Here is a 70,706-nt window from a genome sequence, read left to right on the forward strand (position 1 = left end):
AGCTTCTATGGTGCAGGCTTTTCCCACACTTTAGAAGAAACAAATCCCTGGTGGAGAGTAGACTTGCTAGCTGTCTATAAAGTCAGTGCTGTCACCATCATCAACAGACAAGACTGTTGCTCTGAAAGGATTCTTGGGGTAGAGATTCGGATCGGGGACTCACTGGATCAAAATGGAAATCAAAACCCGAGGTGAGACGTGATTTCTGACAACCGGAACATTTCTCCATAATTGTTTGTTCATTTTTTTCTCCCATTTAAACAACACATTGTTTGAATAGATATTAGTTTTTTTTCCCTTTAGTAAGTAAAACTGACAAATTTCTCTTTGATGTTTCTACAACTCCATCAGGTGTGGCATTATTGAATCATTAGCAGGTACACCAACATACACATTCCATTGTAATGAAATGGAAGGTCGCTACATCAATGTGTTCATACCAGCACCTCTGAGAGTTCTGACGCTGTGTGAAGTGGAGGTGTTTGCTCCTCTGCCTGGTATAGCTGTTCTTTCTAGTGGTATATGTGGAAGCTGCTTGTTTTTTTTTGTTTTTTTTATATGATTTCTCATATTTGAGAAATTGAACTGACTTTCTAGCTTTCAGTGTTCGTGTTTTTTTTATTTGATTTTTGGAGCTGATGGCAACATTACAGTTTAACCTGTTAAACTACAATAAAAACAAACAGTCATGGATGAAACAAACAGAAACCTAACAAACTTTGCTCTCCAGCACCAGAAGCTGTTACTCCTTCACCGACTCCTCCACCAACTCCTCCTGCTCCTCCCACTGTGAGTGTGCAGCTGGGTGGCAGGAACGTGACGGTGGTGGGAGAGAGGCTCTGCTGGTCTGATGCTCTGATGTACTGTAGACGTTATTACTGGGACCTGCTCAGCCTTCGCAGCCAACAGGAGCAAAGCGAGTTGGAGCAGCTGCTGGGCCTCATTCCTTTCTCCCTCACAGACCACGTCTGGCTGGGACTGCGCAGGTACTTATACAGAAGATACTTCTAACAGCTCAATGAATGAACAGGGAGGACACAGAGTCATCCAGGATTCAAAAGGTCATAGTTCAAGTTTTCTTATGCAAATTAAGAACGTGTGTGTGTGTTAATGAGATCGGAATAACATTTAGACAGGAGAAGTGGAGTCGGATGGTAACAAAGAGAGCGAAGATTGTCAGAACTCCAGTCTCACCTACGGTTTTGATTTCCACTTTTACACAGACAGAAGGCATTACATTACAGACATCAAGGATAGTTGTTAGCACCAAGGAATCCACAGGTAAATGGGAAGCATGAAGAGGCCGCTAGGACAGCTGCAACCATGCAAAACATTCAGACAGTAAGGCGAGTCACAAGAAGTCTGCTGAATGGGAAGAATAAGATTTGGGCAATCAACTCCTGTGCTTTAAGGGTCTTCAAATACCCTGCTGGGATAATAAGCAGGCCAAAAGAGGAGGTAGAAGCTACTTACATCAAGACAAGGAGCTCATTACCAGGAATGAAGTGTTCATCTTAGTCCAGCACCCTGAGACGCCGAGGACTAGTGAGTGTCAGAACCACTCTCCAGGATGAGACAACAAACATCCATGAGTACATCAGGAAGATGTCCACAACTGATCGTGCAAGTGAACACTTCAGTCTGCAGAAACCTGAGAAAGAAGAGGAGAAAGAAGAGGAACCATATTGGAAGGAAAGACCACTGTACAGTATGTATGTAGTATGTTGTGATAGAAGTAGCTATCCCAAGTGATACCAGGAAGAAGGATCATGGGAAGCTGGAGAAGTACCATGGACTGAGAGAGGAGCTAGAGAAGATGTGAAGGGTAAAGACAACAGTGGTCCTCATGGTAACTCAGTTCTTGATGGACCAACATTGGGGTCATAGTGAATAGTGATGATGCTGAACTGGGTAAGAGGAAGAAAATGAATGAATGCTTGGAGGGATTTGGTGTTATATCATAAAGACCACATAACTTGAAAATGTGAAAAAGCAGTTAAAATCCATAGACTACAAAAATGGCAGTATTTTGATTCATTATGTCCAACAGATCCTTGAGTGGAGACGACTGGTTCTGGATGTCCGGACACTCCATGAATTTCTTCAACTGGCCACAAGATTTTGTCCCTTACTATTACTCCAGCACGTGTGGAGCTATGAGCAATGGAGAGCACTTCCTGTGGCAGGACCTGCACTGTGGGGAACACCTCAACTTCATCTGCCAATCAGGTCGGGCTTAGACGACGCTAATGCATGTGTGCACTGTTGTTCCTCAGAAAGTTTTGTGCTTCTGAGGATTAATTACTCTACCTTCTGTTCATTTAGGTGCTGGGGACAATGTGCAAAGAGTGGACTTCTACAGCACCAAGAATGTCACAACTGTAAAGTAAAGGCCAACAATATACTGCATATCGGAATACTTCTAAGTTACTAATAGTTTTCATATACATACACATACATATATATAACTGACAGTTTGGTCACCAAATGGAGCGTCATAGTCTACAACTGAATGCCAGATCTAAATCGCTTGTTATATTGTATCGCAGCATCATACTATAATGATCATAGAATATGTACTCATGTTTCCTGTTTGTTAGTTTAAAAAAACAGTAATTAATAGTTATGAACCTCATTCAATTAACAGATGTAACTCTGAAGATGGTTCTGGATTATATGAAAAAGGTTAGCAATTAAATGTAGATTACAATTAAAAACAACACAGAACTTAACTCCAAATTCACCAAATGAATTGAATTTGCATTAAAAAAATATACAAGTAGGGCCCTGTGGTGCTCTTAGGCTCCTACATCCACTTGTAGGTTTGTGTGGCTTGTAGTGAAGCAGCTTATTTAGAGTAATAGTTGCCATCTTGGTTAATATATCTTACCAGTCTATGCCTCTCTCTTTCTTTCTCTCTTTTTCAAGTCATTTGGCTGTATTTGTCATTAGCTTGCTTTATCTGTTGATTTGCTTACAATTTATGACGTGTTCAACTTTTGGGTTTTAATAAATTTGCCTCTCATACAAGTTATGTCATGTGTGGTCTCCATGCTTTGCCCTTTGCTTATACACACTTTCTTTAGGTATTTCAAAAGCAGTGGAACCAGTCTTGTAGAGATCCAGAGTTTCTATCGATGCTTCATCAGGGAAGTTCTGATATCATTTTTACCAAATTAACAAACACTACATTTATTTCCTCTATAATGTCACTTTTGATTTAGTTACATCACAAAACTCTTTCAGTATGTAAAAGTTTCATCTTATTTGTTATTTTTAGTTAATTATAATAATCCCGATAGTGACAAGTCTAAACTTTGTTCTTTTTCACTCATTTTTTAGTTTCTAACATTGCAATACAGCAGCCACCCATATTAAATTTTCAGGGTTGAAAAAGACTCATACACCTGAGTTTTGTCTTTATTTAAATTTTGGTCTAGAATAATAATAATAATGATGATGTCTGAAAATTAATAATAATAAATAACAATCAAACAGAATCTGTGAGATTAAAATGTGTTTTATGGCTGGCTTTAAAGATTAAAGGGACAGAACCAATATTGTGAATTTCAATTTAGTTTTATTTATACAGAGTCAAATCACAACAACGGTCAGCTCAAGGTGCTTTATATTGTAAGGTAGACCCTACAATAATACATACAGAGAAAACCCCAACAATCATATGACCCCCTATGAGCAAGCACTTTGGCAACAGTGGGAAGGAAAAACAGGAAGAAACCTCTGGCAGAACCAGGCTAAGAGCAGGATGGAAGCTGTGGAAGAGAGACAGAGACTAATAACAGGTATGATTCAATGCAGAGAGGTCTGTTAACACATAGTGAGTGAGAAAGTTGACTGAAAAGGAAGTACTCAGTGCATCATGGGAATCCCCCATTGCAGCATAACTAAGGGAGGATTCAGGGTCACCTGATCCAGCCCTAACTATATGCTTTAGCAGAAAGGAAATGTGGTGTGGGAAAGAGTAAAAAAGGAGGATGATCTCAGAGTACAGGAAGGAGTGGAGATGTGCAGAATATCAGAAAGATTATGGAGACTTGAAAGTTCGAAGCAGAATCTTAAAATCGTCGCCATATTTTACATGAAGCCAGTGAAGCTGCTGGAGGACGGGGGTCCATTGAAACCTGTTCTAATAAAAACACGAGCAGCTGCATTTTGAATCCGCTGAAGTCTGTGTGGTGAGGCAGGAAGGATAGAATTACAATAATCAATATGAGATAAAACCAGAGCCTGTACTAAAATAGCATTACTGTTAGCTGTGAGGGAAGGGCAGCACTGCTATGTCTGTGTGGAGATGTAGAGTAACAGGAACTCTGATTGTTTCTATGTAATTTTACATGTATTTCTCTGGAAGGATGTAAAAGTAAAGAATGGAAAAGAAGTAAAAGCTGCAAAAATGTTCAAGCTTTTCTATTTTTAACTGACACAATTATAATTTACCTGATTATATCAGGGAGAATAAAGCAGCTGATGCTGATTAAATGGTACACTATACAGTGCTCCTCGTTATTGTTTCCTTCTCCATAATTGTAATATTACAAATAAAACACCAGGGGGCGTTATTGGAGTGTTTATCACCATCTTCAATCTGACTTTAATTTAGTTGCTCCATGATTTTAATTTTACATCAATAATTCAGTTATCATTGAGAATTCACCAGGATCAGGATGTGAGAGATACATCTGGCCTTTCAGCTGATCACTGAAGCCTCATCAATGGTCAGTGAAAGGGGGGCTGTAAAGAAACTATTCTTAAGGTCGAGAAAAGGCTGAGGTATGGAAATTACTGAAAACCCCTGTTGTCTGATGAGCTGATTAATCCAAATTTGACATTTTTGTCAAAGTCTGGAGGAGGCCAGGAGAGAAGTACAATTATACAAACTCTGGTTTGTGCTTTATATACTACACTTTCCCAAATAAATATACAGAAATGAGTTGTGGCCAAAGATGTTTGGACAGTACTGTGATCTATTGCACATCGCCCGTTTTGCGCACATTAATAGCGGTGCACATTAATAACTACAATTCCCAACAAACAGGAAGAGTTCCTGCTAATGACCAAAGCGTATACCTGTATACACTGGTTGCTTTGTGCACCACCACTAACGCCATTACACAGCCATGTCCGCTTCTGCTTGTTGTTACACTGCTGGTAATTGCTGCAGTATTCTCCTGAACGAGTAAGAAAACAAAACTAAAACAAAAACAAATACACGGCTATTACGTGTAGCATAAACGAATCTTTACAGCATCACAGCTGGAGATCAAACGTCAAGTGATCAAGAGATCTCCTGCTGAGAAGAGCATCAATAAACGGTCAGACTGTATGCAACCATGAATATAACAGGCTGGTGGTAGAAAGAAACGTTTTCTTCACAGACCATCATATATAATCTGACACAATTACCACTGTTCAAAGCATGCGCAGTGAAAAAGCATGACTATTGTGCTTCACTGAAGCACTGTTGTGGGATAAGATTGCTTAAAGTTGTAAGTTTTGACATGTGTTAAATAACACAATTTACATAATTTAAAAAAGCAAATGTTTATTGTTAGTGAAGAAGAAACAGGGACAGTTGACAGCAACGCCGGTGGATCTCCTTTGTTTACGTATGCTCACTATCAGTTTACCGTAATTTAGCACAATTACGTTTTAATTCGGTGGACAATTAAAAACACATTTTCTCTTCCAGCTCATCAAATATGAACATTTGGTTGGATTGCCTTCGGTTTATAATATTTTAGGCAAAATGGGGAGACCCCAGAGATAATGGAGGTTAAATAACCCAAATTTGCTTAAATTAAACGAGAAAAAAAAAAGTGGCGACCATGGCAGTGATGCAGTAGTGTGTGGTGACTTTAGCAGACAGACCAGCAGAGACGCTGACACTTGAAGAAATCATTTGGATGAACGACGTTTCTCACACTGAAAACGCTACGAGTCAACTTTGTGGGTTTTCCTTAACTGGATAATTGAGCGCTCACCAAGACCTGCTGCAAGAGCCGATGTCTCCCCTGCACCAGCAAGGCTTTCTTTGCTAATGTACTAAAGGAGATATTGAAAATGTTTCCATACTGCATGATGTTTAGTAAGAGGAAACTTATCTGTTACCAGGATGAATCCTAGAGGGCTTGGTTACTCGCCAGTGCTGTTTCCACACAAAGCGCAGATGGTAACTGATCTCAGAGGAGTGAAACCTGAGCCAGCAGCAGCAGCTTGTCTGATTTATCAACAATACACAATCAGAAACATTTGTCGGTCTCTCAGCTTGCCCACCGACATCGCCATGAAATTAAGGGGTGCTACATATTTCAGTGGGGTTCGAGTCCAGCTTGCTTCCACACATGACAGCCACTGCAGCCACAAGATGGAAGTAATTTAAAGGATGGATGCAAACAAGGGAAAATCTATAGAATAGAACAGTGTTAGGGATTAAAACTTTGGTAAGACTTGTACTTTTTGCCTTAGACAAACACAACCGTGTCCTAGGAACAAAGACTTAACAATGCAGTTTGTTTCTCATCAAACCACTTTGGTAATTATGTTCAAACCTGCATAGATCATTAGTATTGAAGAGAAGTGGACACCAAACTCAAAGACTGCTTGTCTATTTCAGTTTCTGGGCTCCAGGTTTGCTTTCATGTTGCTTCCTTGCCGGTCTCCTCTCAGCTGAGCTGGGGAGGTCTGCCAAACCAAATAGTCAAAATTCACAATCAATAATAATTATCAACAGTCTGGTGTTTGACATGGAAAATGCTTTTTTGTTGCAGTATTGTAACAATTATGGCAGAAAAAGTGGCAGCATAGATGAACCCTATTCCATTCTTAATATGTCCGTGGCTGACATCTACCAGCTGTCTCCTTAAGCTGCATATAAACTCACACTTTGGTATATTTCTTGGCTAATAATACGCTATACATTACAGCTTACGTGAAAAGCACAATTCAAATACCCCTCTTCAATCTCAGACAGATAGGATCTTGAGATATAAACAGGAAGAAAACCACTGCTCTAGCACCACTAGTGGTCAAAAGCATATACAACTGCCTTTAAACTCATGTCCTTTAGCTGAACACAACCACCCCCATAAACATTATGTATAAAATGGGGTATTTTGTAAAGTTGTTTTTTAACAAATAAAGATCAAATACAGAACACAACAAATCTTTTTAATTATTAATTAAATATTAAAAATGAACAATAAGGAGCTACTTGGCACTGCTCTAAGGCAAACAGTAGTAACTTACAAAGCAGTTATAACTCAAAGCAATTTAAAGACTAAAAAACACCGGTGGACAGAGCTGTAAATTTCACATACCTGCTGTCTCTGCTACAATAGAAGCATCAAAGCAAAAAACCCTTAAAAGTATCAGACAAGATAAATACAAATTTTGGGAAAATATTATTTTGACAAATATCCTTCATTAGGATCTCAACTTTTTAAATCCCGTGTACCAATTGCCTTTCAAAGCCATAAAAAAAATGCTATTTATCACATTCTCCGAATAACACATTGTTGCAATGACTGAACTCATTTTGAATCAGTTTGATATAAAAACTTCATTATTTGGTTAAAAAAGTGTTTGATAGATCTTTTTTCCTGAAAAATCTTTAAAAAACAAAAACATTTATATTAAATTATCTCAGGAAAAGTCAGTGAGGAGAAAGTGACGGAGAGCAGAGTCATCCACACCATCCTCTGCATGTCCCTGCAGTCTTTTGGTTCAGACAGTCCTTCAGTCCTGGTCTTGTTTCGGTTTAATTGACAGGCACCCCGCACATCCACCGAGTCCCTTCTCCGTCGTGTTGTAGTCAAAGCGAGGCAGAACAAGAACGTTGCCATCAGGATCCCCCTTATCGGCGCCGCTGGTGGCTTCACCCAACGCTCTCTCCTCCTCCACAGACATGATGCTTTTCACCAAACATGTGATGGCAGCGTCGATGTTGGTGTTGTCCTGGGGAGAGAAAGAGAGATAGGATGAAGCTGAAGGGTTGGAGAAGGTCACTGGAGGTAGAAATAGAGAAATGTCTTAACAGTAAAATCCACTGTATTGTCCATTTAAGTATTTAAGGGTTGTCTTAAGGAGCTTAATCAATCAGGAAAAACTTGGACGAATGACTAAAACTGTTGTTTGGATTTAAAAGAGCTCTGGGTAATGACCCAAAGAAAGAGATAATGTACACAAGCAGCAGGAACAAGCTTTCTCTGAAGGGTGGCTGGGCTCAGCTTATTGATAGAGTTAGGAACTTGGTCATTTCGGAGGTGCTAATCCGTCAAAGGGAGCCAGCTCAGATGTTTTGGGCATCTGACTAGAATGTTTCCTGGATGCCTCCTAAGTGAGCCGCTTCCTGTATGTCCTGGTGTGAACCTAGGACACACTGGTGTCCTGGGTCTACCCCAGGACCGGCTTGGGAACATCTCAGTGCTTTGTCTCTAAGAGCTGGAGGAGGTGGCTGAGGACAGGGAGGTTTGGGCATCTCTGCGCACATGTCTGCAGAGTCCAGAACAGCTGGAAAAGGGCGCATTTTCAATGGAATGGTGATCTATTGGAACCCACAGCTTCAACTTCATTTTGTCCTTGAACTCTACTAAATTTGCTTTGCATGATTTACAGTTGACTTGGTGTGTGGTTGCCTTGGTGCAGCAAAAATGATCTAACAGGGAAGAGACACATTAGCAGTCACAAACAAAGCACAGATATACTTCCTGAGGATCCGAACAAATAAACCCCAAACAAAAAACAAAAAAAAACCCAACAATGCAAAGATGTGCAATAAAGAACGTGTTCAGCTATGCCATCACCATATGGTTTGAAAGATGTACAGCTCAGGACATGTTTTGTTTTGTTTTTTGTTTTTTAAATGCAGCTTTCGGCCTTGGCGAGAGTCTACAACACTGAGGAGAATATCTTGAGTTTCAGGAGATACCTCTCACCCAGGACGTTCCCTGTTCACAACTTTCCCTCTAACTGTACAAAATCATACAACTACCCTAACAAACACTATCGTGCATTTGAATCAGTCTCCACAAAATCATGTGATTGCTTTAACAAGTTGCCACACTGTTCCTCTTATGTCAACTCATTTTATTATTATTTATTACCAATGTGCCATTTACTGGTTTTCTATTGCAGCCCTTTAGGAGCAATTCCTATTTTCTTGTGGGTCTTGTGAACTGTAGGGAGACGAAATATTTCTGTATGCTCGTTCATTTAATGACAATAAAGATCTTCTCATTGTCATCATTTAAATCCCTTCTCTGTCAGATCACCTTCTCTTTAAGGGATCTTTTTTCTGATTGGGTGCCCACTGGAAACAAAGGGTTGTAACAGCAAGGGGTGGAGCTTATGTGTGCCTGTGATGACCGTATTAGGGATCTCAGCTCTTGCTGACATCGAGTAAAAGAGTAAAACAAACAGTGAAATGTAGCATTCTCTTCATTGTCTACAACATCTACTAAAAAAGGAAACTGACTAAAGTCTACTAGAGCTCTCCTCAGTTGCTGAGGGGTGTGTGTGTGTGTGTGTGTGTGTGTGTGTGTGTGTGTGTGTGTGTGTGTGTGTGTGTGTGTGTGTGTGTGTGTCTTTACATTTTTTATTTCATTATGAGTAAAGTTGTTTCTGTTATGTAACGGGTAAAAGGAGGACATGAGGCTTTGAAGGTTCTCTAAGGTGAACAATAAGCTGTGCTTCCAGCCTTCCACCTTCAATTTAATAATTTAAATAAATTTGATCAACAGATGAGCCACAGTAAGCGCCGTGTCCTCACTTTTTTTTCCCTTTTAAGATTTAATTGAATTCAAAGTTTTTCTGTTGGTACTTTTAGCTTATATTAACTAATTGGATTATCCAAGTTGGCAGCTACGAGAGCCAGCTGTGACTGAATATTGAAAACTTATATAACTGGATATTATGTGAACATGGCATTCAACTATCCGGTCTTTAAGTCTGACGTCATTACCCATGTCTGGGCCCAAACTCTGCTGCAAGTCCCCATGTCAAATGATCACTGCAGCATTACTGAGAGTTGAAAAACTGTCTAAATTCTCGCATCTGTAATAAAATGATCAGTGTTCTGCTCTACAAGGTGTAACAATTAAGTTTAACATCCAGGCATCCATGAAAACGGAATTTATAACATTTAACGGAGTTAGAAGTTAGCAGGGAGTTAGCTCGCTAGCTCCCATCTAAATTTAATATAACATGTTCTGACTGAGAGATTTCAGAAACAAATTAAAACGTACAGCTCTGCTATCACTTCCAACATAAGTGAAGACAGAAAACTAAACAGCAGTGACGTTTGTAGGGTTACTGAAGTTGGGCTAGCTGGTATATAATGATGTGCTACGTGATCGCTAGCGTGAGAAAGCTATGTTAACATAACATAAACAGTAAAGCTGGAGGAGGAACGCTAACGTACGGAGGCCTTTTTTTCCACTCGATAAAAGTTAATGTGAGGGTTCCCAATGGTTAGGGGCAAATGCAATCGCATGGCAGGATGTTGTAAACGGACCAAAACATCAGTCAGGAGAACCACCGAGATAATCCATCCACAATACGAGGTTAGTCATTAATATACTGCTGCATGACCTGGGCTGTAGTTGCATCTTAAGGGTTTAAAAACTGGGCTTTAAAATGATTAGCAGTAATAAAAACCGAGAGAAACCGACAGTGATCACTGACTGTTTTTAGAGGCTTGTTGAGATTAAATAGAACAAGATACAAAGCATTAAAACATGTTAAAAACACATCAGCTTTATTAAATGCAGACTACTTTGGGCCCAGAAGCAGGATTCATCACATCATCACTTAAAGACCGGATAACCTGATGTAGCTAACTTCTTTTCTTCTAACAGCCTAGAAGAAGACATGCTTTATTTTTGTAAAGGGCTAGTATGTATTGACACGGTGCTGACAACACCGTTTTCAAATTTTAGTTGATGAGACCTAGTTGTACCCTCTGGGTGTCATGACCCCGGGTCAGACTGTGGGCTTTTGAAGCTTTGGGGTTGAATTGTTGCTTTGGTAGACAATTTTTTAATCCCAATTGTTCAATTGTTACAGCAGCACATCCGTATTAAGCTTAATAGCTCCTGGAGTATTTTAGTCTTTTGTTTTTTTCTAAATTAAATATATCTCAGCTTTATTCATTCTGAGCGTTTCCTGGAGAAGACAGCGACGTTCTTTTAATTGTCGGTGGTTCTCCGTTTAGTTACAGTTCTCACTTCCTGTTTTATATTAATAGTTGTCTTGTCTCTAGAGCGTGTTTAGTTTTACTTCCCTTTCTGTCTCATTGTCTTAGATTACTGTCGCCTGCCTCTTGTTACCCTTGTGCATACATAGCGCAGTCTTCCTCTCAGTCGTTGTTTCAGCGTTTGTTAACTTCCTCTGTGTGTGTTTTCCACCAAGTTTTGGATCGTGTTTGTGTTTCTGGTGGAAATTCAACAAATCAAAATAAAGCTTTACCTAGAACCCACCTGAATTTGGGTTCCAAACACTCATTTGATTCATGACACCAGGGCTAAGAAAAAAAATGAAGCCATCGCGGGCGTGCTGTATACTGCAGTTCCTCTAGTGGCCACTTGAGGCTGCCTCTAAAAGCGAGTCGGTCCCCATTGACTCCCAGGTTAAAATGCATAACTGTGCAGCAGAAATAAACATTTTTACAGCATTACATTACTAGCTGCCTACGACATTTTTTAAATTTCTCATTCTGTATTTATTGGTCAAAAAACTAAATTTTCCCCTGGATACAAACTTTGGTGACCGTTAAGTTACAAATGGGGACATACGCTGATCGTGACACGTGAAACAAACGCAAACAGAGAACGTGACATCAGATTTGCAGGCGAGTAATGAATATGGAAATCTGAAGAATTGGAATTTAAGAAAAAAAAATTTTTTTCCCCTTTCTTTTTTTGAAAAAACATTGATCATAATAATCCAAAAAATCAGAATGATAATCGTAATAATCACTGTACATGTGATGATAATCATACAAAGTTTTGTTAAGATTGGCACACCAGTTGAGGAAGAGATACACACAGACATATATACACATGCTACACACACTAAACTACAAGCATAAACTACAAGCATAAACTACAAGGCCCCGATGACAGCAGAAATCAGTGTATATGAAAGCAGCACTGACAGCAGAAGCAAGAAACAGAAAATAATCACATCTTGCCTTGGCAGAGGTTTCATACCAGTCGACAAATCCATACTCTTTGGAGAAGTTCTCCAGTTTGGGCAGCTTGGGGCACAAACCATGATGCCGTTGGTCACATTTGTTGGCCAACAGAACGGCTGGAACTGGCCTCCCATTGCTGAGGGCAACCTAATGAATCCCAGAGGAAGACGGATAAAGAAATGCAATAAAAATTTACGAAAATAATTCATGATGAAGCAACAAAGACCTGTCTAATCTCACAGACTCGAGTAGATGAGCCTCAATTTGATGTACTTCACCGTAATCTGCAGTTTGTGAAGGGATAAAGCAGCATTCAGTGATGACATGTGTCTGTTTTGTTATGCCTATTTATTTATCTATATCGATATCAGAGAGGCATCAGGCTTGTAATACAGTGATAAAAAAAAAATACTGACTTGGCTATCTATTACATAGTTGATAGATAGAGGGCACTGAGAATGAGATGACAATATAAAAGGGATTGCTTGCAGGGATTGGCCTCTGTCTGCAGCCCCTGCTCAGCATTAGTTTCACTCAGTTTCAGCTCAGTGTTTCAATGTTAAGCTGTCCTGTATGCAAATATGCTTTTTCCCCATCTTATAGCCCTCAAAGCATAATTTGTATCTGTCCAGAATAAGCTCTCAACCTCACTGAAGATCTTTGAACATAGTTAGCATCAAGCTGGTAAAACACTGTAAGTAACAAAGGAGACATTTCTCACAAGGAAATACACATATACACATGCTATATATAGCCTTGACTTGCGGTCTTTGTTTTATACTTGTTTTTCTTCTCCTGAATGTCTTTATTCAGGTCTCTTCTTTTTCAGTGAAAAACATTTTAAAACGAAGATTTAAAAAAAAGAAATACACCTCCAAATATAGCTCTTTAACTGCTGGATGTGTAAAAGAAAAAAAACAAAACAACTTCACTTTTCACTTTTGTGTAAAGTACTTCTACTGCTTTGAAGTGGCAAATGAAATCAGTCAGTCAGTCAGCTGTCGGTCATTTGATACTAAGCTGAAAGTTAGCAGGTCATTTGAGGACTGCTTCCTCATGACCAAACTGGAAAATAGGCCAGATTAGCAAACGGGGATTCTGAGAATCAGGGGAAATCAAGAAAAAACTCAACAAGAAACAAGACACAAAATGTACAAAAATTTAATTGTTATTATTTTTAGATCTTGAATACATATATTATCAAAACATATATCATAACAAAATTATATGTGTAGAATATAACTGTCTTTATCTCACCTGCTGCTTTCTCCCTGACATTGCTGAGTCACAAGCTAGGCTAGCCATCCTGAATACAGTACTTCCAAAATGAATTGAACAAGCAAAAGTGACATTAAAAAGAAAACACCACCAACAACAGGAAAACAGAGAAGGGGATGCACAACTATTGAGAAACAGCTTTTTTTAATTGTTATTTTTTTTTAGCTAAATCAGGATGAAAACACAACATTTAACTTTAAGCAGTGGCTTTCCATCAACACAAACAAGGCAGGCAGTTGTTCAGTAAAATATAAAAATAGACATCAATTAAAGCCAAAGTAAAGTGAGCACTCTCCTTTTATCTCAGACAGTGTTCTGTCATTAAGCTTCTCCTATTGCTTGTTTGCATCTATCGTTTAAATTACTGACATGTTGTTGGCACAGTGGACCACAGTCTCTGGAAGGAGGCTCAACTCCGCTTGGCTTAGGTTCCACTGAAATATGCCGTGCATCAGTTTTACAGGCATAGGTATCCTGCTAACAATGGCTAGAGGTTTTCAAGCTAAGAGACAAAGCACATGCATACTGTGGAGAAATGTTGGTCTTTCATTTTAACCTGATGTGCTGCCTCTAACTCTGCTTTCACTGCTCTGAGATCAGTTACAACCTGATTCATGACATGTGCAGCTGACAGCCGAGAGCTGCAGCCGCGGTCAATAAAGATGGCTCAAAACTGTGACCCGTGGACTCGCCGTGCCTTATTCCCACCACACTCCTCTTCTCAGTTCTCCACCTCCTTCATCTCTGATATTTTACCTTTGAGTCCAGGTCTCCTTTCCATTTAAGGATGGCCTGAAACGTGGACAGCCGGGTCATGTCGAAGACGACGAGCGCACCCACGGCCTCTCTGTAGTACACACGGGTCATGTTGCCATATCGTTCCTGGCCTTTTTAAAGAAAACAGAAGACAAACCCAGGCCAACGTTAATTTACAGTACAGACTTTTTCTTTTTTACATCAAACAGTTGAAGCAAGAAGAATTATGGTCTGAATGCTTTGTTGTGCCAAACATATTTGCTTTCCCTAGAGGAGCACTCTTGACTCTCTGTATGCTCCTCTCGATAATATTTTTGTTTTATTCATATACTTTATTTTATTATTCATATTATTGTCTTGTGGCTGTTATGCTGGAACAGGTAAAGGCCAGCTTGGTGAGAGACATTTGGGCCTCCCTAAAAGTTTTAGCCCAGAATCGCCCTTAGATAAGATAAGATAAGATAGATAAGCAAAAGATAAACGAAAGCAGAGAAATAGAAAAAGAAGAGGGGGAGGAAAAAAAAGGAGAGAAGAATGGGAGTTGGGGAAAAAGTCAAGGGTGAACGGACAAAACTGGGTCTCCAACTGCTCCAACAGCACCAAAAAAGACAAAACAGAGGGAGGTACATAAACAAATACACAATTTTGCTGTGTGTTCGCAGCATATGATAGGATATGAGTGTCTGTGTGTTTGTCATAGAACATACTTGAAAAATGAGTTTGAGAGATGGTAACGTTACAGACCCAGACCTAGCCACACTGAGAGGCAGAAAGTGAGTAAAACTAGAGGGAGAAATATGACACGAGCCAGAGATTGTGGGTAAGCAGTGCTTATCAATGCATATCCCTAAAAGCCTCAATCTCTACGTTTTATGTAAAATTGAAAGGCAGTCTGCCACGCAGCCCCGCCTACCTACCTCTGGGTAGTGCTCCTGCCTCCAGAGGTCCTACATGTATGGTGAGATGTAATGACTATGGTGTCACTAAAAAGAAACATGACCACACATCACACCCAGCAAAGACACTTGAATGGTCCAACCAGTCCTATGTGTGTGAGTGATGTGTTGTCAGAGGAAGTAGGGGGAGGAGAGGACTACGCCTGGAAGGAGAGAGTCAGCAAAGCACCCCCCATTTCGAGGAGGCGAGGAACAGTGGATCCGGGACCCGTGTTGACTGCAACCCCGCACCGAAGGCCAGCACCCGTCTTCCCCACTGCAATAGTAGTCCAGCTGGATTTCTCAAAGGCCAGCACAAGCACCTCACTCAACCAACAATGAAAACAAAAAAGCCCAACAGACCAGCCAGAGTCTGAGAGATGCCACAGCACCAGCCCACCCAAGCCATCTAAAGTGATGATAGCTTGGGTGATCACATCAGTTTCTGAAGGTCACAACATTAATATTAAAACTGGTCACTTTTCATAATAATAACTGATATCTTTGTCAGTATCAAGCATTTAGCCCTGGTTTTACAGCACAATAAGACACTTTTTTTTTTTTTTTTTTTTAAAAACAGGAACTGGTACTGCACATGCTCTTCTCACTGCTGACAGACACCCTCACTTGTTAAAAAAAAAAACCAAACAAAAATTTGTCGCAAATGAGAGAAGCATGTGTGTGAACATTTAACTCTCTATCCTGGAAACTAACTTGCTCCACATGATCCCAATATACTGCTGAATCAGCAGTGGAGCATCTGACACACACACACACACACACACACACACACACACACACACACACACACACACACACACACACACACACACACACACACACACACACACACACACACACACACACACACACACACACACACACACACACACACACACACACACACACACACACACACACACCCCTGCACATGAGCCCAAACACACACACACAAACTGTCTCCTAAAAGCAGATGGTACCTTTCGTTTTTTTCTGCACACCATCTGATCAGTACTATTAGTCTGAGGTCAAAGGTCAACACCACCAATGACCAATGTTTTCAGAATTTAAAATAAGCAAGTGTGGCAATCTAAAAACCAGGAGATGGTGTTCACTCAAAGGTAAATGTACACATCATTATTATTTTTTGTATATAACAGTTTATGTAAGTTAACCAGAACATGTGTAATATCCTTTTATTTTTTGTGCTCCTAGGAGACATCACTCTTGCATCCTATGTGGACAATGCAACAGGCAGAGCCAACACCACGTGAGAGCTCCACCCAACAGGCAGCTCATACACCCTTCTGCATTTAATCAGCATTATTATTATTATTATTATTATCTGGCTCTCTTCCACAGCGTGTCTTTTCCCCGTCTTCACCCTCACCCCCAGCAGATGGCAGCCGCTCCCTGAGCCTGGTTCTGCTGGACGTTTCTTCCTGTTAGGAGGGAGTTTTTCTTTCCCTCTGTTGCCAAAATGCTTGCTCATGGGGGTGTCATCTGATTGTTGGGGTTTTAGCACCCCGAGCCATATAATAATCAGGAGCCAATATGGAATGGAACCAGCATAGAAAGCAAACATGGCGACTAAAAACAAAACAAGAACAAGAACAAAAATAAAATCTGTCTATCACACACACACACAACGCCTACCATGTTAAAGTAATAAACAAGATGTTTTCCTGTGGGTGAGGGAAGTCGTGATGTCACCATATCAGAAACTTCTACACAAAAAAAAAGAGATTATAACTTATAAAAAATGACTATACAGACAGAACGTCTATGTAAAAGCACTCTGTGAAGGCTGACCTGAAAAGAACATACACCAACTCACATTTTTTATCTTGACATTTGTAACTATAAAACATTCAAATGGGAAAATGCAAAAACTTTGTCGACTTTGTGACTTGAAAACGCTCCTCGTGACCCTGAACAACCGGCTTCCCTACATCCAGAAAAGCCCGCACAGAGCAGCTGTACGGTCACCACATCCACACCGTGAGGACAACCTGCCGGCTGTTTGTGTGACAGCAGCAGCTTCATTGTAAAGTCATGACCTGCCTCGCTGCTAAAGTCCACCTGGAAAACAGCCTCAGCCGGACCTCTTCATTTAGATGATAACTCTTATCAGCTGGCACGTGACTCAGCACACACAGCGTGTGTGTGTGTGTGTGTGTGTGTGTGTGTGTGTGTGTGTGTGTGTGTGTGTGTGTGAGTGAGAGGGAGGGAGAGTGAGAGTGAGACAGCTATGAGACAGGAAAGAAAGGAGTTCCCAAAAATCTAATTACATGTAATTAAAGAGACACATGGGAGGGTTTCATAAGCTGAATACAGAGAGCTTGTTATGTGCCTCTGCAGGAATGATGGCTGACCACTTTTTTTTTTTTTTAAGGCCACTTCTCAAATCGTGCAACATAGCTGTTAGATGCATCAGCAAAAAGCAGCTGAAGAGTGTGAAAATGCAGATTACTTCACATTTGTTCTGGGGTTTACTGCTTACTTGCACTGTGCACAGTGCAGATCCATTCGCTTAACTTTGAGTGAGTTTGTTTAGATCTATAGTGGTACTTTTTTAAAGTATGCAGGAGCTACACAGCACTTTCTAACAGATGCCTGACGCTGTAACATGTTGGCTTACTCTTGCAGCATCGGCATACGCCACAGCTCCAGGAGCAGCACACCACTGTCCACTCTGGGATCTCCGAGCTTCTGGGAATTTACTCAACTCGACTTTAAGATTCTGTTACTTTTATGCTGCGTTATGCTTCTGATGTCAGAGGAAAGTGTCTCTAAATTCAGAGGGGAAGTAAACACAGTTATCTCCCCCTCAGCCATCTACAACATGACATGTTGCAGAACCAGAAGTAAAATATGTAATTCACCTAATAACTGTGTTTGAGGGACTCGTTCCAGATATCTGTACTTATTCTGAATGCAAGACGTCTGCTTGTAAAGAGTGCATCTTTGTACGGGGGTAAGTTTTGACATTTGTGCCATTTTAAAAGAAAGTTTTCCACAAAGCAACACAGTGCATGTATCTTACACAGGAGTGGAGTCTGACTGCGTGATAATCATGCAGGACAAAACAAATACACACTGCAGGTTCAGAAATATTCTAAGGTTGTTGATTGAGTAACATAACCCATCTTCTTCTTCTGTTGCTACAATAGATCACCTGCATCCTCATCTATCACACCAACCCTCCTCCATCATATCCATGAAACTCCTCTGTGGCCTTCCTGCTTTGTCCAGTATATCCAGTGTCCCTCTCTTTCACATGTCCAAACCATCTCAGTCTCGTCCCTCTAACTGTGTCTCCGTCTTATACACATTGTTTACAGTCTTGAACTTTCCTAAAGATGTTTTTTTCCCCCTAGACTTTACCCAGAACTTCCTCACATCCAGACGATGCGAGGAAGCTGGCAGGTTAAAGAATCTGTGTGTCAGACTCTGCTCAGGTGCGACGGCAGCAGCTAACGTCTTGCGTGTCTTGAATATTTCCCTGCCGTGTGCTGCGTTCAAGACACTCTACTGTAAGTAATCCTGAGGTGACTGTCCCAAAATGACCCCCAAGTTTATGGATGAAGACGGCTGTACGTGACTGTGACCCTCACACTGCTCTCTCTCTCTATGTCATGTTTAGTCAGCGGTGGATGACATGACGTGGTCAGTCCCTTTGCTTTCACTGCAGCAGTACGCCTTCAGAATCGTGGGCTCGTATTATTGGGTTACAAGTATTGATGCAGTTCTGAGTAAACATCAGTCTGCTGTTGCAGCTGGTGAAAGGGGAACTCGGCCAAGGTCATGTTTTCAGTGCTATTTGTCTGCATGCCTGTGGAGCAACCGGCTCTTTGGAGGATCTGTAAAGGAAGTCCTGATGAAATGCGGGTCCTGTTTCAATTATATGTTGCACATTACTGGTCACATCTTTCTATAGTCGCTGTAGGTCGAGCAACGCTATATTACAGATTATGCATGCAGCCCAACTTTCCTGGCTTATTACCTCCTTACTTGTTGTCCTTGCACTGGTCTCTATTTCTTGTTCTAATTGCACTTTGTGTGTACCGTGGACCCTGAGCTTCATATTTTTGTCTCCATGTGTACTTGTATGTGGCTGAGATGACAGTAGAGTTAACTGTGGCATTACTGAGATACAGCTTTGACCTTTCAGCCTTGATGGACGTTTGAAACTTGCGTAGTTCTGTCTGTAAACAGAGGGACACAGAGTCCCTTTTTTTTTTTTTTTTTTAACACAACCCCACAAGGTGAAGTTAACTTTTCATTGGTTTGCTATGGTCATTAGCAGCCGATTTTCATGAAACTTGGTAGCAACGTAGCGCATGCGCAAAGGAACAGCTCAATAAAATTTGGTGTGGATCTGACGTGTTTTGGAAAAATATCCAGATATTTACGTTGGGTTTGGTTGAGTGGAGAGTTGTCATCTCTGCATCTGCTACTAAAACTTTTCGTGATAGTGTTTCTTGAGTGAGTGAGTGAGTGAGTGAGTGAGTGAGTATTAACCTGTGCAGGTACATCTAAGCCAAACAGCGGTGTGTCATTAGCTGATATTCCACCCACAAAACAATAACAGTATGGTTCACGTACCGGCGATGTCCCACAGCTGCAGCCTCACCACTGTCTTGTGGTCCCAGTTGAGCACTTTGAGTGCGAAGTCCACTCCGATGGTGGCCCGGTAATGCTGAGAGAACACCTGGTGGACGTAGCGCTTTATGATGGACGTTTTGCCAACTCCCAGGTCGCCGATCACCAAAACTTTGAGCAGGCGTTCGCGCTGCATGATTACTGAAGACCCCGGTTACGAATTCCGCGTGAACGAGACGTGCAAAAACTGCTAAGTGTCACGCTTTTAAATAGTGGATTCTCGCAGGAAAACAAACACAAACGACAAATCCTCGACAGCAACTTTGAAGCGCAATTTTTAAAGCAGATTTTCGGAAATAAATAAAACAGAACGCGCTATTAAAGTAGATCAGGCGCAAATTACAACAAGTGCGCATATCTTAATGTTCATGTTAAAAGTTAGAAATGAAAGCGAGTGTGCCCGAGAGGCGCAGATGCACAAAGGGAGGCGCACAGGAGTGATCGCATGTATCAGTCCACAGCTGATGACTGCTGACCTCGATGACGTCCCAGGACGCTGGTGCTCACATCTCCGTGGCTGCTCTGTGTCCCGGCCACACACCCACGAGCTGTTTCACAATTTAAACAGTGAAATGGAAAAGAACAAGAAGAAAATCACGTTTTACGTCAAACTCTGATGAGATAAAGACGAGAAAAAACGAGGCGCTGTTATCTGATGAGTCTGCGGTCTGTGCGCGCTTCTGCAGCAGTTTGCTCTGTTGCCACGACTTCAGAGAACAAACTGCGTTTCTGACAGCAGCTCACTGTCTTATAGAGCCACGCCCACATACTGCCAGTGTGTGTGTGTGAGTGTGTGCTTTTTAAACGCACAGCGCGCATATTAAACACTGTGTTGTGCAGAGGATGGACACACAAACAGGAACAGCTCTGAGGCACTCTGACACCTTCTTCAGTCTAAGTTTAGTTTCCTCTGCTGTCACTGTACCCGGCCTCTTTTTTGGTCTTTGCTCAGGGGAACTCAGTGGTTTTCCATGAAGTACTATTTACTTAAAAATGACTCAGAAAGCCAGCAGAAAGTACAGAGAACAAGTTCACAAGGTGCAGGCAGTGTTTTAAGAGCTTGGTGGATGGGACAGTGCAAAGGTATGAGATGCTAGGAGTGAGGAGAGGGAACTTTCAGATCCAGGGCTGAGGGTTTTCATCAGCTTGACTTTACTTTCTATGAGCAGTCTTTGGCTTTCAGTCAGCAGAGGCGTCGGCGGCAGTCGACACACAGGAGAACAGGTGTCTTGTCGCTTCAGGCTGAATTCTTTTTGTGCTTGCAGATCACGTAGATCCTTTTAGCACTGAAACATGTTTGAAATAAATTATAAATCCTCCAAGCCAAACACAAACCAGCGTGTTCCTTAAGATGCTGTGCTCCCTCTGCTGACTGGAGTCTACCATGGGACAGCAGCTCTGGGTTTCTGGGGGCTACTTTTGATTGGGAAGGCTGATTGGGTGACTGGTTGATTTGTCACACAGATGTGGGAAACAAGTGCAGTATTTTCTGTGTTTAGCAGGTAGTTTGTTTGAGGATCCCAGATAACTGCAGGCTCAGCCTGTCTCAGTTTGTTCTGCTTGATCACCAGTCAGCTGTGCCTCAGGTGGAAGAGCCAATCATCTAACAAGCAGAAGGTCAGCGGATCCCTGATGACCGATGGTCATGTTGAAGATACTGAACCCTGAGTTTCCCCTGGAGCATCCATCAGAGTGTGAGTGTGTGTGTGAATCTTGGATCAAGCCTTCAGGCATGGATTAAAAACACTGTATGAATGGGACTTGCAGTAGAAATCACTTTGCACCCAACTATGTAGAAAGGCAGTGTGTGAGTAACTGTCCAGTCAGGCTGCATCTCTCTACAGTCAGCAGGTGAGCTGTCGTTTACATCTCCTAAATATAACTAAAAGCCACGAGGACTCCCGTCTTCACAATCCCACATCAGCTCTGTGACATTTCAGTCAGACCTCTATCACATTTTCCCTTTTGTTTTCTTCCACTGTGCCCACATTTAAAAAGCACCTGGCCCACGCAGCACAATCACTCTTTAAATCGGCTGCTGTGGCTCAGCAGGAAGGTCACCTGCTAACTGGAAGCTCCATGGTTTGAGCCTCAACTCCTCTAGTCTACACGCCGAAGTATCCTTCGACAAAATACTGACTGTCCATTGGAGTGTAAGTGTGTGAGGGTTAGGTGAAAGTGCTTAAGCACAGATTTAAAAAAGTAATACAGAGAACATTTCATGTGAATGAGTTACATTGTGGATTCTCTGAGTGATATCTGACTTTATAACAGGTTTATTTTTATTGTTTTTACTTATTATTTATTTATGTCCCCACAGCAGCAGCATGAGTAACAAACACACACATTCTCGTTTTGATATTTTAGTGAGGACATCTAACACACACACACACACACACACACACACACACACACACACACACACACACACACACACACACACACACACACACCGAGAGAGAGAGGGCGTTCTATTTGTTATTGCTTAAAACTACAACTCCCAGGTGCTGGAGCCTCTCACCGGCTGTTCCGTGACTGCGCAGTGGCCCATAGACGGCGCAGTGAGTGTGCAGCTTCCCTCTGGTGGCGATATTCTTCAATAAACAAATAAATTATTAATAATAATAATGAAAACACTCATAGTTTGTTTGTTTTTCTCATCCATAAGTCATATTTTCAGTTAGTTACCTCAAAATTATGATCAAATAACCAAACATTTTGACTTATGGGTCAAAATGTTGTTAGAGAAACAAACTTGTATAAGTTTTTTCAGTATTCAGTTTTTTTGTCTTTAAGCAATGCAAATAAAATTAGTCTGTGTGTGTTTTATTATACGTTACTTTGATGACGTCAGCAGACTGTTCCAGTACATTAATCCAGTTTTCCCTACATATATGTAGGGTGCTCTCTCACAGAGGGATAATGCAGCTTCTGGGAGTTAATATTATGATACATGGAGGTTTGCTGTTATGTGCCCTCCCCTCTAAAAGCCGTGCCGCCTCCCGGTGTTGCGCCTCTGCGCGCTCCTTTACGGTAGTGGTACTGATGCGGGATGAGTCAGGCTATATGATGCTGCTGCCATTTCATCAGCAGCGAAAGCCTCCAAAGCCCGAGCAAACACAGAAATGATACCGCGGGATTTCCCTCTCACAGCCTCGTAGACATCCTCTCAGCTCGGGGGCTCGAAACCGAGAACAGAGGCCTGCTCGCAGTTTATTCGCGGCTCCTAGCGAAAGCGCAAGATCCGTTTTTTCTGGTTGCACCTGCACTTGGATGCGTTTTCTCCTTTCAGCGCTCGATCGGGCCTGAGATTAAGGAGGAAGTCAGCCCTGAGTCCTCCGGGGCCTGCCGCTCACCAGCCTCTGTGATCCAGCTTCCACACAAACATCGAGGCTTCGCCGCTTTTGGGTTGTTTTTGCGGCTCCCTGAGCATCGATCCCCCGGACTAGCCTGTGTCATGGAGCCCTCAGCAGCCTGAACAGCGTGACAAGAGCGACCATTCTGTCCCGAAGCACTTCACTGCTGATCCAAGTAGGCTGTTTTCCTCTACTGTTTAATCTCCGTGTCTTTGTGGTGTCGCGATAAAAGCGATGGCTAATTAAAAATGACACACCGTAATGACTATTTCCAGGCCTTTAGATTCCTTTGCATGGATGTGATTTAAATTCCCAATAGCAGGAAAAGTCGCATTTGGACGAAAACATCGTTGATAAACAACATCAAATCGATGATAAGTCGTGATTTTGCGCACAAACTCACCTCAAACACGGATAAATGTACGCAAATAAATAAATGAAGCAGTGAGATCAATAACAACCCCCCACCCCCCCACGCATGTAATCATGTCAGTCTGAACCGCAGCCATCTGTAAATGCTGGATATGTGAAACCCTGCGTGTCGTGTCGGACCCACGAGCTGCCCATCCCGGCGCGAGAGCCCATCAGGCTGCTATTCAGCAGGGATTCAGCCTCTAATGTTTGCATACCTCCCGAGCTACGCAACCTGACTCCACAGAGACGCGCATGGGGTGATGGGAGGCCGCGTGCCCGCCTGATGGCCTGGCCTGGTCGGGAACAGCTGTAGTGTGAGGATCTGTAGGAGACAGGGCTGCTGTACAGAGAGCAACATAGCGTATGTTATCAAATCCCTCAAGTCACAAATTTCAAGAGACGTTTTGCCTCTTCAAAGAGAAAACACAGAGCTGAATGGAATAAAGAAACATAGTTCAAAACTGAATTACTATTTCAGTTTACATTTTTCTGCAAACCCTTAAAGATCTGATATACTTAATATCGTATACCATGTGCAGAATATGCATGAGTAAATATATACCTGTTCAACTGGCACATTAACAAGAATATCTAACCAGCCAATCACATGGCAGCAGCTCAGTGCATTCAGGCATGTAGACGTGGCCAAGACGACCGGCCGAAGGTCAGACTGAGCATCAGAAAGAGAAAGAAAGGTGAATTAAGGGACTTTGAGCATGGTGGTGTTGTTGGTGCCTGATGTTTGAGTATTTCAGAAACTGCTGGGATTTTCCCACACAGCCGTCTTTAGGGTTTACAGAGCAGTGGCAGTTCTCTGCGTGAAAATGCCTCGGTGATGCCAGAGGTCAGAGGAGAATGATCAGAATGCTCAAATAACCACTCGTTGCAAGCAGAAAAGCTTCTCTGAATGATCTACAGCAGCAGAAGACCACACTGGATGTCACTCCTTCCAGCTAAGAGCAGGAAACTGAGGCTGAAATTCACACAGTCACCCAAACAACAGAAGACGGGGACAATAGAAGATTGAAAAGATGTTCCCTGCTCTGTGTCTTCATTTGTGCTTTGACATTCAGATAATAGGGTCAGAATTTGGTGCAAACAACATGAAAGCATGGATCCATCACAGCTTGGATCACCAGTTTTGGATGATGGAGATGTAATGGTGTGCTGGATATTTTCTTGGCACACTTTGGTCCCCTTAGTACTCAGATTGTTACATTAATATATTTATTATATTATTTTAAGACATGCTTTAACATGTCAGCACCTGTTTAGAGTGGTATTTGTTATTGTGGAGCTATCAGAATCGATTTTAGATCGAAGAATTATTTTGTATGAGAAGTGGCATGGAGCAAAAAGCAGATAATTACATTTGAAAGGTAGAGGAGTAAAAATAAAGTCACACGAACTATTGGAAACATTGGGCCCATTTCAAAACTCCATCTATAACTGAAGAACTTAAATATAGTTAGTTACCTGTGACTGGTTTAATTATAGCAGCAAGAAAAATCAGTCCAATCAAAGCAGTTGGTTATATCCCCCCCCCAAAAAAAGCAGGCTTTGATTAAATCAACATTTGATGCCATCAAGTGACTAAAGAAGCGTGAGAGGATTCCTTCTTATACCCTGTGGTGTTAATCATATCACACAGTAAAGCTGGTTGCAGGCATGTGAGCCAATGATCAGTCAAAGGTAGCAACAGTAGCTAACAACATCAACAGTATTGATATTGTTAGCTTATGTTTCTCTTTGTTTATTCCTGCTCTGTCCACTCTGCTGTTCCTCATTTAATCTTATCTCATCTGCTCATTACTTCTCACTCAGTGCTGCAGAAATAAGCCCTAAAGCCCAGAAACATGTTTCAGAGCCTGTAATTTTAATGCAAATGTTTACAATCCTTTTGAGTTTGTTCTTATTAACCATGGAAAGTGAAAAGTACTAGGTTATAACACGAAAAGTCTACAAATGAACAATAAAAAAGCACCAGTGGACTGTTGAAGACGTCATGTTAAACAGTGCTGTTGACGCTGAAGTCATTTTACTTTCTGCGCTTGGATTCACGCTTCAAAAATTACAGCTGTGTCAGTTTGTGAAGATAATCCTGCAGAATAAGACTTGTAAATATCACAACCTTTTATTAATTTTAGTTATTATTTCTTGTGATTATCCCAAAAAAATCCCATTGACTTTTCATCAAGGAAGCCCGGGTAATTCTAAGTACCAGACTGGTCTGCAAAAAACCCTCCAAAACTCATTATTTTGTCACCCTGTGGGAGCTTGGACACGGCTGCTCAGAGAACAGGAAGTGAAAGGTCAAATGGTAGCATTTGGTTTGCAAAGAAACAACCACGCTTAAACCAAGAAGAACAGTAAGACGTGCACTAAATCTAATCTTGTTTGTTGATTCCTCTTTTCCCTCTCCACCTCCCTCCCTCTCTCCCTCCCTCTTTCTCTCTCTCTCTCATGTTTGTGCACTAACAGCTCGTACCACAGCAAGCAGACCAACACTTACAAACGCACCGGGGAGAGCTGCAGACCAAGCCAAGTCATGGAGGCAATATGGCTCTATCAGTTCCGGCTGATCGTCATTGGGGACTCCACGGTGGGCAAGTCATGTCTGATCCGGCGGTTCACGGAGGGTCGCTTCGCCCAAGTGTCCGACCCGACCGTCGGGGTGGACTTCTTCTCCCGCCTGGTGGAGATCGAGCCGGGCAAGAGGATCAAGCTGCAGATCTGGGACACCGCTGGTCAGGAGCGCTTCAGGTAAGTGTGTGTCTGGAGCTTTACAACGAGTCTGCCTTTAATGTGGTGTTATTTCCTTTAGATCTTTATGGAAATATTATTTAAATTTACTGGAGGTGACGCATGGTAATTTAAGCTATTTGTTTAGCAGGAGAGGATGCATTTATATTCAGCAGAAATAGTGACATGTGTACAGGGTGTGTCAGGAGCTATCAGTGTTATAAAGTGGTAATTAAGAACCATGTAAGCGCTCAGAACTAGACAAACACAGCCTGGATGTCTCAGAACGTGAACTGCCGGCAATAATTTGCACAGGGAAAGCAGGCATTCAAATGAGCTCCAGGGTCATGTGCTCAGAGAAAACAACCAGAGCGTTTGTTTCTAAGAAGTAAACAGTTGCAGGTGCTCCTAAAACCTGACAGTCGTCATTTTGGTGCTACAGGCGACTCTGAAGTGAAGTGAACTGCCTTTACATTAACAGAGAGAAGAAGGTCTCAGTTGCTTCAGATGGTGTATTTATATGGTCATAGTCAGATTACACAAACCTGACTATGGTGTGTAATATGGTGTAATAAAGGTGTAATAAAGGAGGAAGAACAAAAAGTAGTTTAGTAGTTAACACTCAGGTCCCACAGTGCTGCCTACTACTTCCAGAGGTACAATCACATACAGAAATGCAAACAGTGACTGCTGTGGAAGTGTCCCACTTTCATGGCAGATTTAAACTTTTGTAATGAATCTGCAGTTCTTGTCGTGTCCTGGTGTCCCCTCCTCAGTTCCCACTGCCTGTTGTGGTCATTTGTTTCCAGAAAAACACATTTGTCGATTTCTTTTTTACATTCCCACACGTCCAATAGTTTCGTCAATCCCCTTCCAGGAATTTGCTGACAACTGTGAGGCCGCTGTTGTTATTCTTTCACTGATAAGTTCAAAAACTGTGACGAGAAAATATCCAGAAATGCACAGGAGGAATCAACAGGACTGAACAGGCCCATCGCGGTAGTTGCAAACTGCTTAACTGTACTTTGCTGCGTATTTCCAGAGAGTTGGATGCCAGTGTAGGGGTTTGCGGTTATGACCTAGATTTAACACCAAAGTATTAAACCTCTCTCACACTGATTAAGATAGGGGATTTATTTTTTAGCTAATGAAAGAGTTAAACACGCATTTTATTAAATGGTAGTCTTTGAAATGCCAAGTATGTCATGTAAAATGTACATGTAAAAATATGTAACTGATTAGGAAGCCAGCGTTTAATATGCATCCTGCGATTAAAGCTACTTTTGGGTGCCCCTTATTCAACACAGCAGGTGAGATTTTCATGCTGAATGTCCTTCCCGACACAAGCCCAAAGTGATGGAGTCTCCTACCAGAACTGAACCAGGGAGCTTTTGGTTATTAGGTCAATTTATAAACAAGTATGCCCTTATTTATTTTATTTAAGGAATCAAGCGATCAGCAAGTCTGTTGTAGCTGAAATGTGATGACTAATTTAAACTTTTATTTCAGTCATTTTAATTTACTCATTTTATTAAAATCTTTATATTTTTAAGTGTTTTTATTTCTCATGCACACTGAAGTTTTCTAGTGTTCATTTGAACTGTCATATCAGCTTTCAAATATCTGCGTGCCAAGCTAATTGATCAAAATGTTAATTTAATATGTTAGATTAAAGATATTTCTCCATCAGAACAGAACCTACAGTACATGGAGAATAAAGAAGGGTAATGGATAGCTATAATAATGTATGCCTCATAGTGGGAAAGCACTTTCACACATGCACGCACACACACAGCACAGCTCATCATCCTAACAGAGGAGGACGGGTCTCACCTGTCACCATGATGAAAATCTCTATGGCAACCGCAGCAAGTCCCTCCGAAAACGAAGGATGTCTCAGACCTTTTTCAGCCCGAACACCACGAGGCATTATCCTCGAAATAAATCTGTGATCCAGTGACTTTTCTTAGAAGCACTTCACACAGATAAGTAGCACCTCACTTCACTTCTCAGATGATTTCCTTTGAATTTATGTATCATGAAATCATTTTTTACTTTCTTATGCTAGCAATCAGATTTTCTCAGCCCAGTTACTCATCTTTCAACTTAGGATATTAAAAAAGTTTAAAATCATGGAGGAGCTGGCAGCAGTGAAAGCGACAACAACAGGGAGTGATTTGTTAATGGGGGTAAGTCCATGCTTAGATAGGCTTGGGCTGCAATGGGATAACTGGCAGGTGTTATGATCAATAGCTCTGCAAATCTGGGAAAAATGTCAGACATTTGAGTTGGGTGCAAGATAAAGTGACTGAAATTAACCTACAACTGAATACAGCACTGAATAAAAAATAGTTTGTTACACTTTTGATGGGGGAGGAGACTGAACATGGTGACATAGGCTGCCACACAGCTGTCAGGTGGCTCACACAGCTGTGAGCAAAGACTGTGGAAACTGAGAGCAGAATTTCAAGAGTTTGTTGAGAAGAAGAAAGTCAAAGATATCCTAGAGCTCAAATGCTGAATGGAAAGACTAAAGACCTAAAAACCAAACTGTAAGCGCATATTTGCAGATGAAATGCTCACGACAAGGTTGCAGCTTCTTTAAAGCTAGTTGGAAAACAACATTTTTATTCACATGCCAACAGTGAAGATGCTTCACGTTCTCATTGAAGAAGTTTTATAAATCGAGCTATAGATCCTCTCTCAGTGATGTTTTCCCTCAAAGATCCAACTCAGATATTGAACCTGACTTTAATGCACTTGTTGAAGCCTGTCGATTGGTAGACCCACAAAACCCCTATACAGGAAGTTGATTTCGGCACTCTGATAAAGAAAAGTTTCATCCCGGATCCTATGAGTCTTTCCCAGTAGATAATGCAGGGTTCTTCAGCTGATGTGGATGAAGGGACTCGTCCAGCCTGACTGCCTTGAACAAGCAGGTGTCTTCCCTTCTTGCCCTGGTATGAAAAAACTCAAGTAGCCTTGCAGGTTGAATTTATCAGGACTTTCCTTTGAGTCTTGGCAAAGGAAAAGCACACACAAAAAGAGAATAATCAAATCGCATGAATTCTACCTATTTAATTAACCCACTCTAAGCTAATGTTCATGTTGTTGTTATCTTTGGGGGAAGAGAGGTTGGTGGTGAGATGGGCACTTCCAGCACTGAAGATGTGCTTAGTGCTCTGTTAATGGTAATAATCAGGAATGCAGGATTCCTTGATAAGTCCAACATCTTCACAGAGGAAACCTTGAAAGTCTTGAGAATCTGCAATCCACTTGGAAAACGATTAAAGTCCAAATCCTTCACAGAATTTTAATCCAACATGGCAATGATGATGATGATGAGCAGAAATAAAGCCAAATCCAAGTCCAATCTCTAAGTCCAGTCCACTGTAGCACCTCTGCTGGAATTTCCAACGGTGAACTTCTGGAACTGCTCATCTCGCAGGGCGCCAGAGACTGACCCAGAACGCCTCCTGGCATCCCAGTTTATACTTTGTCATGTGCTCACTCACTCCAACTCCCTCTGTAATATCTAGTCAACCAATCAGGTGTTTACATAAGATTCACTGATCTTCAGCCCCACCTTATCACTCACTCTTTATCTCTCTCTTTAAGTATGGAAAATTTCATTACATTGGAACAAGTCACCCACATGATCCCACACACATACTGTACTTACTAATGGTGTATTAATCAGCTGATAATAACACTCAGTGGAATAATCATTTACTCCTCTTCCACTCACATTTTCTAATAACTATCGCTGGTTTAGTGATTTCTTTAGCCTTTTATAGCACTATGTATCTGCCAAACATTTATAAATTCAGTAGGTACAAAGAGGCTTGAGGCCGAAAACTATGAACAGCGAAGATGGACAGATGAACTGTTTCCTTTGTTTTCCCCTTTAATTGTTGGTAATAACAGAAATAGAGGATATTATCAGCCTAATAATTTATCTTACATGCAGCAAACAAGAATTAAACATAAATTTGTTCATTTGTCACTTGTTTGTCTGATTATCGTGTATGTGCTGGAGCTGCAGTGGCACAGACTGCATCCAGATAATCCTTCAGTTATTACACTATGGTTGACTAAAGTAGCTGTTTTAGGAAAATATTTAAAAGCCACTATTTTGGGAACTTGTGACGCAGCAGTTCTCACTCATTTTAATCCACCACACAGTCCTCTGTTCACTTCTTCTCCAGCAGCGATGCAGATCTCTTAGTCATTGTTGTTTCATCTGCGTGGTTCTTGCTTCTAAAAATACATATAAACTATGTGTGTGTCCGATCAAATGAATCACTCTCCGGCTCAGGTTTTTCTGCTATCCACTCCTCCTCTCTTACTGTCTCCTCTCTGTCAGCAACTCCTCCCTTCTTCCTCTTTCAAGACACGTCTCTCTTTCCGTCTAATTGTCCTTCCAGTTATATTTATATTCGCATGCACTCTGTGAGGAAGAGAGAGAGACGTCATGAGGCAGTTGATGTGTCCCTGCGTGCATGCAGGTTGTCACATCTCGTCAAAATCTAGCAGCACTTTTCCTTCCTGTCAGATTGCGTAGAGGAGTTACAGTTATATAAACCTACACCACAAATCCAGTTTCCACTTGGTATTAAAATGATACCCTAATGACACCTCCATCTTCCTCTGCGTTCACACCTCCTTTCTTTAGGTTCATCTGTTTTATTACTTATATGGCTAATTTTTCTATTCATCCTGAACATATAATGGGTATGTTTATTTTTAAAATCAAGAGAAAAAATGTATAAAGTGCAGGGTGTTTGTGATGTACGAGCTGCGTGTCTGGCTAACCAGCTCAACTGCTACATCAAAGACTTTTAATGTTTTTTGAGTTAGATTAAAAATCACTGCAGGAATAATGTGTAATTAATGTATTTCACTCAGTAATTCTGGATTTTTAGCGGTTCACTGTATTATTATACAATCCAAACTAAGGACAGTGTTACCCAGGATGAGTTATCCAATAAGTCTTGTCTGTTATTTGGTTTTTTTTCTGTTGAAACTTTTTAATAAAAATAGTTTAAGAATATATTCATCCTTTAGTTGCTTACACAGACCTGGAGATTCCCCGACCGGCTGTGAGTTGTTGTTGGAGGTTGTTTTGCAGGTACAGTAGTGTGAAATTGGTATGTAGTGCTGCACCGAAAATCCTCCTTGCAACTGCTTTGGTCACCACCCGATTGCTGTTGTTGCCTGTAGTTTGCAGACTCACAATCTATTAAAAAATTACATACATTTGTTGCACTAAGAAAGTTAAATGCATTTGTCTTTGTTTTTATTTTCAAACAACATTTAAAAACATTTCACTATATACAAAACTGAATCTACCGTCTGTCAAATCATATGATAGTTACAATTTAATAGTTTGTCTAGCTTGTAAGGACCATATATCTCTAAATAAATAGCTTTTAATGGGCTCAAAAATATACCTTTACCTATATTCAAAAGATATTTTGAATACATTTATAACATTAAAAAATAACAGCTGAATTAAAAGGCTGAAGCATTCTGTGACAAATGTAATTATCAATATTTACAAAGGCATTTAAAAATGAATACAAAATGAAGGTGATGTATTACAAAACAGCTGGTTATACTTTGTAAATGAGATCAACCAGAAGATTTCTTTTGAATGTTATTCTGAAAGTGCTGGCTGAACCTGCATTGGTTACTTGCCTGTTTTATTAAATGGTAAATGGCCTGTATTTGTATAGCGCTTTACTAGTCCCTATGGACCCCAAAGCGCTTTACACATTCAGTCATCCAAACATTCACACACTGGTGATTGCAAGCTACATTGTAGCCACAGCCGCACTGACAGAGGCGAGGCTGCCAGACACTGGTGCCACCGGGCCCTCTGACCACCACCAGTAGGCAACGGGTGTCTTGCCCAAGGACAGAACCACCAAGACTGTCGTAGCTGGGGCTTGAACCAGCAACTTTCCGATTACAAGGCGAACTGCCAACTCTTGAGCCACGATCGCCCCTATTATTTATCAAACCAGATTTGATGTCTCCTCTCCATCATCAAGGCTTTGTGAATGTAATAAATATAGTTATTAAGACTATTTCCCATTATACTCTTAACTCCTCTGTATCACACATGTGATCAAAATGGTTAGTAAGAGAAAACTTATTTGTTAAAGTGATACATTATAAATGGCTTGTTTGCATGCTAATGCTAGCTCTGTTTCCACACAAAGCAGATTGTAACTGCTCTAAGAATTCCTGTCACTTTCCTGTCGAAGACCAGAGGTTTATACACAATATGCATCTGCAAACAAGCAACTGTAAGCTGCTGGTCTCCTAGCTTGCTGAGCTCAAGCCATTGTATATGAGAAACAGACAAAAAACACTGGACCATATAGATTTCAGTGAGCTGTATTCAAATGACTACAATAGCTTGACTGCAAGCAGAGTTAATCCTGCTTCCAGAGATGATTACCAGCTTCAACCACAAGATAGCAGTGATTTTAAGATTGGATACAGTTGAATACAAGACTTACGAGAAAACACTGTTTGAGATGAAATAGAAATTGCATTGACTTTGTTACATTTTTATTTATTTGTAAATTTCGCTGGACAAGCAGAACTTGCTTTGCTTGACCAACAGAACTCAGTCGATTTATTGTCTTTGTGAACTTCATACATGTTCTTTGCTAACAGAAGCTATATCCACTGGCCACTGCTTTATCTGTTTAACTTCATATAATCAAATTCTTGTGCGTTTATTATAGTTGGTGAAATAACTGCATGTAGTATTAATGTTAAATGCTTCCCTCTATTTTATGTCCTTTCCAGGTCTATTACCAGGGCTTACTACCGTAACTCTGTGGGTGGGCTTCTCCTCTTTGATATCACCAATCGCCGATCTTTCCAGAATGTCCATGACTGGCTGGAGGAGGCTCGTAGTCATGTCCAGCCACATAGCATCGTATTCCTATTGGTGGGCCACAAGTGTGATCTGGAGGCACAGCGCCAGGTGTGTACACTGTAAAGTAGATTAAAACTGGATTAAAACAAGCACTTTCCCCTGTTGTGAAAGGTTACGCACGATGCAATTCAACGAAGTCACAGTTTTAAAAATAACTATTTTGTTCACATTTATTTATTTATTTATTTTTGTTTGCACGTATTTTGTTCAGAGGCACAGTTTACTATCTTGGGGCAGTGGGCAGACAGAAATAAAAATATATCCCCACTGAAAATTAGACAGCATGACACTGGAAAATGCTCAGCATAAGACCACGTCTACATTAATATCCCACCATCGTAAGAGCAGGATTAAAATGAAATTATGCAACATTTCCTGTATTAGCCACTTACCCCTATCTTGATCTGCTCACTTTCAGAACTTTGTGTTAGAGGGCTCATTTACCAGCTTTTCAGTTGCCATCATAAATTGGTCAATAATGCTTCAGCTTTATTTTGTAATAGTACTGAACAGTCATTATCTGTGGGTGTGGAATCAGGCCTATGTCAGCAGAATAACACACTTCAGAGTAATGTAGAAGCAGTATAGTTTGATCCTCTCTCTCTCTTTGATCTTTGGAATGAAATAGATGATACATGTAAAATTAAAAATTTAAACTGTTCTGTGCAGGTTTGCTCAACTCAACTTCAAAGCACTGAGCTAAAAAATTGGGTTAGGAAAATGCAATAGCAGTGCGCTGAAGTTCAAGGAGTGTTTTAGCCTCTTATTGGTTTGGGATTTTTAGTTGTGCTCAGTTATCTTGGGGCATATCACAATATGATACATAATAATGTTTTGATGCGGAAAAATGCAATTGAACTACCAACCAAAACACTATTACTTTATACTTCAAGCATAAACTAGGCTTAATTGGTTCACTTAAATTGTACTTTGTGTGCGAATGGCAGTCCAATCCAAAACAAACTACAGCTTGTCTTCTTAGTCCTTGCACTTCCTGATAAGACCACTTGTTGTTGAATTTTTGCTGTGGCACTCAAACGTGTTTTACAGCCACTACAGGAGATAGCGTCATTAACTCACTTAACTCATTTGATCTTGTAGGTGACCCGCCAAGAAGCAGAGAAACTGGCTGGGGCATATGGGATGCGCTATGTTGAGACGTCAGCCCGTGACGCCATCAATGTGGAACACGCCTTCACTGAGCTGACCAGAGACATCTTCGCCCTGGTTCGGTCTGGTGACATCACCATCCAGGAGGGCTGGGAGGGTGTGAAGAGTGGGTTTGTGCCCAACGTGGTTCACTCATCCGAGGAAGTGACCAAGAGTGACCGCCGCTGTCTCTGTTGATCTGGGAAGACTGAAGATAGGGGAGTGAAGTGGATCAGAGAGGGGTAGCTGACGGACTGAGGTGTCAGCCCTCTGACTGAAAACTGGTGGTAACCCTCGTTGTTCTTTCTTAGAAAAGACACAGAAAGGGATGTCTGGCATATTTTAACAAAAAGGTTGGTAGATCGTGGAGAAGAACACCTTGAATGTGGGTGTAAGACTAAAAATGGTTGCGCCCATCAATGATGCTCATTTGAGGGCTCCCATGATTGAATTCCCTTTTCTTTTGTTCCTTTCCTGAATAAACCTCCCTTGCAAAAGCCTTAGAAAGATGATCCATTTCATGTTTCTTCTTCCGTTTAAGTCTTCGGTCACCTCTCTGCACCCTAGCCTTCTCCTCTCAATATGCAATTACACGATCACACTGAAAGCTATCACTCCTACGTTAGTGTCCAACATCTTTTTCTGCATTTTCAGTGTAGTGTACTTCAGCCTCATTCGTTATTTCTGTTGTGTTAGCATCTACAGTACTGTGCCAAAATCTTGAGTCAGCCTAATGTTTTAAATATTGTGTTTGGAAAATGGGAAATAGTTGCAATAATGTACTAAAATGTGCAAACACACAATGCCAAGACTGTCCCACTCTGCTTCAGTTATGTTAAGGTCTGTGCTCTGGGGAGGCCAGTCTGTGACTGATATTGCTCCACTGTGTGCTTTTCTATCCGGGCATATTTGTACTGCATAGGAAATGCTTTTGGGATCATTGTCATGCTGAAAAAAGCTGTTCCCCATCAGATGCTTTCCAGATGATATTGAGTGGTGGATCATAGCATCTATTTTGACAAAATCTCCAACACCACTGGCTGAAATGCAGCCCCAAACCATGGCAGAGCCTCCATCGTGTTTTACAGATGGCTGTTGGCACTCACTGTTGTACTTCTCTACTGATGTCCATTGTACATGTGAGAATTTGAACCAAAAATGTGAAATTTGGATTCAATGGTCCGTAGTTCGGTGGCTTAACAACAACCCCCCCACCCCCGAAAGACCTTCAGAAAGGCTGCACAACTATTGCTCGAGACCACATAAAAAAATTACAAGAAAATCTGGCTCCATGAAAGCAAAATATAGAGAAATGAGAGGCGACTCAAGGTTTCTGCACATTACTGTATCTCCAGTTTCAACCATCAAAGCTCAGTGGAGACGTCCTGGAGGTCCTAAATATATCAAATGTGATTTTGTTGCTATTTTATTTAACTTTGAAGCAGTTTAGGCCTCCTGTAAGCCCAATGACATTGACTACATGGTTACATCCACTATCATTTTGCTAAACACCATACAAGAAAAGTCAACGTGTACAGCTGTCTAACCCAGGTGGACTCTTGTAAAAATTCCTGATGGTTTACCTTTCAACGAGACTTGTTAAGGTGGATTAACAGGAGAGAAATGGAGCCAAAAAGCACCTTAGTAACCAAGTTCGTCTTAAATGTGGTACCATTTGGGACATTTAAACAGGGAAAACAAGCGACCTAGGAAAAAGAAACATACACTGGAAAGAGATGCATTGAGGGGAAACTTGATAAACGGACTCCACAAAAGAACCACATTACCCACAAAGCAAGACGAGACAAAATGAACTGAAGCTTCAGATACAGGGGATACTAATTTTTTTTTCTGAGCAAGTAGTATACAAGTTTTTTAATGTGTGTGGGTAAGTGTATCATATCTAACTTTTGTTTTTAATTTAACACAAAGCTTCAAGTGGATGTTACTGCCATGATTACTTGAGTTATACTATTTATAAGATGGCCATGAAGGTAGATTTAAAACAAAGGTGAACATTTGAGATCTGAAATGACTATATTTCAAACAGTCTGAATTTGAATGTGGATATATAATCATTAAAATGCTGTTAAAATATGTTTATGTGTGACCTAGAGGTTTAAGAAAGCGAAATTTTAGCCACATTTAGCCCAATTTTACTATAATTTTGACCTTGATCCAAAATTCAGTATTTGTGGGATACTTGAATGATTAAATCACAGTTGTCTGCCTTATGTTATATTTATTTTTACGGGATACTTTTATTAAATTTCTTTTAAAGGCTTAAATAATAAATAATTACATCATCATTAAGACCAGAGGTACAGCTACTTTGCCATGAATGGAAATACTGGTAGACAGACCTAACCACAATAACAAATTATTATTTATGCACATTTCTTTTACAACTTAAGCAAGAAGTAAGATGTTAACGTTTTGCACAGAGACTAGCTAATTGCTAAGCTAAGCTAACAGCTGCTAGCCTCATCGGTCCTTTGACTGAACATATTCTGCAAAAAACCCGATTGCTTTTAAAGTAATTTTACTCTTAAATCAATATTATTATTTTACACTATTACAGTTTTTTTTTTAAATACCAGACGACAAACAAAAACAGTCAGTAGTTAGGAAAATCAGCAGGCAACTTTCTTGCCATTTATATGACATGTTCTGCAGATATCAGCACTGGACTAAATATAATACTCTGCTTACCCTGACCTACATACCCACACCAGTCACTTTGTTAGGTACACTTCAAATACCCGTTAATGAAAATATTTAACCAGCCAATTTTGTGGCAACAATGCAATGCATTTTAGGTGTGTAGACATGGTCAAGACAACCTGCTGAAGTTTAAACTGAGTGTCTTAATAAAAAAAGATATCTGATTCCAACACAGGGTTGGAGTTACATGTTAGACTGCCTTTAGTGTGCACTATCAGAATGGGGGAGAAAATTAATTTGAGTGACTTTGAACATGGCATGGTTGTTGGTGCCATGTAGACCATCTGATTATTTCTGTTGCTCTACTGGGTTTATAGAGAATGATGAGAAAAAGAGAAAATATCCAGTGAGCTTGAGTGAAAATGCCTTGTTGATGTCTGAGCTCAGAGGAAAATGGACAGACTGCTTTGAGATCACAGTAATTCAACAGTAAACCACCTAGCACAACCAAAGTATGCAGAAGACCATCTCTAAATGATCAATATGGAGTACAGCAGCAGAAGACCACACTGGCTGCCATTTTTGTAGACTAAGAACAGTAAGATGAGGTTACAATTCACACAGGCAAAGTCAGATGATAGAAAATTCGAAAACTGCTACCTGGTCTGATGAGATTTGGTTGGTAGGGTCCCAATTTGCCATAAACGACATGAAAGCATGGATCCACCCTGCCTTGTTTTAACAGTTCAGGCTGGTCATGTGTAACGGTGTGGCGGATATTTTCTTGGCAAACTATGGGCCCTTCAATATAAATAGAGCATACTAGGGGTGATGGAAAACCACAGCCCACCTGAATACTGTTGCTGACCACGTCCATCCCTTTATGACCACAGTGTACCATCTTCTGATGGCTGCTTCCAACAGGATAACACACCATGTGACAAAGATCAGATCATCTCAAAGTGGTTTCTTGACCATTACAATGAGTTCACTGCACTCAAATAGCCTTCATAGTCTCCAGATTTCAGTCCGACAGAGCACCTTTGGGATGGAACAGGAGATTCTCATCATGAATTTGCAGACGACAAATCTGCAGCAACTGTGTGACGCTGTCATGTTAATATGAACCAGAATCTCAGAGCACCTTGTTGAATCTATGCCCCGAAGAATTAAAACTAGCAAGGTGTACCCAATAAAGTGGCTGGTGAGTGTATATGAGTGTAATTAAAGCCATTTTAAACATGGAGAAGGAACATAGACGGTTATAGGGTTCTTAGCAATTAAATGTACCTTAAAATACTCATCTAAAGCACCTGGATTGTTTGGTGTACATGTAGATATCTATATATCATTTTGAAAAATTTCCATGTTTTTTCTTTCCTCTCTGTCTCTTCTGTGTAACTGGGATGCTGCTGTAGATGTAGGAAACTTACGGTTTGATTAAATGTTTTACTCTGGTCTGTTAACCAGATATACATTCCTGCTATGATCACAGCACTGATTATTCTTTTTCTTTTGTTTTTTAAATGAATGAGCATTACAGTCCTCTGTTGGCCAGTGAGGATAAGGATATGTCTTCATTTTCTCACATTGTATGCCTTCTTTTTAAGTGTTTCCAAAGAGTTTTGTGTCTGTCATTTTATTTTTACACGAATGTACCAGTAGGGGGGATTTTACACTGAGTTGTCCTATTAGAGTAATAATTTCAAGTCAAAGCAAAACACTCCTCTGAAAGCTTTGAAAAGTGATGTACATGTTTTGAGAGTTTATGAGAAACTATTCTAATTATAATAACCCATTTCCACAGCTATACACACTGCATTATTCCTCATTGAAGCGAGTGAAATGCTGTCGCCAGACAGAAAAGATCGATCTTCAGAAAAGTCCTTACAGGAATAATAAAAAAGCCTGAGCTCTCTCTCCTTGAGGTCCTCCTGTTTTTGAAATGTTTGATCTCACAACTGCTTTAAGAAGTGTTTCTTTCCTCTGCCTTGCTGTATCATTAGGGATGGGAATCGAGAACCGGTTCTTGTAGAAAACTGGTTCCCAGTAGTCCAAGTTCTTTCTATCGTTCCCACATATTGGTTCTTTCTCTTCTACTAAGAGAAAGATCTTAGAGATGTGTGTCCTCATTAGGGATTTGTGTTGGTATGTGGGGCCTACTCTTATGTTATTACATCATCATTAAGACCTTTAGTCTCTACAGAGTAAAGGCCCTTTTACATCGGACACGCATGCACTGCGCCAAAATTAGTGCTGCACTGTCCGCTGTGGTTTGCTTGTATGTATTTTTTTGTGGAGGCTCTGCGTGTACTATGCGCCCGCTACTTGTCATTTCAAAACATGTATCGCTCTGACTTTGTATCCTCTACGAGAGTTTGTGTTGTATTATGCTCAAAGTTCCCAAGTGGATTTCATTGAGTCGACAGTTTAGAAGGTTTGTGTGGGTTACAGTCGGTGCAGTCTCCTGTGTGTGCTGCTCCTCCTCATGGGCGCCAAAAGCTTTGTCAGCAGATGCTGTCTAGCTTTTAGACCGGCGTGGCTGGAGAGACAGAGTACAGGTTTTCATCTACTTCCACATAAAGAAGAGCATAAAGTCTGCAGGTTGCAGCTCCAGCACAGTTTGTCTTATACTCTCACGATGATTTTCATGAAGGCCACAAGATGAAACATATCAGTCAGTTAAATAAATGATATATAATACAAATGTTGCTGGACTTTACTGAATAATGTCTGATAGCTTGGGAGCCAAAAAGAGTCCAAGCTTTGTGAAAATTGCCAAAGGAAAAAAAAACACCATAAATTTTGGACTTTTAGCTATGTTTTCCTCAGTTTTGCACTTCTTATTGACATTAAGAAGAAAAACACTATTCTGTTAAATAACAGAAAACATCCCATTTTTTACACAAATTATTTTGCAAAATAAAATAAATATCCAATTTTGTAGTTATAGGGACAAGTCTGGATAAGAGCTGCCTGCGCTTTTTCTACAATTAAGCCAAGAGTGGCACTGACTTTTACTACAGCAGCGTTATAGCTTTAACGTGTGGAACAACTGTGGTGCATTTTTGAAGCTGTGCACATTTTTCTTAAGAAGCTTCATGCTGTTCACAATCAGTTTTATAAATGGATGGTTTATTATATTTAATGTACAGCTGAACTTCTTCCCAGCAAACTTATTAGGCATAGTTTTAGCTGTCTGGACCTCTTAAGATTAAATTTGGCCTGACTTTGATACGCCTGTCTTACAGCATTAAAACACTTTGGGAGGTGTGCATATTTTCTCCTAAGCTGAGAGTTTAAAGAGAAGCTCGATGAAACCACTGCCAGCTGTCTGTTGGCTTAGCCAGAATACATTTTGGAAGCAAGGACTTGGTGACAAAACGCACCCTCTTCTTACCAACTCTCACCATCCTGTTTCCAGGCTTTATGGGGGAACCCTTTAAGATCATCTTCACTGTCCAATTTAATCAATACGTCTTCCGAAATACAACCCAACCCTCCTGAGTTTGCAAATTTTTCCTACTTGTTGCTGGACAAAACCTTTTACAATAAAATTCACTTTTTTCATTCTTAGCTTGCAGAAAGTGTGAAATCTACTCTAATTTCTTTTTCATGCTCCACATTTGTGGTCTTTTAACATGGGGCACTTTCTAAATGTTGAAGGTTGTTGTAGGCGTCCATGCTCTTTACCTCTAAAACTGTTTCTTTTCAATAAAAGGACAGAAAAGTGTAATAATGACCAAAAAGGCACGTTCATTTTTAGTCAGGATTACTCCCAAAGAAAGGTCACGTTTCCAGTAAAACATACGCCAGTGTGTGAAATAAGCAGCCAGCAGTAACACAGGCTTTATGTGAGCAGCCTCTTCTTTCCTAGAAGTCCACTAAGCTCTTGTGGTCTGGAAGTGTTTTTTAATGTTTCAGTGCTAGTTTGACCTGCAGCCTGTGAGTGAAGTAATTTACTTTCCTTCTCCGGCTCCGACACACACTCCTGAGAAAGTCACATGAACTTGCTGATCTCGAAAGATACACTCTGTCAACTGGTCCTTTCCCCCCTTACAGAAAACCCTCCTCGGCATTGAAAGGCTCTGAATCTTGGCTCGGCAGGTAACAAAAAGAAGCATTCAAGGGTGCTGACAAAGTCACCTCAGGACCTGCGAAGTGATCAAGGGAAAGTATTTTGAGAGATGTCTTTCATATGGTGGAAAGTAGGTTCATGCTGACAGCATAGCAATCTCCTTTATGGCTCTTTTCCAAGAGGAAACCAACAGAGTGATTTACGGGCACGCTGCACAGTTTTCTGCCGGGATCCTTGGCTTTGGTTTCACTGAGGCTGCTTTCACACTGAATACAAAACACTGATGTCACCACGGCTGTAGCCTTACAGGGGCTGAAAGGTTTTTATCGCCACTGTCATTTTGTTGCAACCTTGTTGTTTTCAACCTTGTATTGCAACACAAGCAAGGACAGAACATGTGTTGTACACAGACAATATATAGATGGATAAAAGACGTGAAAAGTGAGGCCAGTGCAGGAGGGCAATAGTGAAGAAAAGCAACAAGAAATTCATTGCTATACGCAAATCTGATTTTTTTTAACAGGGTTTATTTTGCAGGGTTTGAACAATTACACTTAAAAGTCAGATCTTTCTACAATGTTTTCTTTTATTACTAGAAGGATGAGGATGGTAACTGATTTCTGTCAGCAACATATAATCAATGGCGATGATGTCAATACAAATCACTGTTTAATCAACTGGTTTAACCCCTTCAGTGGATCTGTGCACTTATGAAACTACAGTCTTAAAAACAAAGCACACCATCTGTTAATTCTAAAAATGTATATATCAGGACATTAAAAAACATTGAGGTCTTAAGATTAACACTACATATTACACTGTGTCATCGTTTATTTCACAAAACCTAATCAGTGTGATATACTAAATAAACCCTTTGATACAGTAGTGAAACCACCTTTGGCAGCAGTAACTTGAAGTATGACTTTTAGTGATGGGATTTCCGGCTCTTTTTAGAGAACCAGCTCTTCCAGCTCCCAACCGGCTCTTCAGGTTGTTTTGTTGCTTTAATTAATTTATTATTCACAACAATATAAAATTATGCACAAAAGGAATTACTAATGTAAAAAAAAGTGGTTTTATTTATATATGTTTATATATAAATATATACGGTGGCCCCTAGAGACAAAGCACATACAAACTCCAAAACACATTTCTAGCGTTAACTGAACTTCCCAAACAGAGCTACCTAGATCACTTAAATTACACAATTGAAAGCATATGTGTATTGTTTGTGTATTTATGCACAAGCACTCATATATATTCAAATAATTCAAAAAAATGACAGCTGGGATAGGCTCCAGCGCCCCCCGCGACCCTGAAAAGGATAAGCGGAAGCGAATGGATGGATGGATATTTTTAACTGCAGGAATAAACTTTTTGAATCCTTTATCATCCGCAACTGAAAATAGTTGTGGATGATCACTATACCTTTCTAATGTGACGTTGTTGTCCCTGGCTGTCTTTCTCTGTCTCTCCCTCCCGCTCTGTTCCTGTGCTACTGTGAGTGTAACTACCGCCCCTCCCCCCTCTTCCCAGCGCAAAGCACAAAGCTCGCGTGCGGAGTGAAGCGGAAAAAAGTGCGAGAGAGAGGGTGAGAGAAAGAAAAAAAAACCCACAGCTCTCAATAAGGAGCCGGCTCGCATCGTTCACTTCAAAGAGTCGGCTCTAAGAGCCGTTTCGTTCGCGACCGACACATCACTACTGCCTGTGCAGTGCAGCACAGTGATGCTTGTTTCTCTGAATATATATAAAAGTGAAGAAAAACTCAAATATGTGATTGAATCAGGATCTAATCCTGCATATGCTCATCTCCACCAATTAGGGATTTTGTTAAACAACAGTGTAGCAGTGTTGCTCGACGGACTCGAGCCACTGTTAGAGGTGATTGTGAACTGGCATTTAGACGGAGCACTTTTCACAGATGCTCTGTCATATCAGGGAGTGAGCTTCTGGAATATTCTTCCACTGTCAGCGAGGGAAAGTCTCCCTGTCTGTAAGAGTCACTTAAAAGGGCGGCTGAGGGACACACAAACATGTGATCATGTTTAATAATCATGCTGTATACTGGACGTGAAAAACAGTTAGTGTATTACAAAAAGGGAAACAACTATTAGTGTAACGGGTCAGTGCAATATCAGGACAGTCAGGGCATGTGCAATATAATCGATGTGTTTCCGTTATTGTCCTCTGTGTCCACTCTTCTTGTCATTGTTTGTTGTAGTATAATGTGATCACTGTCACATGATCTGTAAATAGTGTCTCTGTATGTTTTTACTAGCGTGTGGAAATTAGCCCAAGGCTATAATCTGGCATATTTACATTTGTTAAAATGTTCATTAATATGTATTGTCCCTCTTTCTAAATACAATAAGTAAAATAAATAAACATGCACGTCTTCATACTGTGAGACTCTGTGAAGCTCAGTGTTTGGTTTCTTTGAAAGTAAAGGCAGTTTTGACCTGTTCAACCTGCTTCCCTCATGGAGGCGCTACAGGTGCATCAGCACAAAGACCCACAGACTCCAGAACAGTTTCTTCCCAAAGGCCATGACCACTCTGATCTCACACATGCACTGACGACACCCCCCAATCCAAAGACCCATCACCACTGTGCAATAACCCAAACTGTAAATACAAAACTCTATTTATTTATTTTTCTTGACTGGATTTGTATATTTGTACATTAGATATTTTGACTACTGTTCATGTGTATATAGTGCTGCAGAACTGCACCTCACCCACCTTTCTTTTCCCGCATGTTTGCACTGAGGAGGAGATGCTGGTGACAATAAAAAACATTCTATTCTATTCTATTCTATTCTAATCTAAAGAACACAGATGAACCTGGGGGGTGAAGACTGAGGCTGCCACTTCACTGCTGGGAGTTTTCAAACTCCATTGAATCCTCCTCTTCCTTTGTCAGTGGATTGTTGTTTGGTTGTTCAGCTGAAATAGAGAGGAGAAGACTTAAAGTCATCTTTCTAGGCTCAGGCTGACTCTTCTGGTCTCCTTATTTTCGATTCCCACAGTGTATTTCCTGCTGCTGGTGGGATCATCACAGTTTGGATACGATGGCATTTGAACCTTTATCATTATCATTACTCTCCTGCCTGTGAGCTCCTCCATGAAACCTGCTCAGGTGAAAATACTGCAGTTGTTGAGCTCTGTTGCTTTAAATAAACACTTTGAATTGTTCCTGTGTTGTAGGTTTGTGCTTCTGAAATTTTAAGATTCCTTCAGCCCGAGGAGCAGTGCAAAATGCTTATGGTGACCAGAGGTGATTGATTGATTGATTGATTGATTGATTGATTGATTGATTGATTGATTGATTGATTGATTGATTGATTGAGATGATGATAGCCGTGAGCTTCTCCAAGATCTTTCTTGCATTCTAACAGTCTGAGTACTCACAGCTTGTCCCAGCCCTTCGATCATAGCAGCTAGCCTTGTGGGGTTTTGAACACCTGTCACCGCTTTCTTCTTTTTCCAATAAGCCAGGGCCGAGCCAGCTCTGATCAGCAGGAACCCCGTTATATATCGATGTCCTCGATAGACAGTCCCGCCAGGCACACGATGCGCCTCTTCTGCCACCAGTCCATCGTGTGTCCGGCAGGGAACGTCCCTCCAGGACACTCAGGCTCTCCCAAACCCAGGAGAGAGTGTCAATTGCATTACGTTACCAGTTGATCAAATCCATAATTCTTTAGGATTTAGAGAACAAGACCGAGACACAGAGGCTCTCTGAGGGTTAGAGTTAGACGAGACTAGACGAGGACATAGAACCGAAGCAGGAAAGATAAGGGAGGGAGAGGGAGAGATGCGTCCGCCTCCTCCAAGAGCCAGAAGAGATGCTCAGATGCTCAGAGCCCCAACTCTACAAGTTTTGATCAGCTCGTGCTTATAGGTTTGCAGACACCTTCAAGAGGAAGCCTGTGAATGAAACTATAATTCAATCTGTCGAATTCAATCTACTCGCCTCCAATAACACTTGTTCTTCTGTCCACCACCTCTGTCACGTCTACTGTAGGTCATTGTAATGAGCAGCTGGAGGAGTGACAGAGCATCCTTCCAGGACAGTGTCTCTATTATAGTAACACTGGCAAACTGAAAGGAAACTGTTGATGAGCACCAAGACAACTCTCTACTGCAAATAACTGCTGTGAACTCTTCCTGTGTCTGGCTCTGTGCTTGGATCCTTATGTTTGTCTGAAAGCATAGCAAAAGTTGCCCCATGATCTTGGGTTGTTGCCCTCTGAGGTCTAAGTCATCACAGGTGGCAAGTACAAAGGTCCATCTTTGTGAAAAAAATGTCATTATTAAAGTTAGGGTCAGATAATTCATCACTACATTTAAGTTATGTTTTAAGCAAGCAGCAATCTCTGGAGCTGAAATATGGAGCCAGCAGTCATTTATCAAAACCTGCACTTGTCCTAATGTCCACCTAAAGCTGACTCCACCCAGACTGGCAGAAGAAATGTGAGTTTTAATTGCAGATTATATTACCTGTGAAACCCCAGATCGAAGGCTCCCTCTTCAGCGGGGTGGATTTGGGCCACAAATGTCTCACCACCTTTTTAGCATCCTCGAAACGATCAAAGTTGAATTTAAGAGGGAGTTTCACATTGTCCTGATCACAGAATGTGAGGTTTGCTCTCAGTCGATCAGCATCAAACTTCAGCATCTTCAAAAGGAAAAGACAAAAACATGAAAGACATGTAGTAATCTGTTGCAAATATATAAACTATTACTTCATTTACATAAACTGTTTTTATTACTTATCATGTATGTTCATCAAAAGATGCCAGACGTTATGTTTTCAGTTTGTGCTACTTTCCTACAAATTTAAATGTTAAATAGCAGATTCTCAAAAAGTTGATTCTGTTCATCTGGACATTTTCAGTGGGAGAAACGTTTTGTCATCATCAGGTGACTCACAATGTGCTGGGAGGTCAGTTTATGATCATTAATATGCAAATTACCATTGCTCAACAGCCACTGATCAATGGCCATGAGTCCCATTCACAGAGAGTTGGGGAATGGCTGCAATCACAGCATTGTAAGATGGCGAAAGATGTACCCTTAGGCCCCCTCCTCGATTCAGAGATGGTCTTTTCCTTTTCACATAAATGGCCTCCTTGACGCCGCGCTCAAACCAGCGTTCTTCCCTGTCCAGGATGTGTACATCCTCATCGTTGAAAGAGTGTCCACTGGCCTGTAGGTGTAAATAAACTGCAGAGTCCTGGCCTGACGAGGTAGCTCTTCTGTGTTGTGACATCCGCTTCGCCAGAGGTTGTTTGGTTTCCCCGATGTATAAATCCTGGCAATCCTCCTGGCACTTAACAGCATACACTATGTTACTCTGTTTGTGTCGGGGGACCCGATCCTTGGGGTGGACCAATTTTTGGGTCAGCTGGAGCTTTCTTTAGGTGCCTTCTCAGCTTTGACAAATGTCCAGCTGGGATAACCACATTTACATGTTGCAGAGTACTTAGGAAATCCAGTTTGTGCTCCAGTGGATGATGTCATAATCCGAGTGAGTTTCTGGTATTTTTCCACTCCGGCCCTGATTTGCTGCACCTGGGGTGGAGCCCTGGTTCCTCCCCGGCACTTGTTCCTCATCACCAGGAATCAGCTGGGCTATACTTAAGACCAGCATCTCAAACTGAAGGTTCTAAGTCATCCAGGTCATCGTAGTCTAAGGAGCTTCATATCACATAATAGGGTGGGGCCAGGTTTCACAATGAGCTCACCCGAAACCCTGGCTGATTGTGACCTACACCCGTTTTCATGCCTTGGCTCATGTCATTAGGTAGAGGATCATCAGGGGGTCCTTTTGTCCCTCTCGGGGGGGGGGACCACTCCCACAGAGCTTAAATCTGGGACTTTCCACCATTTGACCCTAAGAAGCTTCTCGGATGAAACGTCTTCTTAAAGAAGTCCAGACGCTTTTCTTTCGAAGCTCCGTCTCCATCAGTTCCTCTCCAGTCCATCAGCTACCCTATGGTGGTTACCAGGACTCGAAAAACAACCTTTGCCTTATGACTCTGTTGTGTACTTACCTTTCTTTGTTGTTGTTTAGTAGGAATGAGCCGATCACTCAGAACCTACCTGTCTGGACGCTGGTCGCTGTTACAAGAAATTATAATTGTTTTAAACGTTACAAGGTTTGCACCTTTGCACCACTACCGCTTCTCTGGATTCAGTCCCTGCTTTGTAGTCACCTGCCTTTCCTCATTCTTTCTGGAATCAGTGGAACTCAGGACCTCTCCTCCACCTCATTCACTCACTCGGCCCTTCACCCCCTCCTCCAGAGTCTCTCGCCTCTGCCTACAAGTAAGCCTTAACCAGTCAGTTGTAGTTTTCCCTCTCTCATATCTGTCTTTACTCTACTCAGTCTCTTTCTCTATTACAGTACCTTCACCCCTGTGATTCCTTCGTCCTCAGAATCTTTCTCGTCGTAGGTGATTGCTGGTTTTTCATGGAACAAGTATTTTTGTGTTATTGAATAAACACACTGGTGCCTAAAGAAACCCTAGTAAGCGCTGCATCTGGGTCCATTTTCATGTACTGGCCTCCTGGCCTTTGTGACAGATGATGAGAGTCAAACCTTAAATACTGATCCATATGTGTAGGTTTACGGTAGACATCAGATTTTAGATGTCCCCCATTACTGATGGAAATCTCACAGTCTAAGAAGGCTAAACTTCCACTTTTCATATCCTCCCTGGTGAATTTGATGTGTCGGTCCATCGAGTTAATGTGATCCGTGAATTGTGGTACGTCCTGAGATTTGATTTTCACCCAGGTGTCATCCACATACCTGAACCAATGACTTGGTGGTGTTCCAGGGTAGGATAGCAAAGCCCTCTTTTCCACTTCTTCCATGTACAAACTGGCCACGAAACTGGGGAGCCCCCCATGTTTCTGCCTGTAGTACTGACCCTTGTATGAGAAACAGGTGGAATGAAGACACAGTTCAAACACACCTGGTCGATGCTGAGAGTGGTCCTGTTGCTGTTGGTTTCATCTGCCTCCATCATGACATCTCTCACCTTCTCAGCACAATCCAAGGTGTTCTGGATGTGGTGTTCAGAGCTGCCCACCAGCGGGTTGAGGATCGAAGCCAGAAACTTGGAGATGTTATAGGTGACCGAGCTGATCATACAGACAATCGGCCTTGAAGGTGCACCCTGCTTATGTATTTTCGGTAAACCATACAGACTTGGTGTAGACTCCTCTGGGTACAGCCTGTGGTATGAGGGCCGGTCAATAGCCTTGTCTTGTTCTAACTGCTTCAGACAGTCTATGACCCTCTTCCTGTAACCACTTCCTGGGTCTCGTTTCAGGGGCTCACAAGTATTTTCATCACTGAGTAGTGACAATTTTTTTTTCCTCATGATAGTCTTTCTGGTTCAGCAATACTGTGCACCTACCCTTGTCTGCCGGAAGGATGATAATGTTGTTGTCATCACTAAGTGATGTGAGTGCCTTCCTCTCCTCCATGGTGATGTTGGATGCTGGGGGCTTTGCATTGCTGAGACAGGCTGAAACTTTTGTCCGTAGTTGCTCTGCTTCCACTTCTGCAATATTGTTGTTACGAATTGCTGTTTCTGTGGCTGTGATCAGCTCCACTAGCGGGATTTGTCTCGGTGTGACAGCAAAATTCAACCCTTTAGCAAGGATGTTTTTCTCTGTTTGGGTGAGCTGTCTGTCAGACAAATTCTTCACCCACTTGTCCACATCCTCGGTGTCCCATCCTTCTTTCTTCTGCAACCAGTGCACTCTACACCTGGAACTACATTTATTTATCTGCATCTGCTTAAAATATTAAAAGTAATCCCAAAGAACTTCTGTTATCAAGCAGACAAGCTGCAGATTCTCTTGATGGGGTGATAATGCCTCTCAGTGACAGCAGTTATAGGATATGAAACAAGCAAAATAAAACTCAGTTCCTCTTCTAAAATGTTTCAGGTGTCTCTGAAGAGTGAGGAAGAGGAGGAGTGAGGGTACCTGTCCGTTTTCCACATGCAGAGCGAGTGCGACATGATCCCAAACATAAAATGGAGGCCTCCAACTCCAGGGCCGAGCGGTCATCTGGTTTTCATCAGGTCTTTGGATCAACTCATAACTGAGAGGAAGGTCAGAGAGAGACAGTCATTCAGTTTATTAAAGCCTGCAACACTAGAACCGTCATGAGCAACAACAGCAGTCACGGAAAATTAACAATTTGTTAATGAAGTCATTCATTTTCATCAGATTTTTCTAATTTGTCAAAACAAGTATTTAATTGAATGTTTTAAGAGGTTATTAGTTTTATCATTGGTTATTAATACTGCATTACATATCCACCCATGCTCCGTCCACTTATCCTCATCAGGGTTGCTGGAGCCTATCCCAGCTGTCATACGGCGAGAGGCGGGGTTATACTACTATTGCATAGAGATGTCTGTCCACAAAATCCCACACTACTCACTCAACTTTAAATCTTTGAATTCAGCTTTTATTTAAATAAATAAACTGTACATACTTGTGAGTCATTTCAAACTATTTTCTGTTATTACTGCGGGGCACCAGGGGGCCCAGCCCACACTGCTTCAACCTTTCCTGATCAGCCAGCTATTCCACATGTTGAGCCTCAAGGTTTACCCAGGATGCACTTTATGACATCACATATCAAACGCCGAGCTCTGCTCCTCTACGTCACAGACAATAAACTACTGAGGATTATTCAGACTGTGATGTGTCATCGTACTAATGCTCACAGCTGGTTAGATTTAAATATGTTTTTCAGCTGTGAAATCTTCATGTGGATATCTGCTGGACTTATGAAGTTTGAGACCAAAAATGCTGACAAAATAAAACAATAACAACAAAAAATCAAATGTGTGGCCTGTCCCCATTACTGATAAAGGTCAGCTGATTCTGAGGTAGACAGCTGTGAACATACTTCATGAGAGTCCATTTACATTTTTACCTGTGTGATTCTTACCTGTGTGTCTCACACATGGCCTCTGGTCTCCAGACGAAACGTCCGTCTCTGTAAGTGCAGACTGCGTTCGGGTCATCATACAGAAACAAAGGATACTCTGAGAAGAGCTCTTGTTTGGCCGGGCTGTGGACCAGCACAGCGTACTCCACTTCCTGTTTGAACAGCTTTGTCTTGAACACCCTCATGATGGGCGGAGCTCCGGAGCAAAACTGGACATGAAAAAGTGGAAGCATCACCCCGTTACACAACGCCGAGGACCGAGAGGCACTGTGCACACACACACACACTCACACTCACACACTCACACTAGTGATGGAAATTCCGGCTCTTTTTAGAGAGCCTGTTTTATTGCTTTAATTAATTTATTATCAACAACAATATAAAATTATGGACAAAATGAATTACTGATGTACTTTTATTTATTCACTCCACATAAAATGTAAAAAATAAATTATAAAATCAAAAACCAACTACATTTCAATATTTAACAATTTTAATTTTCAGCTTTTTCCTTTTAAACAAATTTAAAGTGAAACAAAACCAAACATTGCAAACCACAACACAATAAAATATAAATTAAAATATGCAAAACAAAAAGAAGATGCACGTTCTCTGTCATATAGGCCTGGGATGATCTTTTAGGAGTGTTTTCCTGTTTGGAATTACATACATAGGATTCAGTGCATGAATAAACTTTCTGAATCCTTCATCGTCAGCAACTGAAAATAATTGGAAATCAAGTGCAGTCATGTTTGCCAGGTCTTTATCAGCTGAGTTCTGTCTTGCTGGGTCACAGACTTCTGCAAACTGTCTCATAGAGCTCTGGGTTGGTTTAGGTGGCTGTGGTGGTATACTGCATTAGGCTACGTTCACACTGCAGGTCTTAATGCTCAATTCCGATTTTTTGATCAAATACGATTTTTTTTGTCTGCTTGTTCACACTACAAATAAAATGCGACAGCAAACGCGCTTTAGTGTGAACGCTCAAAGCGGCCCGCATGCGCAAAAGAAGATGTCAACGCGCTCTGTTTAGACCCAGAGCAAAAAATATTGTTTGACTGATGGCCCTTAATAATAAAGACTGCGGACTTTACGTTTACCAATTTTTGCTTTAAGTTATTTTGTTATTTACATAATAATGTATATAACCTAATAATGATCCTTATTGCTGTTTTAGAGGAGCGATGCTTCAAAGGATAGTTGTAAAAATTAAGTGTTAGTCATTACCTGCTCCCTGTAGGCGGTCAGCACCTCCTCCACGGGGAAAGTGAAGCGGTATGAGCCATACCTGGACTTCTCACTGAAGGCTGGAGAGGAGGCGAACCTCCACAGGAAGTTCTCCTGCTTCGCGGCCTGCTCTTCCGTCCGCTTTGGGTAGGTCTCATCCAGGAGCCTCGTCTCAGCCGACTGGATCTCCTCGGGCCTCACGGCCAGACTCCACCACACCAGGGAGAGTTTTTGAGAAGCCTTGAAACCTTCGTCAGCCCTGATCCCGCATAAACCCTGTTGGTTTGTGTCGTGTTTCAGACAAGACACATGAAGTTCCGGTCGGGGATATTCAGGGATGTCTTCTTTGTGCAGATATTTCTTGTACAAGTAGGAATCCTGGGCTTCCTGTTTCAGGTCATTCAGCTTCAAATGCTTACTTTTTATAGTTTTTACTTCATATTCTATTTGTGTCTGCATGATCAGACAGAGGACGATTTAGTTCAACAATGAAGAAAAAAGAAAATTGTCCTTGTCAGACGTTGAGTTCACTCTCAGCATTAGTGATTTCTCCTCTCTGACAGCTCAGACTTTATTCAGACCCCACCTAGAATAATGAATTTATTAAGAAATGAAACTTACTGTATCAGATCCGCCTGTGGGCGTGGCCAAACACGCCTGCGATATGAACTCTTTATAGTCTGTAAACAGAACGATAACAGCCGATGGCGCTGAGGAAACATGCTGTCATGTGATGATTCACCACGAACAGCATGTAAACAAACCTGTGTGAAGCGCCCCTTGATGCAACCCCCCAACACACACACACACACACACACACACACACACACACACACACACACACACACACACACACACACACACACACACACACACACACACTCTGCTGGCTTATGGAGACGTCACGGTCACCTAGAGGCTTCTTTATACCAGCCAAATGTTTCTGTTTTCTTTTTTACCTTTTCTTCACAAACTGAAAATCTGAGACTTTTAGTTTCAGATTGAAAAACTCATCCAATCATTTTCAGCTCTGCAAACTTTTAGTAACTTTTCTCAGTAAATCAACAATCCTGATCGATGGTGAACGTGTTTCAGAGGAAGGTCAAACACTGTGCTCCTGACTCTACAACCATGTTTACCACTATACCACCACGATTACACGGTCAGTGGATGCAGCTGGTGTTACACACAGACACACAGATTCATTCAGATTCAAAACAACTTTATTCTCCATCTTCCACGTGAACACAGACAGCGTGCATTTAAACCCTGCCCCCCTCGCTAACAGCATGGGGGCACATCAGATTCAGAGCTGCAGGCTGAGAGCACGCGAATATGAAGCTCCGTGTTTGGTTTTCATAAAAGTAAACCACAGGAGTCGTCTCACTGCTGGGAGTCCTCATCCTCCATTGGTTCCTCCTTTGGTTCTTCTGTTGAAGAGAAACAGAGAGGAGGTCAGATGGGCCAGCGCAGGCTTACAAATAAGAGATGTATTGATTTATTACCTTTGAAATGCTGCTTGAGTGAAAGCTCCTCCTCCAGCTGGAAGCCTGAGTCAGGCCACAAATCTTCCACCAAGGCTTCAGCAGCTTTAAAGTCATCAAATTGGATTCCAAATGGGATATTCCCATCGGTTTTTCTGCAGAACGTGAGGTTCTCTCTCAGAAGTTCACAGTCAAACTTCAGCACCTGACAGAGAGCAGAGAAGACGAGCGACGTTTATGAGGAGAAACTACAAAACTTTGTTATGAACGAAACGCTCACAAATACACACTACACTTTATCACACAAAGACACCTACTGTACAGAGTGAGGAGGAGGTGACAGTACCTGTCCGCGCTTCACGTACAGGGCGATGGCGACATTATCCCAAACATAAAACTGACAATCAGACCCAAATAGACTCCGAGTGTACATCTGGTTTTCGTCAGGTTTTCGGATCAACTCATAGCTGAGAGGAAGGTCAGAGACACACACAGCATTTTAACCAATCAGCTAACAGAGGACTTCAGCCTGCTGCAGTGTGACAGGTCCATCACACTGATGCTCACAGCCAGAGTGAAGCAAAGGAGCCAATCATTGGAGAGAGTGAAACTGATTTAGTTGCTTTTTCAATACATTTCAACCAACAGCCCTTCAGTGACCTTTGGTTAACATTTTTACCTGTGTGATTCTTACCTGTGTGTCTCGCACATGGCCTCCGGTCTCCAGATGAAGCGTCCATCTTTGTAAGTGCAGACAGCGTTCGGGTCATTTTGAGGGAGCAAAGGATACTCTGAGAAGAGCCCCTGACTGGCCGGGCTGTGGACCAGGACAACATGTACCACTTCCTGTTTGTACAGGGAGGTTTTGAACACCCTCATGATGGGCAGAGCTCCGAAGCAAAACTGGCAACAATAATAGAGACACACCTGTTACACCGGTGTACTGACACACACACGGCAGATCCTGTTCGTGGCCACAGGATGTTCTTCTTTGTCTCTGTGGTCATTTACTCTCTCAGCCTGATGTTACTTTCAGTCTGAGATGATGGATAAATGAATTGTAAGAAACCCTCCCACCCTCTACACACATTAGTCTAAAAGTAAGCAGTCAGTACCTGCTTGCGGTAGGCCTCCAGCACCTCCTGCACTGTGAAGGTGAAGCGGTATGAGCCATACCTGGACTTCTCACTGAAGGCTGGAGAGGTGGCAAACTTCCACAGGAAGCTCTTCTGCTTGGCTGTTTGCTCCTCCGTCCAGTCTGGGTAGGTCCTCTTCAGGAGCCTCGCCTCAGCCTCCTGGATCTCCTCAGTTCCCACAGCCAGACTCCACCACACCAGGGAGTGTTTTTGAGGATCAGAGGAACCTCCACGAGGATCCTTGAAGCCTTCGTCCTTCCAGATCCGAAGTAGTGCCCGTCGCTGTGTGTCATGTTTCAGTTGAGCCACATGAAACTCAGGTTGAGGGTAATCAGGGATGTTTTCTTTGGAGAGGTATTTATAGTATAAATGAGTACTTTGAGCTACCTCTTTCAAATGACTCAGCTTTGCATGCTCTCTTATTAAATAATCTTCAGGAATTCCACGACTGTTTCTTGTTGTCTGCATGATCAGGTGTAAATCAAAAACCTAAATTAATGGTCTGTACTGTGCAGAGGGCGAGCGCACCGTCAGCTGGTGTGAAGAAAAGTAAGGTCTCCTCTGTGACAGCCAACCGTTTTTCCATACCACACCCAGTGACTAATGACGCGCTAACTAGGAAATGAAACTTACTCTTTGAACACTCACACACACACAAACAAACACACACACACACACACACACACACACACACACACACAGAGTTGTGATGATCTATTTCATGGTGTAGTGTCTCTTTGACAGTTCAACCCGAATAGTCACTTATTAACTTATCGTAGGGGTGGCTGTAGCTCAGGTGGCAGAGCAGGTCAGCCACTAATCAGAAGGTCGGTGGTTCGATCCCAGGCTGCTCCAGTCTGCATGCCAAATATCCTTGGGCAAGATACTAACCCCACATTGCTCTCCGATGCGTCCATTGGAGTGTGACTGTGTATGAATGTTAGATAGTTACTTAGCACTTAACCTTAGAAGTGCTTGTGTGAATGGGTGTGATTGGGTGAATGAATTAGTTGTGTAAAGCGCTTTGAGTGCTCGGACAGAGTAGAAAAGCGCTATATAAGAACCAGTCCATTTACCATGACCATTTATTAACCCTCATAATGTCCTCCCGATTTCCATACACCTGTGGTCCTCAGGGGTCAAAAATGTCCCCACTTCATTTGAGTGTTTTTTAAAGTATAAATTATAAATTGTCAATCAATTCAGTGTTACATCTTAGTTTTACTTAAGACCAACACATTAACACAAAATTTACCCAACATTATACATTTTAGGGCCACCAGACCTTGTTTACATAAAGTACACTGTGTTTTTGAGCGAAAATAAAATGAGACAATGGAATATTTAATTGTTTAGATAATTTTGACCATCTGACTAACTACAGCGTGCTGTATATTGAACTGTAGTGAGAAAGTTTTTTTTTAATCATTTACATTTTTTTAATGGCAGCACATAATCACACCTGTGGTCCTCAGGGGTCAAAAATGTCCAAACTTCATTTGACTGTTTTTTAAAATATAAAGTATACTTTGTCAATCAATTCAGTGTTACATCTTAGTTTTACTTAAGACCAACACATTAACACAAAATTTATCCAACATTTTACATTTTGGGGCCACCAGACCTTGTTTACATAAAGTACACTGTGTTTTTGAGTAAAAATAAAACAAGAAAATAAAATATTTAAATGTTCAGATAATTTTGACTATCTGACTAACTACAGAGTGCTGTATATTGAACTGTAGTGAGAAAGTTTTTTTTGAACCACTTATAAATTTTAAATGGCAGCACATAATCACACCTGTGGTCCTCAGGGGTCAAAAATGTCCCCATCTGGTTTGATTGATACTTAATTACTATGAAGTGGATTTTCCCCCCACTTTTAATTAAAACTTAATTCAAACATTCTGACACATTTTTTTTTATTCCATTTCAAATTTAAGTCTGATAAAAACCTTATAAAAATGAATTTTTTCTTTGTTTTCGGGAAAAAAATAAATCAAATCATCAGTTATTGTGATTATCGTTTCACAACCAGAGTCAGTTGCTTTAACAGATGATCACAGACGGGTATATGTCAAAGTTAATTTAGAAAGCTGTTTTTAAACTACTTCAAGTTTTTTACTGGCAGCAAATAATCACATCTGTTGTCCTCTGGGCTCAAAAATGACCCTGTTTGCTTTGACTGTTTATAAAGCCATAAGTATAAAATATCATCCATCTCTGTGTTTCAAGGTTTTATTCAACTTTATTCCAACTCATTACCTGACATTTTTCTATATTTTGGCATGGTAGGACACCAGGGCATGGGTCTGAGTGAAGGCAAACTTTCATGTCCATATTTGACACAAGTGCAGGAGGAAGCTCAGGTTTATTCCTCTGTACTGGTCCCATCATGGACAGCTTTCTTTTCTGCAGTTGCAGGCAAGGGTCATATTCAGTAAACAAGTTGTTACAGGTGATTGTTTTAGAGGACACAGGTAGGGATAACAGAAACACTAAATACACGACTCAAACCCTAAGAACTAATACAAAACAGAAGAAACTGGAAAATAACAATAAACTCAAAACACTGGGTCAGTGACCTAGGAACATGACAGATTCATGGCGTGGTCCAGCCAATTCCAGCTGTGCTCCTCACACTGAGAGCTCACTCTGTTTAAAGTCTATTTAACTTATTACCAGATTCAAGATGGCGCCAGTGTTTTCGGCGAGCCGTCTCCTCGAGCTTTGTCTACTGTCTGCTATCCTATTTTCTTTGTGTTATCCTGATGCCTTTGCGCTTCTTACCTATGATCGTCAAACCCTTTTGAATCTCCAGCCATTAACTCATCAAACGTCTGGTTTCAAGTGGTAATCAGGGAACTTTTTCTCAACTCCGACGGATATCTCTGATCATTTACGCCGCTTTCCAGCTACCCTTCCACCTAGGAAACGTCATAGGAGACGGGGTAAACGGGGCGGTATTCGTGTTCGCCTCAAGGCTTACTTAAACTCACTTGATGCGACCAGCTACCACGTATTTGTCTTCTTATGCTCTCTGGGGCCGCTTCTGCTATAGATTGCCCTGGCATCGCTGGATAAGTCCTGTTGGACACTATGCTCACCTAGACTCCCCGGCCGAGTGCCCACCTGTTCGGAGCTGGGTGCGGTTCTCCAGAGGTGGTGTGAACTACAGCAATCTTCGCCTGCTGGGATCTGTTCCAACTAGCAACAACCCGACTACACTTCGCATGGCTCTGCTAAATGTTAGATCGCTGTCAAAAAGACTTTTATTTTAAACGACTTTTTCCTCTCATCTGGGCTGGATTTTATTTATCTCACGGAAACCTGGCTTCGTCCTGAGGAATCTTCTGCTTTTTCAGAACTTCTTCCTCCAGATTGTGCCTTTGCTAGCTCCCCTAGGATCTCTGGATTTTTAAACACAAATTTCGATGCAGGGAACTACCACCTGTCTCTTTCACCAACTTTGAGGTGCAGCTACTGGAACTGAACTGTGCTCCCCCAATTCTTTGTGCTGTGGTGTATCGATCCCCGAAATCTGTTAAGGATTTTATTTTTCAGTTTGCTGAACTACTAGGGAGCCTGTTTTTACGCTACGACCGTGTTTTAATTGTTGGTGATTTTAATATACATGTCTGTTGTGAGGCAAGCACACTAACAAAGGATTTCCTTGCCCTTATTGACACTTTTAATCTTACGCAATGGGTAAGTGAACCAACCCACTTAAAAGGTCATTTGCTTGATCTAGTTTTTTCTTACGGTCTGGATATTTGTATAACGGATATCAAGGACTCTGGGATCTCTGATCATTCTGTGGTTATGTTTAATGTTATGCTATGACATATGGAGCTTAACTGCGAGGGTCCCTTGCGCCAGATGCGCTCGATTAATTCTGAAACCATTACTCACTTCTCTACTCTTTTCGCCAACTTTGCGCTCCCTGACTCCGTCTATCTTGTGGATTTATCGGCTGACGAGTTTACCAACCTTTTTAATTCCACGTTTCTCTATTCTGGACACTGTGGCTCCACCTAAGACTAAGCGTACTAAGTCGTGATGCCAACCCTGGCTGAATGAAACTAACCGTGCTCTCAGGAGTGAATGCCGTCGTGCTGAGAGGAAGTAAGTAAGTAAGTAAATAAAATTTTATTTATATAGCACCTTTCAAGATAAAAATCACAAAGTGCTTTACAGAGGCAGAAAACAGACATTAAAATCCAAAACAAAACAAAATTAACCAAAAGCGAGTTTAAACAGATTTAAAAGACATGACTGAGTCCACAGATCTCAAACTCAAAGGGAGCGAGTTCCAGAGTCTGGGAGCCACTGATACAAACGCTCTGTCACCTTTTGTTTTTAACCTTGTATACGGGACAACCGGCAACCCCTGGTCACAGGACCTCAGGGACCTGCTGGGGTGATAAGAAAGAAGAAGATCACTTAAGTAAGTTGGAGCTACACTGTGCAGGGCCCTATAAGTCATGATTATGATCTTAAATTGGACCCTGAACTTGACAGGGAGCCAATGCAGCTGAATCAGGAGGGGAGTGGCATGGGAGTGTTTGTGATGCTTTGTCGGAAGCCTAGCAGCAGCATTCTGAACGCCCTGCAGCCGTTCCAGGGAGGCATTACTTAAGCAAGTAAACAAGGAATTACAATAGTCTAAGCGGGATGAAACAAAAGCATGAATAATCATTTCCAATTCGGAACGTGACACAATGGGACTCAGCTTAGCAATGTTTCTTAAATGGTAAAAACAAGAGCGAACCAAAGATTTAACGTGTGTGTCAAGCGGAAAAAGGATAAACTCGAAGTGTCAGCAGAAATCCTACATAATTGTTTGTCAAAATATCAGAAGACTGTGAAAGCTGCTAAATCTGCCTACCTATCAGTTGTTATCTTGACTAATTGTCACAAGCCCCACGCTCTTTTTAAGATTTTTAACTCTGTGATTAATCCTCGTGCTACTGCACACAAGGAGGTTTCTCCAGCTCTTTGTGAAAGTTTTTTAAGGTATTTTATTGAAAAAACTCACTACTTTAAGGGCCCCGTTTTTATCGGTAGTCCCACATCAAGTTCCAGTTTCTAAATGCTCTGCTGTCTTTCAGCAGTTTGAGCCTGTGTCTCTTTCTGATGTAAAGGAAATAATTGACCACTTAACAATCTCCAATTCACCACATGATATTCTTCCTGCCTGTATTTTTAAGGAAGCGTTGAATACTATTGGGCCTTGTATTTTATTAATTTTGAATGCATCATTGTCTTCGGGCTTTGTACTGTCTGCCTTCAAGCATGCTGTTGTTCAACCCGTTATTAAGAAGACTAATCTTGACTCCAGTGTTCTTTCAAATTATAGACCGATTTCTAAGCTTCCCTTTATGTCAAAGATCCTGGAAAAAGTGGTCTGTAAACAACTTCAGACCTTCTTAGATACCAATGGTATTACTGAAAAATTCCAGTCGGGCTTCAAGCCTCGACATAGTACTGAGACAGCTTTGCTAAGAGTTTTTAATGATCTCCTTTTAACCACTGACTCAGGTTGCTCTGTGGTTCTAGTCTTACTGGATCTGACTTCTGCCTTTAACACAGTAGATCATAACATTCTATTATCAAGGTTAGATCAAGTAGTTGGCCTTAAGAGCACAGCCTTAACATGGTTTAAATCTTATCTTTTAGAGAGGTCATTCTCTATCACTATGGGGCAATACTCCTCTGCTCCTTTTCTCTGTGGTGTGCCCCAGGGGTCTGTTTTGGGCCCTATGCTATTCTCTCTATACATGTTGCCCTTGGGATCTATTTTCCAAAGATATAATATTTCTTTCCATTGTTATGCTGATGACATTCAAATTTATTTCCCTTTGAGTTTGAATGCCACAGATCCATTGCATACATTGTTTAAGAATATGGCGGCGCGCACAGACGCAGCGGCTCACTGCTCCTCACGTTCGGTGTTTTCTTTTTTTACTTTTTCTACGTGTATCTGTTTGTTTTTTATCATTATACATCGAGTAGAGTCCACCTACAGTCCTCAGGACCTTCTGAGTTTGGGATTACGCTGTGCAAGGAGCATTACGTCGGACTACCACCACTTTCACAGCATTCCAGAGGACATAATAAGAGCTCCAGGGTCTCCGTGGTTGGTTCTTCCCAGAGGCAAGACAAAGAGGAAACGTAAACAAAGGAGGCAAAAGCGTGGCTGCAGGGCGGGCCCACTAGCACGGCTAAAGAAACAGCCATTTGAGCCACCGCTTCCGAGTATTTTCCTCTCCAACGTCAGGTCCATAACCAACAAAATTGACGAACTGAGATTACAGATTGCAGTCAACAAGTGTGTACGGGACAGCAGCATAATATAACTCACAGAGACTTGGCTGCAGCCATTAATTCCGGACTCGGCTATTGAGCTAGCAGGCTGCACGGTCCACCATCACGACAGGAACGGCCACTCCGGTAAGAACAAAGGAGGGGGTTTATGCATCTACACCAATGACAGCTGGTGCAAAAACACAGACTGTAGACAGCCATTGTTCCCCGGATTTGGAATATTTGACTGTGAAGTGCAGACCCGTCTACATACCTCGCGAGTTTACTGTTGTCATGGTAATGGCCGTGTATGTACCACCTGATGCTAATGCTAACTCGGCCATGGAGGAGCTGCACAAGACAATAAGCAACCAGCAGAACTCCCATCCAAACGCAGTGCACATTATAGCGGGGGACTTCAACCATGCTGATTTAAGGTCAGTATTCCCCAGATTTGAACAGCATATTAAATGTGCAACGAGGAGGGAAAACACACTGGATAAAGCCTACAGCAACATCCAAAAAGGCTACAGAGCAACCCCTCTACCACATCTAGGTTTGTCAGACCACATGTCCATGCTGCTGATCCCTGCATACACTCCCATTAGGAGAAGAGCCCCCCCAGTCACAAAAACTGTGAAAATCTGGCCAGAAGGCGCATCACATCGGCTGCAGGACTGTTTTGAAAACACGGACTGGAGCGTGTTCGAACATCAGGACCTTGAAGAGCACACAACATCAGTGCTCTCATATATTAACTTCTGTGTCAACAGTGTCACTGTGGACAAACGTCTCCGGGTGTATTCCAACCAGAAACCCTGGATGACTAAAGAGGTCCAGGTCCTGCTGAAGCAACGTGGCGCCGCTTTTAGATCCGGGTGATGGTATGCAGTACAGTGCAGCCAGATCTGAGTTGAAAAGAGGCATCAGAGAAGCCAAGGCAGCGTACAAGAGAAGGATCGAAGACCACTTCAGCAACAAACAACTCACGGGTATGGCAGGGAGTTCAGCACTTAACCAACTACAAACCTTGCAATACCACGTTGACTGAGGGTAACGCGGGCGCTATGGAGGAGCTGAACCACTTCTTCGCACGCTTTGAGGTGAAGGGACCAGAGGCAGCAGCAGCAAAACATCGGACAGCAGCAGCAGCCCAAGCCTCATAGTGCAGGAATATGAGGTGAGGCGCACACTGAGGGCAGTGAATCCCAGGAAGGCCGCCGGACCAGATGGGATAACCACAAGGGTCCTTAAAGAGTGTGCAGACCAGCTGGCTGGGGTCTTCACTAAGATCTTCCACACTTCACTGTCCCAGTCCTGCATCCCGCCGTGCCTAAAGTCAGCCACAATTGTCCCACTGCCAAAGCGTACTAACATTAGCAGCCTCAACGACTACCGACCAGTTGCTCTAACACCTGTTATAATGAAGTGCTTCGAGAAACTGGTCCGACGTCACATCATGTCCTGCCTGCCACCCACACTCGACCCGCTCCAGTTCGCATACAGAGCTAACAGATCAACTGAAGATGCCATTGCTACAACGCTCCACACCACCATCTCTCAGCTGGAAGTGCAGGGCCGTTACGCCAGGCTTCTCTTTGTTGACTTTAGCTCTGCTTTCAAAACGATACTCCCGGACAGACTAATAGTTAAACTGCTGGAAATCGGACTTCCTTCTACCACCTGCCGCTGGATCAGAGACTTCCTCTCAGACCCTGTACAGAGAGTTAGAGTGGGGCCTCATCTTTCCTCAGCCCTCAGCCTTAACACCGGCTCTCCACAAGGCTGTGTACTGAGTCCCCTACTGTGCACTCTGTACACACATGACTGTGTTAGTACCCACCCAGACAACGCAGTCATCAAGTTTGCAGATGATACCACCGTGGTGGGGCTCATCTCTGGGGGAGATGAGACGGCATACAGAGCTGAAGTTCAGAGGCTGTCAGATTGGTGTGTAGATAACAACCTGGACCTCAATACCAACAAGACAAAAGAACTGGTAGTTGATTTCAGAAGGAGGAAGTCTGAGCTGCAGCCTGTCAGCATCAGCAGGGAGTGTGTGGAAAGGGTCCCCAGTTTCAAGTTTCTGGGTGTGCACATAGACACAGACCTCCAATGGAGCTCTAACATCTCTGCGGTTTTAAAGAAGGCCCAACAGCGTCTCCAGTTTCTGAGAATCCTCAGAAAAATGGACCTGAAGAAGGAGCTGCTGACCGTCTTCTACCGCTGCTCCATTGAAAGTGTGCTGACATATTGCATCAGTGTGTGGTTCTCCAGCTGCACTGCAGCACACAGAAAGACACTCCAGAGTAGGGGTGCAACGGATCACGGTTGATCCGAAATCCGAACCGATCCCTCTCCACGGTTCGGTACGCATGTGATCCGAAGATTCGAAAAAAAAAAAAAAAAAGTTTCACTGCGCAAGTTTCATGCGCAATCTGCGCATGGTCACTCTTTCAAACGTTAGTCATGGCCAGCGCTAGCGGTCCAACTGAGGAGCTCGAGAAACCTCCACCATCACTTAAATCTCATGTGTGGGAGCATTTTGGCTTCCCTGTTAAATATATAGATGGGAAAAGGGTGGTGGATAAAACCGCCACAGTTTGTCGACAGTGTGGCACGAGGAAGCCTTATGACACTGGCAACACGTTGTGCATGGCGGCTCATTTGAAACGACATCATCCTAGTGTGACAGGAGCTAAGACGAGGGCTGTGCATCAACCGCTGATATCCGCGGCATTAAAGCAGCCCTTTGCTGCCCAATCCGACCGGGCTAAAGGTATTACAGAAGCTATTGGTGTGTTTATAGCTGCAGACATGATGCCATATTCCGTTGTACAAAATAAGGGGTTTAAACATTTGATGAACGTGCTTGAGCCACGCTACGACATCCCGTCGCGCGCCCACTTCAGTGAAAAGGTCGTTCCAAGCATGTACGAGCAGCAAAAGTCTAAAGTTATGGCTGAACTGTCTCAGGCATCTTCTGTTGCGCTAACTACAGATGGTTGGACCTCCAGGGCAACGGAAAACTACGTGACCGTGACTGCTCATTACATCACAGCCGAGTGGGAGATACGAAGCCCTGTACTGCAGACACGCCCCCTCTATGAGAGTCACACAGGTACAAATCTGGCGCACTTACTGATGGCAGCGGTGGCAGAGTGGAGGATAGAGAGGCCCAATACCAATATCCCAGTCACAACAGATAATGCTAAAAACCAAATAAATGCAGTGAACGAGGCAGGACTGGGCCCACAGATAGGGTGCTTTGCACATGCCATTAATTTAGCATCCCAAAAGGGAATTAAAGTGAGTAAGATGGACCGCCTCCTTGGGAGGATAAGGAAGGTGGTTTCCTACTTCCACCGAAGTTCAACAGCTGCTCATGTGCTTAAGACCAAGCAAGATATGCTACAGCTGCCTACTCATAAGCTCATACATGATGTCCCAACAAGGTGGAACTCCACTTATGATATGTTGGAGCGTTATCTTGAGCAGCAGACAGCTATATACTCAGCACTAACAGACAAAACCCTGAAGAAAAATGTCAGAGACATCATCACCTTGTCTGATGAAGATGTTAGAGTGGCAGAGGAGGTCCTCCAGCTGCTCAAACCACTCAAAGTGGTTACAACTATGTTGAGCACTGAAACTGCACCATCTGTGTCCATGATCCTGCCTCTGAAAACAAGGATCATACAATCCATGGCCCCAAGTGAGGAAGACAGCACCATCACAAGAGATGTCAAGACTGCCATTAGAGAGGACCTGAAGCACAGATACACTTCACCACCAGCCCTACAGGATTACCTTCACCGAACTACTGCACTTGATCCAAGGTTCAAGTCCCTGTCTCACGTAGACCTTGCCCTACGCCTGAGGACATACAGTGATCTCACTACTGAGACTGTGAGCAGTCTTGGCACTGCAGACTGTGAAGAGGTAAAGAAAATAAATATTTAGAAATTATATATTTTTTATTTTTAATGATATTGTTTTTCTTCAAAGTTATTGCCACATTTTAATGTCAATGAAATATTTTTTTTTTAAATAATTCTTTTAATCAATAAAGTAACTTTCCCTGTAGGGTCAAGCAGCACCAACAGGAGGAGACACAAGTCCTCCTCAAAAGAAGTCGGCAATGGCGGAGCTTTTTGGCGACACCTTTGTACAGAAGGACATGGGCAGCAAGGCTTTTGCTGACACCATCAAAGAGGAGGTGGCATCCTATGAGGCAGCAAGTGGCATTCCAGTGGATGGTGATCCACTGATGTGGTGGAAAAGTAATGAATGTAAATACCCTCACCTTGCCATAATGGCAAAACGCTATCTGGGTGTGCCTGCCACTTCAGTGCCTAGCGAGCGGGTATTCTCAACAGCAGGGGATATAGTTACAGCAAATAGGTCTACACTCTCCCCAGAAAATGTAGACATCCTCATTTTTTTGAAAAAAATTTTGAAGTTATAAGCTCACATCTGCTTTACTTTCTTTCTTCTTTTTGATGATGTGGACATAAGCTAGTTTTTATTTCATTCTCCAAATGTTCAAAGTAAGAAGCAATGATACCTTAAATTGCATTTTAAGTTGTTTTTGATTGTGTCCACATTAAAGGAAATAATTATAATGCCCTATAATGCACCTTATTTTGTTTTTATCTAATTCTGTGGAACGATTCTAGAGTTGAATGTTTTTTAAAGGGCAAAAAATACTTAAATAAATAAACGGACAGTTAAATTTGTCTGGTCTTTTTTTTGCTGATCCGAAAATTTATCCGATCCATGACTTAAAAACCGTGATCCGATCCGAACCGTGAAATTTTTGATCCGTTGCACCCCTACTCCAGAGGGTCATTAATATGGCCCAAAAAATCATTGGACATCCTCTTCCCTCTCTGAAGGACCTGTACAGCACTCGCTGTCTCAAGAGGGCACGCAGCATCCTACGGGACTGTACACACCCAGGACACCGGGTGTTTAAGCTGCTGCTGTCTGGCAGGAGGTTCAGGCTGCTGTCAGCAGTTTGTCCCGGACAAACAGACTTAAGGACAGCTTTTACAACAGGGCAATAGCCCTGATCAATGCAAATAGCTGACCTGATTGGCTACCTACCTGGACTTTTTGGGGGGGAGGTACCAACGGTAAAAACAGTAACAATAATAATATTTATATTTATAACAAGGTGCAATAATAGTTAATGTGCAATAATAACAGTGTGCAACACAAATACACTTATTCTTCTTTTTTATTACTAAGTTAATATACTGTGTTGTGTTGTTTGTGTTGCGTTGTGATGTGTCGTATCGTGTCATGTTGTGTTATATGTAGTGCCGACGTAGGACAGTTTTCCAATTTCATTGTACTATTGTACTATGTATGACTGTGCAGTGACAATAAAGAGTTATCTATCTTATCTATCTATTATCTAACTGTCTTCATTATGTGAGAACCTGGCTATCTCAAAAGTCTCTAACCTTGGATGACAGTAAAACTGAAGTTATAGTCTTTGACAGCCATATTCCATTGAACCAACTAACTGTTACCCTTGGCCCACTTGCTAGCTACCTCTCCCACATTGTAAGAGACCTTGGGGTACTCTCCTTCAAATTAGAGAAACAAGTTTCTACTGTGGTTAAATCTAGCTTCTATCAGCTACATCAAATTGCTAAAGCTAAGCCTTTCCTCTCCCCCACGGACCTTGAAAAGCTTATTCATGCATTCATTACCTCTAGACTGGACTATTGTAACTCCCTCTATTTAGGCCTCCCTCCCTCCTCTCTTTACCGTTTGCAATTAGTATAGAACGCTGCTGCACGCCTTTTATCGGGTGCCAGAATGCATGATCATATTACTCCAGTTTTAGCTAACTTACACTGGCTTCCTGTGAAATTTCGCATTGATTTTAAAATTCTTTTACTCACTTATAAAATCTTAAATAACACTGCCCCTAGTTATTTAACAGAACTTCTTCATTTGTATAATCCTATAAAAGCACTAAGATCTTCTAACCAGATGCTCTTAATGCAACCTAAGTCTAGGTTGAAAACCAGAGGCAATCGTGCCTTTGCTATTGCAGCTCCTAGACTGTGGAACAACCTCCCTATTGCCATTCGCTCTTCTGAGACTGTTCAGTCTTTTAAATCTCGTTTAAAGACCCATCTTTTTACTCTGGCTTTCATGTAAGATAGTTTGATTATCATTTGGTTGGTTTCTATGTTTGTCTCGTCTTGTGTTGTTGTTTGGTAAATTTGTCTTATTTTTATTTCCTAATTTGTGAAGCACTTTGATCAAAACTGCTGTTTTTAAATGTGCTATATAAATAAATTTTGATTGATTGATTGATTATTTGCCTTTTAGTTTGCAGTGATTACTGTACAATATAAAGCGCCTTGAGGCAACTTTTGTTGTGATTTGGTGCTATATAAATAAAATTGAATTGAATTGAATTGAATTGATGCTTCATTTGTGTGCTGACAGAAGAGTAGTGATGGGATTTCCAGCTCTTTTTAGAGAACCGGCTCTTCCGGCTCGGATCACTAAAAAGAGCTGGCTCTTCCAGCTCCCAACCGGCTCTTCAGGTTTTTTTGTTGCTTTAATTAATTTATTATTAACAACAATATAAAATTATGCACAAAAGGAATTACTAATGTAAAAACAACAACAACGTGGTTTTATTTATATATTTTTATATATAAATATATACGGTGGCCCCTAGAGACAAAGCACAGATTCCAAAACACGTACAAACTCCAAAACACATTTCTAGCGTTAACTGAACTTCCAAAACAGAGCTACCTAGATCACTTAAATTACACAATTGAAAGCATATGTGTATTGTTTGTGTATTTATGCACAAGCACTCATATATATTCAAATAATTTAAAAAAAAAGTTCATTTACCTGTTAGTACCACACACCAAATCCGGTCATTGGTACTTCCTGGCTTGTGAAGCCACTAGGTAACAAAAGCTCAACACTGCGCCCTAGCATCCTGGAGCACTACTGTTGTGTTTGGTACGTGTTTTGGAGTTTGTACGTGCTTCTGAGTTTTTACGTGCTTCGGAGTTTGTATGTGCTTTGTCTCTAGCAGCCACCGTAAATATACTTTTATTTATTCACTCCACATAAAATGTAATAAATAAATCATATAATACAAAAAACAACTATTTACATTTCAACTTTTAACTATTTAAATTTTCAGCTTTTTCCTTTTAAACAAATTTAAAGTGAAACAACACAAAACACTGCAAACCACAACACAATTAAATATAAATTAAAATATGAAAACAAAAAGAAGATGCATATTCTCTGTCATATGGGCCTGCATGAATAAACTTTCTGAATCCTTTATCATCCCCAACTGAAAATGGTTGTGGATGATTACTATACCTTTCTAATGTGACGTTGTTGTCCCTGGCTCTCTCTCCCCCTCCTGCTCTGTTCCTGTGCTACTGCGAGTGTAACTACCGCCCCTCCCCCCTCTGCCCAGCGCAAAGCACAAGGCTCGGGTGCGGAGTGAGGCGGAAAAAAAGTGCGAGAGAGAGGGTGAGAGAAAGACCGGCACATCACTAATGACTTTGTCTGTTTCTCACATCATTGTGGGGGAGTTTTAGCCCACTCTTCTTTGCACTGCTGCTTCAGTCCATTGAGGTTTGCAGGCATTCATCTGTTTGCCGCTGTGCTTGGGGTCATTGCCCTGTTGCATCACCCAGTCAGATGGATGACCTCACATTTGACTCTTGAACACTCACATGTAGCTGTGCTTTATAGCCAAACATCTCCACCATGGGCTCATCTGTCTACCGTCCTAGAAGCTGTGCTGCTTCTTTTCAGAGAGGAGAGGATTTCTCCTGTTAACCCTTCCAAACAAGCCATTCTCTGTCAGTCTTTTTCTAATTGTGCTGTCTTGAAATTTAGAGACTGAGATGTAGGTCTGGTGTTTTCTGCAGTTTCTCTGAGCATTGCACGGATGTCCACTCCTGAATGATTGTGGCAACTCTTTAATGTTTTGCATTTGTGAATAACCTTTCTCACTGCAGAATGATGAACTTCAAACAGTTTGGAAGTGGCCTTAAAAGCTTCCCCAGACTGATGGACAGCAACATTTTTAAAGATCATTATTGATGTGTTTCATTGTCAGGAATAATGCTTCAGACCAGCAAACTGCTGAAACATCTGCTTTTATAAAGTGTATTTAATTTAGCAGCACCTACCCTCCCAACTCCTATAGAGGGAGTGAAGAGGTTGTTAAATAAATACTTTAGTATTGTTAAATACTTTAACAATACTATTTGTGATTACACCATGTAACGTGTCATCTGTTTTCATTCATCTGAGGTAAATAATTTTGGAACTTGGAAAGCCTTACCTGCCTTGTCTTGTGGATGAGGCTGAAAGAGTATGCACTGGTAAATGATATTACACAGCAGTGTAAGCTACTGGTTTATATACAGACAGAAAACAAAGATTCCCTCATGTATCTCATTGCGGTTTCGTCCACCATCTACTGCTCTCAGTCCTGTACTTTGAGAAGTGTAAACAATTTATGTGAGAGCTTATTTACTCCAACTAAACTGCATGTTATCAGCTCTGATTCTTTCCCATGAAATCTTTTGCTTCAGTGCAGATGCTACATTATTTTGGGGGAGGGGCTACTAATGCTGGTATATCAATGCAGGAAGTGCACACACACTAAAAATCCATAAAACTCAATTTTCAACTAGTTTTTGTTCGAGTGCTTTCTTACAGGTTTATCTCTATTCAACAATAGAAAAAGATCTCTACTATTTGAGCAGCTATTTGGTACCTGAAGCTTCTTTTAACAGAAGCAGCTCACTATAATAGATTCAGACACTCATTTGTTTCCCCACATCGCTTCCTGTTGGCCTCCGTACATGTTTCACTGCACTTATTTACACACTTTCTTTCTCTGCTGAAAAAATACACACAGCACCAGGTCAAGGTCTCATCTCTTTGCCCAAGTGTTCTCCTTTTACTTCATTCATCGTTTAATGAATACAGTGAGAGACAAATAAATACAGACAGAACAGTGGCAAAAAGGAGGAGGAGGAGATGGGGAGATGGGTGAGTGTGAAGCAGGACTACAGTCCAAACTACTTTTACTGTGTTGTTCGTCTCCTGTGGAGATGATGGTTTTCCTACGAGCTTTATTCTACTCACAGCGTGTTTTTAGAAACTTAAAGTCCTGAACGTGAATGTTGCTGAATGAGGAACAGAAAAGAATAACTAAAAAACAGGAGAGTCCGGTCAGTAAGGAGGGAAAATGCAAAGAGAAGATGATGTGAGAGAGCCCTCGCTCACAATCTGCCAAAAACAATCAAATAAAATGACAGGAACATACTCAAATCTTTAAAAAGAATACAAAAATTGCCTCATTGCTTTTGTTAGTTTTTACTTGAAAAAATACTTTAAAAAGTAACAAATCAACAGAAAACAGTACTGGTGGAAGTTGGAGGCTGGCTGTATAGAGGGCACGCTGGAAATCAACTCCAAGCTGCAGCTCGAGGAAAGTTTTCCAACACGCCCTCTACGCGCCGAGCTCCGGGGTGAACATACACGTGAGTCTGGGGGACGGGGTTTGTTTTTTTTAAAGTTTTTTTTCTTTTTAGTATTGACTAAGGAGAGATATTTAGCAGAAGGTGGTGTGGACGCCGTCCCGTCGATATTAAGACTTGTCTGTTGATTTGAGGAGGCTTTCTTTGCTCCTTCTCTTCACGTCCCAGTTGTAGACTCGTGCCATATCTGGAGGGAGCAGCGAGTTAAGGAGCAACAGAGGGCTCGTCTGGATTGATGTTTTGATCTGGAGTTTGGTGCTGATGTTTTGATCAGCACCAAACAGGGTTTTTCATCACTACAAGTAGCAGTAAACAGTCATGTTGCACACTTCTGTTAGACCTCGAACAACCAGACACATTTTTTTGGTGTGACTCGCACAGCTGGAGCTTCCAGTCACACTCATGAGCTGATACTCTACCTTCAAGCGTACTGAAGGTCATAACCAGAGTCCCAGCTCTCATCATCCTCTCATTAAAGTTTGATAGAGAAGTCAGTGAACCCAGTGAAGCTGTAAAGTAAAACATGCTGGTGACCAGGACGGACTCCCAGGGAGCGATATGGGATTACTCCCTTAAAGGAGATCATCTTGAAGGTTATTTTCAGTTTTTAATGGGCAAAGCTGCAGTTTATCATCTGTCCACTTCACGCTGTGTTTCTTATCAACCAATAAAATAATGTTTTTTTCTTTTTTAAATCATTGGTTTATGACTCAAACAAGTTACTTAATGAATCGTCTGGTCTAAAAAACACCGGAGAGCAGTGAATCATGCCTGGCAGCCTAAGCTG

General features: G+C 41.7%; 6 protein-coding genes across 7 annotated transcripts in view; 2 read left to right on the plus strand and 4 right to left on the minus strand.

Moving 5' to 3' along the window:
* Positions 1–7,167: 7,167 nt before the first annotated feature.
* On the minus strand, positions 7,168–20,590 carry zgc:162171 (uncharacterized protein LOC565931 homolog). The gene is made up of 4 exons (XM_031735503.2): positions 19,789–20,590; positions 14,246–14,376; positions 12,209–12,358; positions 7,168–7,974 (listed from the first exon to the last, which is right to left on the minus strand). The coding sequence occupies exons 1-4, from the start codon at positions 19,979–19,981 to the stop codon at positions 7,756–7,758; spliced, it is 693 nt and encodes a 230-aa protein (XP_031591363.1). The 5' UTR covers positions 19,982–20,590; the 3' UTR covers positions 7,168–7,755.
* A 2,307-nt stretch (positions 20,591–22,897) lies between these two features.
* Positions 22,898–34,967, plus strand: LOC116316858 (ras-related protein Rab-39B). 2 transcript variants are annotated; one of them, XM_031735505.2, is made up of 4 exons: positions 22,898–23,376; positions 26,097–26,378; positions 33,183–33,363; positions 34,417–34,967. In XM_031735505.2, exons 2-4 carry the CDS (start codon positions 26,164–26,166, stop codon positions 34,660–34,662), a joined length of 642 nt encoding a protein of 213 aa, XP_031591365.1. In that variant the 5' UTR covers positions 22,898–23,376; positions 26,097–26,163; the 3' UTR covers positions 34,663–34,967. The 2 variants fall into 2 exon arrangements, with proteins under 2 accessions (XP_031591365.1, XP_039465988.1); XM_039610054.1 differs by lacking the exon at positions 22,898–23,376 and adding an exon at positions 24,275–24,310.
* A 7,815-nt stretch (positions 34,968–42,782) lies between these two features.
* Positions 42,783–52,109, minus strand: LOC120439254. The gene is made up of 5 exons (XM_039610051.1): positions 51,422–52,109; positions 50,195–50,403; positions 49,216–49,333; positions 45,709–45,886; positions 42,783–44,151 (listed from the first exon to the last, which is right to left on the minus strand). Exons 1-5 carry the CDS (start codon positions 51,878–51,880, stop codon positions 44,078–44,080), a joined length of 1,038 nt encoding a protein of 345 aa, XP_039465985.1. The 5' UTR covers positions 51,881–52,109; the 3' UTR covers positions 42,783–44,077.
* A 523-nt stretch (positions 52,110–52,632) lies between these two features.
* LOC116316856 lies at positions 52,633–54,619 on the minus strand. The gene is made up of 5 exons (XM_039610050.1): positions 54,021–54,619; positions 53,600–53,808; positions 53,252–53,372; positions 52,927–53,110; positions 52,633–52,851 (listed from the first exon to the last, which is right to left on the minus strand). Exons 1-5 carry the CDS (start codon positions 54,507–54,509, stop codon positions 52,805–52,807), a joined length of 1,050 nt encoding a protein of 349 aa, XP_039465984.1. The 5' UTR covers positions 54,510–54,619; the 3' UTR covers positions 52,633–52,804.
* Positions 54,620–62,816: 8,197 nt separating this feature from the next.
* LOC120433650 (E3 SUMO-protein ligase ZBED1-like) lies at positions 62,817–64,706 on the plus strand. Its single transcript, XM_039600301.1, has 3 exons — positions 62,817–64,289; positions 64,435–64,622; positions 64,700–64,706. The coding sequence occupies exons 1-3, from the start codon at positions 62,817–62,819 to the stop codon at positions 64,704–64,706; spliced, it is 1,668 nt and encodes a 555-aa protein (XP_039456235.1).
* Positions 64,707–69,301: 4,595 nt separating this feature from the next.
* Positions 69,302–70,706, minus strand: part of vbp1 (von Hippel-Lindau binding protein 1) — a 6,706-nt gene continuing 5,301 nt past the window's right edge. The window contains exon 6 of the mRNA XM_031735506.2: positions 69,302–70,106. Within this exon, the coding sequence (XP_031591366.1) occupies positions 70,030–70,106 (77 nt within the window). The 3' untranslated portion in view covers positions 69,302–70,029. The remainder of the gene's footprint in view (positions 70,107–70,706) is intronic.

This window comes from Oreochromis aureus, linkage group 3 (assembly GCF_013358895.1).
Source record: "Oreochromis aureus strain Israel breed Guangdong linkage group 3, ZZ_aureus, whole genome shotgun sequence".
NCBI lineage: Eukaryota > Metazoa > Chordata > Actinopteri > Cichliformes > Cichlidae > Oreochromis > Oreochromis aureus.

What these genes read in the sequence shown, in the direction of transcription:
- zgc:162171 (XM_031735503.2), bottom strand. Translation starts at nt 19,981, where the DNA reads ATGCAGCGCGAACGCCTGCTCAAAGTTTTGGTGATCGGCGACCTGGGA. An exon ending in GCAGCTGTGGGACATCGCCG is followed by an intron (nt 14,377 to 19,788) that starts GTACGTGAACCA and finishes TTCTTTAAAAAG; the next exon opens with GCCAGGAACGATATGGCAAC. An exon ending in AAGGAGACCTGGACTCAAAG is followed by an intron (nt 12,359 to 14,245) that starts GTAAAATATCAG and finishes GGGATTCATTAG; the next exon opens with GTTGCCCTCAGCAATGGGAG.
- LOC116316858 (XM_031735505.2), top strand. Translation starts at nt 26,164, where the DNA reads ATGGAGGCAATATGGCTCTATCAGTTCCGGCTGATCGTCATTGGGGAC. An exon ending in GCTGGTCAGGAGCGCTTCAG is followed by an intron (nt 26,379 to 33,182) that starts GTAAGTGTGTGT and finishes TGTCCTTTCCAG; the next exon opens with GTCTATTACCAGGGCTTACT. An exon ending in ATCTGGAGGCACAGCGCCAG is followed by an intron (nt 33,364 to 34,416) that starts GTGTGTACACTG and finishes TTGATCTTGTAG; the next exon opens with GTGACCCGCCAAGAAGCAGA.
- LOC120439254 (XM_039610051.1), bottom strand. Translation starts at nt 51,880, where the DNA reads ATGCAGACACAAATAGAATATGAAGTAAAAACTATAAAAAGTAAGCAT. An exon ending in TGACCGCCTACAGGGAGCAG is followed by an intron (nt 50,404 to 51,421) that starts GTAATGACTAAC and finishes TTTCATGTCCAG; the next exon opens with TTTTGCTCCGGAGCTCCGCC. An exon ending in TGCATGTGGAAAACGGACAG is followed by an intron (nt 45,887 to 49,215) that starts GTACCCTCACTC and finishes TTCCTTTTGAAG; the next exon opens with ATGCTGAAGTTTGATGCTGA.
- LOC116316856 (XM_039610050.1), bottom strand. Translation starts at nt 54,509, where the DNA reads ATGCAGACAACAAGAAACAGTCGTGGAATTCCTGAAGATTATTTAATA. An exon ending in GCCATGTGCGAGACACACAG is followed by an intron (nt 53,373 to 53,599) that starts GTAAGAATCACA and finishes CCTTCCTCTCAG; the next exon opens with CTATGAGTTGATCCGAAAAC. An exon ending in TGTACGTGAAGCGCGGACAG is followed by an intron (nt 53,111 to 53,251) that starts GTACTGTCACCT and finishes GCTCTCTGTCAG; the next exon opens with GTGCTGAAGTTTGACTGTGA.
- LOC120433650 (XM_039600301.1), top strand. Translation starts at nt 62,817, where the DNA reads ATGGCCAGCGCTAGCGGTCCAACTGAGGAGCTCGAGAAACCTCCACCA. An exon ending in GCACTGCAGACTGTGAAGAG is followed by an intron (nt 64,290 to 64,434) that starts GTAAAGAAAATA and finishes CTTTCCCTGTAG; the next exon opens with GGTCAAGCAGCACCAACAGG.